Here is a 69976-nt window from a genome sequence, read left to right on the forward strand (position 1 = left end):
GCCAGGGCAGTATAACTACCCCACAAGTGACCCCATTTTGGAAAGAAGACACCCCAAGGTATTCGCTGATGGGCATAGTGAGTTCATGGAAGTTTTTATTTTTTGTCACAAGTTAGTGGAATATGAGACTTTGTAAGAAAAAAATAAAAAATCATCATTTTCCACTAACTTGTGACAAAAAATAAAAAGTTCTATGAACTCACTATGCCCATCAGCGAATACCTTAGGGTGTCTACTTTCCGAAATGGGGTCATTTGTGGGGTGTTTGTACTGTCTGGGCATTGTAGAACCTCAGGAAACATGACAGGTGCTCAGAAAGTCAGAGCTGCTTCAAAAAGCGGAAATTCACATTTTTGTACCATAGTTTGTAAACGCTATAACTTTTACCCAAACCATTTTTTTTTACCCAAACATTTTTTTTTTATCAAAGACATGTAGAACAATAAATTTAGAGCAAAATTTATATATGGATCTCGTTTTTTTTTGCAAAATTTTACAACTGAAAGTGAAAAATGTCATTTTTTTGCAAAGAAATTGTTAAATTTCGATTAATAACAAAAAAAGTAAAAATGTCAGCAGCAATGAAATACCACCAAATGAAAGCTCTATTAGTGAGAAGAAAAGGAGGTAAAGATCATTTGGGTGGTAAGTTGCATGACCGAGCAATAAACGGTGAAAGTAGTGTAGGTCAGAAGTGTAAAAAGTGGCCTGGTCTTTCAGGGTGTTTAAGCTAGGGGGGGGGGGGGGGGGGGGGGGGGTTAAGATGGCCGAACCATTGTCCTAAACAAGCACTTTTACCCCTATAGATTGTAAGCTCTGTGGGCAGGGTCCTCACTCTTCTTATAGTTGATGACCTGTTTGCACATGAAGCCTCAGAGTGTAGAGCGCTGCAGAATATGTTGGCGCTGTAGACACAGAGACTATTATTGTCAGGCTGACATCTGGCACTGGAAACTGGCCGGATTCCCATTGGATCCCATTATAGTCGATGCCGGATATGGTGAACGCCAGGAGGCTGTTCCTCGGTAAAGTGAGATGTGACACTGGGCTTATACCAGGAACCTAAGCTCAGGCACGGAGCGAGAGGGCCGTCCAGCATTTCGGGCTCGTTCACACGCTGCCGATTATGTTGCAGAAATTTCTGTGACTGAAAATGAGTTCCATTGGAACTGAGGAAATTTCAGCAACAAAATCTGCAGCGTGAAGGCGTCCCTATCCCACAATTAGAAGCAAGGAGGGGAGTGGTGGTGACTGCAACGATGGGAGGAGGAGTAGTTCAATGAGTAATGGGGTCATTTATTTACACTGTTTACGTCTGTTTTTAGAGTTAAAATAGTCATAAGACCTTTTACCGTCTTTTTAAAGGCCCATGCAATGACATCCTTGCATTTGGGAGTGGCGGGGGGTATATTGGGCACCATCCCCCAGGCTGAGCGATTTTTTTCTGCCATAGGGTCTTTAACATCTAACTTGTCTCAATATACTTAGGTCGGACTTTACAACCCTAGGGCCTCATGCACACGACCGTATGTATTTTGCAGACCGCAAAAAAACAACGGATGACATCCGTTTGCATTCCGTATTTTGTGGAACGGAACAGCTGACCCTTCATAGAACAGCACTATCCTTGTCCGTAATGTGGACAATAATAGGACATGTTCTACAAACCGGATTCCAAAAAAGTTGGGACACTAAACAAATTGTGAATAAAAACTGAATGCAATGATGTGGAGATGGCAAATGTCATTATTTTATTTGTAACAGAACGTAGATGACAGATCAAACGTTTAATCCGAGTAAATGTATCATTTTAAAGGAAAAATACGTTGATTCAAATTTTCACGGTGTCAACAAATCCCAGAAAAGTTGGGACAAGTAGCAATAAGAGGCTGGAAAAAGTAAATTTGAGCATAACGAAGAGCTGGAAGACCAATTAACACTAATTAGGTCAATTGGCAACATGATTGGGTATAAAAAGAGCTTCTCAGAGGGGCAGTGTCTCTCAGAAGCCAAGATGGGTAGAGGATCACCAATTCCCACAATGTTGCGCAGAAAGATAGTGGAGCAATATCAGAAAGGTGTTACCCAGCGAAACATTGCAAAGACTTTGCATCTATCATCATCAACTGTGCATAACATCATCCGAAGATTCCGAGAATCTGGAACAATCTCTGTGCGTAAGGGTCAAGGCGGTAAAACCATACTGGACGCCCGTGATCTCCGGGCCCTTAAACGACACTGCACCACAAACAGGAATGCTACTGTAAAGGAGATCACAGAATGGGCTCAGGAATACTTCCAGAAACCATTGTCAGTGAACACAATCCACCGGGCCATCCGCCGCTGCCAGCTGAAACTCTACAGTGCAAAGAAGAAGCCATTTCTAAGCAAGATCCACAAGCTCAGGCGTTTTCACTGGGCCAGGGATCATTTAAAATGGAGTGTGGCAAAATGGAAGACTGTTCTGTGGTCAGACGAGTCACGATTCGAAGTTCTTTTTGGAAATCTGGGACGCCATGTCATCCAGACCAAAGAGGACAAGGACAACCCAAGTTGTTATCAACGCTCAGTTCAGAAGCCTGCATCTCTGATGGTATGGGGTTGCATGAGTGCGTGTGGCATGGGCAGCTTGCATGTCTGGAAAGGCACCATCAATGCAGAAAAATATATTCAGGTTCTAGAACAACATCTGCTCCCATCCAGACGTCATCTCTTTCAGGGAAGACCCTGCATTTCTCAACAAGATAATGCCAGACCACATTCTGCATCAATCACAACATCATGGCTGCGTAGGAGAAGGATCCGGGGACTGAAATGGCCAGTCTGCAGTCCAGATCTTTCACCTATAGAGAACATTTGGCGCATCATAAAGAGGAAGGTGCAACAAAGAAGGCCCAAGACGATTGAACAGTTAGAGGCCTGTATTAGACAAGAATAGGAGAGCATTCCTATTTCTAAACTGGAGAAACTGGTCTCCTCGGTCCCCAGACGTCTGCTGAGTGTTGTAAGAAGAAGGGGAGATGCCACACAGTGGGGAAAATGGCCTTGTCCCAACTTTTTGGGGATTTGTTGACACCATGAAATTCTGATTCAACATATTTTTCCCTTAAAATGGTAAATTTTCTCAGTTTAAACTTTTGTTCCGTGATTTATGTTCTATTCTGAATAAAATATTAGAAGTTGGCACCTCCACATCATTGCATTCAGTTTTTATTCACGATTTGTATAGTGTCCCAACTTTTTTGGAATCCGGTTTGTATTTTTTTTGCGGAACAGAAATACGGAAATGGAATGCACACGGAGTAACTTCCGTTTTTTTTTTTGCGAACCCATTGAAATGAATGGTTCTGCATACGGGCCGCCAAAAAAACGGAACAGACACGGAAATAAAATATGTTTGTGTACAAGGGGCCTAGGTCAGAGGCACAACATCCCGCGACTACGGATACCAGCTCCTCTAGACCTGTATGAACCACAGCCGGGCATTACAGCAACATCTCAGATATTGAGACAAAAAGACGAACAAGTGCAGTTTACATTGCAGGATTGTCGCAGTGTCGGTCACTGTCACCGGCTGCCGTACGTACTTGCCTTAGTAGCTCTCTGGTGTACCGGCTGCGGTGGATTCCGTGTAGGATGGTCGCTATGACCTGTGTGTGAACTGCTCCTTGAGCTTGCATGCTCCCCTCGCTGTTGCTTTGGTTCTGGTGGAGTTAATGGTCTGGGTGTGTGTGCTCCTCACCCTGCGCTATTATACCTGTGAGCTGCTGTATACACCTGGCCTGGGATATTCCATCTGCCGTCTGTGTGGTCACCTAGTGAGACATCAAGGACACCTTGTACGGTTCTAGGTCTTGTGTGCAGTTCTGTCTGTTGGCAATGGACTAACTCCACATGGAGAACAGACATCTGCTAGTCCGGTTCTAGGTCTTGAGTGCAGCTCTGTCTGTTGGTCATGGACTAACTCCACATGGAGAACAGACATCTGCTGGTCCGGTTCTAGGTCTTGTGTACAGCTCTGTCTGATCTCCCATGGACTAACTCTACATGGAGAGCAGACATCTGCTGGTCCGGTTCTAGGTCTTGTATGCAGCTCTGTCTGATCTCCCATGGACTAACTCTACATGGAGAGCAGACATCTGCTGGTCAGAGTCTATGCCTTTGGTGAGAGGGCTTCTGGGTTCTCCGGAGGGAGGACATCTAGTCTGTATACAGCTCTGCCTGTGACCTCCATGGGGTCCAGGCATCTGCTTGTGTTCCGGTTCCTGTTGTCTTGTCTGAACTGTGTCCTGTGCAGTTGTTTGGGTTGCAGTTTGTGTGCCTGGGTTCTGGTCCTCGTTTTTCACCATCAGTCTCTGTGGGTAAGTGGCCAAGGGCACCGGGACCATCCTGGAGGTGCGACCAGCGAGCCCTCGGTTAAGTTCATCCCAGCCACCAGGGGCTCCGTGAAGAACACTGCCCTCTGGGCTTGGCCCCAAGTCACTCCGATGCACTTGGCCCAGTGGTATTACCGGCCACTGGTCACTCACCTGCTGCTCCAGTTTCCCGCCATGTCTGATCTCTGTAATAACGTATTCGCGTTGGTCCTTGCCTGGTAGTTATTGCTTGCCTTGCGTTCTAGGAGTCGGTAGGACTAGAACATGACAAGGGGATTCTTTTTGTATCTCAACTATTTTTATTTTGACTACAAATATTATCTGCAGACGACCGTGACGGCACCAGGTCTGCCCCCAGTTACGGACTGGTGTGGGCCTGGTGCTCCGGAGTCGATATTCTGACAATATTTTGGGATGATTACAGTTGGAGTTAATACCGTTTATTAAGGATATCAATTGTAACCTGTTAAACCTCAAATTCACACCGAATAGAAGATTGAAATGAGAGGAGAGTCATTGATTTGTAGGACATTTCAAAAAGCAGTGGCCAAAAACAGCTTCATGTTAAACAGAAGTTCCCATCTACCAAGCTGGCAGCTCGATGTGCCCATCGCCGTACATGGACTGTACAAGCGCAGTCTGAACAGGGGCTCAACCGCTGGAGGCTCTGAGGTAAACAATGTCCAAACCACTTCTTGGAGAAGTCAGTGGGACGTCTACATGAGTCCGACCATACTGCCCTTCCAGGACGGCCACCTACTGCCTGCACCCGAGCTCCTGGGCTCACAGGTGGCACCGACTGAACGACGAGGGTCAAAGCTTTACCAACAGTAAAGGGATTCTATAGACGTGGAGTTTGCCGAAACTGCAGAAGACGACTGCAGCCCCATCCAGCCGTCCGTCGGTCAGATATTTACTAGAGCGCCCATGGTCTAAACCGCACATCGGCCGTACGGGAAGGTCATGAAAAGTGAGAAGTAACGTAAAAAGGTACGAGAAACAAACACCTTTCCTAATACATCATGTGACGGCTGAGATATACCGCCATTCTGTCCGGGGGGAGGGGGGGGGGATGTCAAGAAGTGAATCCTAAAAGATCTTTGAAGCTGGATCCTTATTGGGGCTGAATCCAGAGCTGGAAATTCTTGGTTTTCTGTAATGGGGTGCAGAGAGGGGACACACAGGCGGTCCGCTCGTCGCCCCCCCCCCCCCCCCCCCCCAGTTGGACGATGTAATGTGGTCATAGTCATGCACTGCACGCTGAAGGTATGTCCGATGTCAGCGCTATTGTGGTCCGGAATTTCACACAGACAGGCTCCGGCAGTATATAAGCAGCGACTGGTCCCTTATAAATGTATTATTCCAACCAGTGAGGGAAGCATACTGAGGAGCGGCGAGAATCAGTGCGTGTGGTAACTTACTGCTCCGCCTGCACCAGAGTGAGCGCCACTCGTCACCCACTAATACTCCTACATTAATGCGCAAGCGCTGGATATCGTACGGTCAATCTTAGCGGTACAGGAACCGCATCAATCTGAACAGGCACTAACATGATGTACAGGACATTTATCGGACCGCCTTCAGCATATGTAAAATCACCTTTAATGTGTGAGCTCGGCCTCTAGGCAAACAGTAAGGGGCCCTGACCGCAGTCGCCGTTCTTACGGTTTAGTTTTATGTCATACTTGTATGTTGATCTAGGTCAGTGGTGGCGAACCTATGGCAGTGTACTAGAGGGGGCACTGAGCCCTGTCTGGGGGCACGCCGCTCTGTGTGGGCCGTGGAGCTGAACCAGGTATCGAACTTTTGACACCCAATTGATACTTTTGTACCCGGATCGGTCTGATACTGGGATTTGCTATTTTCCGATACAAGGCTGCACTACTGCTAGTATCTATCAGAGAACATGGCGCGCACCGTCCTCGGCACACATCATCTCCTCATCAGCCGGCAAAGTGGAGAAGGAGAGCCCCCCCCCCCCCAATGTGATGGATTTAATTTAGTTAATTATATTCATTGGTGGAGCAATGACCACCCCCCCCCCCCCTCAGTATTATAGTCATTGGTGGCAATGACCACAGCCCCCCCCTCCTCAGTATTATAGTCATTGGTGGCAGTGACCACAGGCCCCCTCCTCAGTATTATAGTCATTGGTGGCAGTGACCACAGCCCCCCCCCCCTCCTCAGTATTATAGTCATTGGTGGCAGTGACCACAGCCCCCCCCCCCCCCCTCAGTATTATAGTCATTGGTGGCAGAGACCACAGGCCCCCCCTCTTCGGTATTATAGTCATTGGTGGCAGTGGCCACAGGCCCCTCCTCAGTATTATAGTGATTGGTGGCGCAATGACCACAGCCCCCCCCCCTCAGTATTATAGTCATTGGTGGCAGAGACCACAGGCCCCCCTTCTCAGTATTATAGTCATTGGTGGCAGTGACCACAGCCCCCCTTCTCAGTATTATAGTCATTGGTGGCAGTGACCACAGCCCCCCCTGCTCAGTATTATAATCATTGGTGGCAGTGACCACAGCCCCCCTCCTCAGTATTATAGTCATTGGTGGCAGTGACCAGAGCCCCCCCCTGAGTATTATAGTCATTGGTGGCAGTGACCACAGCACCCCCTCCTCAGTATTATATTCATTGGTGGCAGAGACCACAGGCCCCCCTGCTTAGTATTATAGTCATTCGTGGCAGTGACCAGAGCCCCCTCCTCAGTATTATAGTCATTGGTGGCAGTGACCACAGGCCCCCTCCTCAGTATTATAGTCATTGGTGGCAGTGACCACAGCCCCCCTCCTCAGTATGATAGTCATTGGTGGCAGTGACCACAGCCCCCCCCCCCTCAGTATTATAGTCATTGATGGCAGTGACCACAGGCCCCCTCCTCAGTATGATAGTCATTGGTGGCAGTGACCACAGGCCCCCTCCTCAGTATTATAGTCATTGGTGGCAGTGACCACAGCCCCCACCCCCCCTCAGTATTATAATCATTGATGGCAGAGACCACAGGCCCCCCTCCTCGGTATTATAGTCATTGGTGGCAGTGACCACAGCCCCCCCCCCCCCTCAGTATTATAGTCATTGGTGGCAGTGACCACAGGCCCCCTCCTCAGTATGATAGTCATTGGTGGCAGTGACCACAGGCCCCCTCCTCAGTATTATAGTCATTGGTGGCAGTGACCACAGCCCCCCCCCCCCTCAGTATTATAGTCATTGGTGACAGTGACCACAGACCCCCTCCTCAGTATTATAGTCATTGGTGGCAGAGACCACAGGCCCCCCCTCCTCAGTATTATAGTCATTGGTGGCAGTGGCCACAGCCCCCCTCCTCAGTATTATAGTCCTTGGTGGCAGTGACCACAGCCCCCCCCCCCCCTCAGTATTATAGTCATTGGTGGCAGTGACCACAGGCCCCCTCCTCAGTATTATAGTCATTGGTGGCAGTGACCACAGCCCCCCCCCCCTCAGTATTATAGTCATTGGTGACAGTGACCACAGACCCCCTCCTCAGTATTATAGTCATTGGTGGCAGAGACCACAGGCCCCCCCTCCTCAGTATTATAGTCATTGGTGGCAGTGGCCACAGCCCCCCCCCCTCAGTATTATAGTCATTGGTGGCAGTGGCCACAGCCCCCCCCCCTCCTCAGTATTATAGTGATTGGTGGCAGTGGCCACAGCCCCCCCCCCTCAGTATTATAGTCATTGGTGGCAGTGGCCACAGCCCCCCCCCCTCAGTATTATAGTCATTGGTGGCAGTGGCCACAGCCCCCTCCTCAGTATTATAGTCATTGGTGGCAGTGACCACAGCCCCCCCCTCCTCAGTATTATAGTGATTGGTGGCAGTGGCCACAGCCCCCCCCTCAGTATTATAGTCATTGGTGGCAGTGGCCACAGCCCCCCCCCTCAGTATTATAGTCATTGGTGGCAGTGGCCACAGCCCCCTCCTCAGTATTATAGTCATTGGTGGCAGTGACCACAGCCCCCCCCTCCTCAGTATTATAGTGATTGGTGGCAGTGGCCACAGCCCCCCCCCTCAGTATTATAGTCATTGGTGGCAGTGGCCACAGCCCCCCCCTCCTCAGTATTATAGTGATTGGTGGCAGTGGCCACAGCCCCCCCCCCTCAGTATTATAGTCATTGGTGGCAGTGGCCACAGCCCCCCCCCCCTCCTCAGTATTATAGTGATTGGTGGCAGTGGCCACAGCCCCCCCCTCAGTATTATAGTCATTGGTGGCAGTGGCCACAGCCCCCCCCTCCTCAGTATTATAGTGATTGGTGGCAGTGGCCACAGCCCCCCCCCCTCAGTATTATAGTCATTGGTGGCAGTGGCCACAGCCCCCCCCTCCTCAGTATTATAGTGATTGGTGGCAGTGGCCACAGCCCCCCCCCTCAGTATTATAGTCATTGGTGGCAGTGGCCACAGCCCCCCCTCCTCAGTATTATAGTGATTGGTGGCAGTGGCCACAGCCCCCCCCCCTCAGTATTATAGTCATTGGTGGCAGTGGCCACAGCCCCCCCCCCTCAGTATTATAGTCATTGGTGGCAGTGGCCACAGCCCCCTCCTCAGTATTATAGTCATTGGTGGCAGTGACCACAGCCCCCCCCTCCTCAGTATTATAGTGATTGGTGGCAGTGGCCACAGCCCCCCCCCCCTCAGTATTATAGTCATTGGTGGCAGTGGCCACAGCCCCCCCCCTCCTCAGTATTATAGTGATTGGTGGCAGTGGCAGCTTCCGATCAGAGCTGCTGCTTGTGTTAAAAAAACATAGAAGTAACCCTCCCCTCCTCCATTTGCCTGCACTGCGGTGAACACTTGCCGTCCTGCTGCTTCTAGTCAATGCTGTCATCACGCTGGCAGGGGCCACTAATGGGGGCCTTATTAATACTGGGGGGCCAACGGGGCACGCCTCGCATTAATAGCTTAACTTGGTCGGTATTTTTCAGTATTCAGGTTAAATTGCCGCATTCGGTCTCTAAAATGTTCGCCCCCACTGGTGTATGTGACATCATCAAACTGGTTATGTGAACCGGACTGGGCGCCAGCTGCCCGGTGTGTGGTAGTACCCGGCCGTGCTCCGGCGCCTCCGCGTAAAAGTAGCTGAGAAACGACACCACTGAGGGAGCGGACAGCAGGAGGATCCATCATTGCCGGATACCGCTGCCGTCCCACCGGATCCCATTGACTTCGAGGATCCGGCAGAGATCCGCCGGCCACCCGCTAAATGCGCAGCGGCTATTATCTACTTCAGGACCTGTCAGTCAGAAATCCCTGATGGAGATGTGAGAGGTCTTACGGTGGCCTCAGACGTGGCCGGTCTGCCAGAAAATCCGCACCATGTCAGCCTCCGGGATGAAGTGTCACCGCCGCGGAGCTGAAGGCAGACAAGGTTTCCTGTAGCTGGAGGTCTCCATTCACTTTCACGGAGACGTCACCCGCACAGAAACCCCCATCATACTCCGGAAACATCTGCAACAAACGCTGCAGCTTCGTCAGATCCGCAGCCGCGGATTTCATTCGGAAAATTCAGGGTCCCCTCAATGTTTTGGCCGGGGTATTCTGGGTTCAGAGGTGACACCATGGCCGAACATCATGTAACGCCGTTTCCGGGCAGTTTTCGCCTCAATGACTTCTCTTCAGGAAAACGTGTGACCAAGAAACGCCAAGAAGCGGTTGAGTTGCGGCCGCCTCATAGCGAGAGCGCCACCACATGGATCCCGGAGCCAGAAGCCACTGATCCAAAGGCTGGGGCCCCATTACTAGACTCCGAAGGGGGGGCTCTGCTGTGTTACACACAGGGGCTCCCTGCTGTGAGACGCTGACCAGCGTGGGGCATGCCGGGAGATGTGTTTACGGCTCATTGTGACAACCTCCTGGGACTTGTTGTCCGCCTGCAGCTGCCAGTCTGGACGGTGTTGACATCTGTGCGTTCCACCATGCGCTCCACACAACGTCCTGTCCCTTTACCATAGAGCTCCGTGCGCAGGTACACACAGCGCCCCTCTGGCACCGGAGTACGGTCACTCTATGATGGCGCTCACTCGGCTCCCTGTGCTGCACAGCGCCACCTGTCGGCGGAGGAGCGCAGCGGCCGCGGTGTGGTGGTGCAGGGCGCCGCTGCGGGTGTACATAGCGCCCCCTGGCCGCCGGAGGAGCGTTGGACCGTGCTGTGTGCTCAGTGTCAGGCCGGAGGGGGCTCCCTGTACCCGGGGAGAGCGATGCGCTGAGTCCCCGAGGCCTCGATGGGCTCCCCGGCACCGTGATGCCCGCAGAGCCCGGAGCGGCAGGCGCCATGGAGGCCGGTAAGTACCGGGCACAGGCGGGAGGGGGCGGCTGCTGCGGGGCCCCGCCGCCCGGTGTCATTAACCTCCGCTGTCTCCCGCAGAGCTGTACTTCCTGATCGCCCGCTTTCTGCAGTCGGGACCGTGCCGGAGATCGGCTCAGGTGAGACCGGATAACGCCGCCCGAATCGGGTCACCTCACCCGGTATCACCCCCCCCCCCCCCCCCGGAAAAAATAATTAAATAAAATAAAAAAAAATAACACTTCACCCGAACCGGCCGCACATCACCGGGCCACCCGCTTCTTATCACCTGGACCGGGTCACCTCGCACCTCACCCGGGTCACCCCGGCTGATCCACACGACACCCGGTCCGGGTCACCACCTCTCCCTGTTCTCGTATCCAGGACACCTCACCCTATCATTCCATGTCACCCATCATCTCCTGTGTCACCCGATCCGGGTCACCTCTTCCTACGCCCGGATTTTTCCGGTGAACCGATCCGGGTCACCTCATCGCCCGCCCGATTATTGCAGACATCCCCCTCCCGGGACTCCTCGCCCTATTCCATCAGCCCCGCGACGGGCCCTCCACCCGCTCCCACACGACACCCGGTTCCGGGTCACTTCACACCCGTCCATGACACCCGCTTCCCGGTAAGTCGCCCCAGTAACGGCCGTGTGTTTGTGTTGCAGGCGCTGGCGGAGGAGTTGGAGGAGCATCAGGTAACGGACCGTCTCCGCGGGTGTTTGGGGGGGGGGGGGGAGCCGGTTTTGGGGTCCCCGCCGGTCTCACCGTTTCCCTTCTCTTCGCAGCTGATACCGGAGCGCCTGGACTGGCAGGGGAGCCGGCACCGCAGGACGTACCCGGACCTGGTGAGCGGCGGCGGGGGGAGGGGGGTCACCGGGTGTCGGGGTCACTTAGCGAGATTGTCCATTGTGAAAACCGGGGTTCATGCGAGGGCAGCGCCAAGGGGTGACGTCACCGCCACCCGGACCAATAGCGGAGCCGCTTACATCAGGCCGGCATGAGACAGAGCCTCTTATTGGTCGGCTCCTCATAATGCCCCCGGACCGTGCTGAGACTGCGGAAAACCGGCACAACCGGGAGGGGGCAACGGAACCGGCGGCCCCGGTCATATCCGGGCGGCCCTGGCACATTGTGTTAATAATAATACTGAGATAAGAAGGGTTCAGAGCAAGTCCTGCAGTAATGGGGGAGGATGGGACGACATCCCTCAGGGGGACCCTCCGCGTGCCGGGTGGGCGACGTCCCTCAGGGGGACCCTCCGCTTGCCGGGTGGGCGACGTCCCTCAGGGGGACCCTCCGCGTGCCGGGTGGGCGACGTCCCTCAGGGGGACCCTCCGCGTGCCGGGTGGGCGAAGTCCCTCAGGGGGACCCTCCGCGTGCCGGGTGGGCGACGTCCCTCAGGGGGACCCTCCGCGTGCCGGGTGGGCGACGTCCCTCAGGGGGACCCTCCGCGTGCCGGGTGGGCGACGTCCCTCAGGGGGACCCTCCGCGTGCCGGGTGGGCGACGTCCCTCAGGGGGACCCTCCGCGTGCCGGGTGGGCGACGTCCCTCAGGGGGACCCTCCGCGTGCCGGGTGGGCGACGTCCCTCAGGGGGACCCTCCGCGTAGCGGGTGGGCGACGTCCCTCAGGGGGATCCCTCATGTTATCAGTTAGATTTCTTTACGGTGGTCACCCCCCGGTAAAATAAGGCCAGCCAGCAATGGCGGGTGACGCGGCCCGTCTCCTGGATTGTCACCACCCGGGCTGCAGACAGACGCCCTGTGAATCTCTGGCTGATAACATGAAGAAACAGCGGGTGCGTCCGGTCGGTCAGCCATCGGGGTGTGAAGACTTTTGGAATGGCATCAGTTTGCTGCTGTGATTGTGGGGCGCTGTCCTGGAGATGGAGGGACATTGAGGGGCGCCGCTGTGTCTGTGAGGTCACTATTACTGTGGCGTGCAGCGGGGCTTTGTATCGGGGACGGTGCGGCGGGCAATATGGAAGCGCTATAGAGATATTGTCCTGTCACTGACAACTTGCTACGTTCCTGCAGTGGCCGTCGTTCCAGAGTTGTCACCGTCTCAATTTCTTAAGATACAGCCCGGCATATGGATGCTGTATCTAACCTGTGATGGGGGGGGTCTCCCTGTGCCGGCCTGTATCTAACCCGTGATGGGGGGGGTCTCCCTGTGCCGGCCTGTATCTAACCCGTGATGGGGGGGGGGGGTCTCCCTGTGCCGGCCTGTATCTAACCTGTGATGGGGGGGGTCTCCCTGTGCCGGCCTGTATCTAACCTGTGATGGGGGGGGTCTCCCTGTGCCGGCCTGTATCTAACCTGTGATGGGGGGGGTCTCCCTGTGCCGGCCTGTATCTAACCTGTGATGGGGGGGTCTCCCTGTGCCGGCCTGTATCTAACCCGTGATGGGGGGGTCTCCCTGTGCCGGCCTGTATCTAACCTGTGATGGGGGGTCTCCCTGTGCTGGCCTGTATCTAACCTGTGATGGGGGGGGGGGTCTCCCTGTGCTGGCCTGTATCTAACCTGTGATGGGGGGTCTCCCTGTGCCGGCCTGTATCTAACCTGTGATGGGGGGGGGTGTCTCCCTGTGCCGGGCTGTATCTAACCTGTGATGGGGGGGGGGTCTCCCTGTGCCGGGCTGTATCTAACCTGTGATGGGGGGGGTCTCCCTGTGCCGGGCTGTATCTAACCTGTGATGGGGGGGGTCTCCCTGTGCCGGGCTGTATCTAACCTGTGATGGGGGGGGTCTCCCTGTGCCGGGCTGTATCTAACCTGTGATGGGGGGTCTCCCTGTGCCGGCCTGTATCTAACCTGTGATGGGGGGTCTCCCTGTGCCGGGCTGTATCTTGGGGTACTTTCACACTAGCGGCAGGACGGATCCGACAGACTGTTCACCCTGTCGGATCCGTCCTGCCGCTATTTCGCCGGACCGCTGCTCCGTCTCCATTGACTATAATGGGGGCGGAGCTCCGGCACATCACGGCGAAAGGCCGCTGGACTAAAACTACGACCTGCCCGACGGCCTCTCGCCGGAGCTCCGCCCCCGTCCCAATTCTAGTCAATGGGGACGGAGCGGCGGCACGGCGAAATAACGGCAGGACGGATCCGAGAGGGTGAACAGCCTGTCGGATTTGTCCTGCCACTAGTGTGAAAGTAGCCTAACCTGTGATGTATCTAACCATTTTCAGAATCTCTGATAGCTGCCAGTGAATGGAAACATTTATTATCTGCATTCCAGTCCTGACCTCATACAACTGATGGACTCAATACACGTATTATAAAGTCTCAGCATTCACTGACAGCAAGCAGAAGTTTTCCAAAGTAAAGCACACAGACGGCATCTCTGGGGATGAGTTACGGTCGTCGTCCCCTTAACCCCCCCATCCCCCAATATACGGGATGACACTATTACCGCTGGTGAACAAGCCCCTCCCCCTTTGTGGTGCAGCAGTCACATGACTTGCTTTTGTAAGGATAAATATGTGCCCCACCCCCAGTAGCCTCGCTTTCTGTCAGTGCTGTAATGTTCTGGCGCTCTCCTCACCTCCAGGTGGCTGACAACTCTCATATTCCTTCTGACTACCTGCTGAAGATCTGTGAGCGCATTGGACCGATCCTAGAGCAGGAGATCCCGCAGAGCGTCCCCGGGGTGCACAGCCTGCTGGGGGTGGGGAAGCAGTCCCTCCTACGAAGAGCAAAAGGTAACGTGGGGGGCTGAGGGGCAATAATAGGGGGGTGGGAATTAAGGGCGGAGGGGGAGGGGTAGTTCGGGGTGGAGGGACAGATTAGGGTAGTTCAGGACGGTGGGAGGAGAGTGGTAGTGGAGGGAGTAGTTCAGGGTGGAGGGGGTAGCTCGGGATGGAGAGTGGAGGCGGAGGCGGTAGCTCGGGACGGAGGATGGGGGCGGAGGGGGTAGCTTGGGACGGAGAGTGGAGGCGGAGGGGGTAGCTCGGGACGGACGGAGGGTGGGGGCGGAGGGGGTAGCTCGGGACGGAGAGTGGAGGCGGAGGGGGTAGCTCGGGACGGACGGAGGGTGGGGGCGGAGGGGGTAGCTCGGGACGGAGAGTGGAGGCGGAGGGGGTAGCTCGGGACGGACGGAGGGTGGGGGCGGAGGGGGTAGCTCGGGACGGAGAGTGGAGGCGGAGGGGGTAGCTCGGGACGGACGGAGGGTGGGGGCGGAGGGGGTAGCTCGGGACGGACGGAGGGTGGGGGCGGAGGGGGTAGCTCGGGACGGAGAGTGGAGGCGGAGGGGGTAGCTCGGGACGGAGAGTGGAGGCGGAGGGGGTAGCTCGGGACGGAGGGTGGGGACGGAGGGGGTAGCTCGGGACGGAGGGTGGGGACGGAGGGGGTAGCTCGGGACGGAGGGGGTAGCTCGGGACGGAGGGTGGGGACGGAGGGGGTAGCTCGGGACGGAGGGTGGGGACGGAGGGGGTAGCTCGGGACGGAGGGTGGGGGCGGAGAGGGTAGCTCGGGACGGAGGGTGGGGGCGGAGGGGGTAGCTCGGGACGGAGGGTGGGGGCGGAGGGGTTAGCTCGGGACGGAGGGTGGGGGCGGAGGGGTTAGCTCGGGACGGAGGGTGGGGGCGGAGGGGTTAGCTCGGGACGGAGGGTGGGGGCGGAGGGGTTAGCTCGGGACGGAGGGTGGGGGCGGAGAGGGTAGCTTGGGACGGAGGGTGGGGGCGGAGAGGGTAGCTTGGGACGGAGGGTGGGGGCGGAGAGGGTAGCTTGGGACGGAGGGGTCAGATCTGATTATTTCTGACATTGCTGTGTTGGGTTCCTGCAGAATTTAAGAATTCGTCATGGAAACCATCAGGATACGCAGCTCTACACCGGGGCCGGCCCCCAGAACTGCCCGCCAACTACGGGAGGCCGCTCAGTATTGGTAAGTTACCTCGCCGTCGGTGTAGGTGATCCAGGGATGGGCGGAGTGTCAGAGGGAGATAAATGGGGTGTGCGCCCCCCGGAGGACGGGCGGCTCAGTGCAGTCACCAATCTCCTGCTTGGTCCACATCCGATCCATTCGCTGCAGCGTGCTGTCTGCATCCGTGTATCCGTTCCTCGGCCCCGCACAAACGATGGAACGTGTCCGATTCTTGTCCATTTTGCCGACTAGCACATTTCTACAGAAGTTAAATAAATGGCGGCATACACTCGGCCGCAATCCATGATTTGCGGACCCCAATACACTCGCTGCCGTGTGCACCGGCCCTTAGGGGAGACTTATGCACATTCCTTGTGCTCGGTAAATATTTTCTGTCAGTGAATTGAGGCACCTATTTAGACACCATAGTGTACCAGACCCTCAGCTGTGAAGAGTAAGTGCAGCGACCTTATCAGTTTCTGGGGTTTCGTTTCCAGTAAGAGTGGCCGCCTCCCGGGCGCTGACCGGCTGCACCCGCTTCCAGTACTTCTTCCCCTGCTCTTCTTATCAGCACATCAAAATGCACAAGAGGATTCTGGGTCACCTGTCGTCGGTCTACTGCGTGGCGTTTGACCGCAGTGGGAGGCGGATCTTCACGGTGAGTTTTGCGCAGACCTTGGAGACGCCCTGTAACCGTCTGCTCCGCGGCCTCTGCATTGTCCTCTCTCTTTCAGGGCTCTGATGACTGTTTAGTGAAGATCTGGGCCACGGACGATGGGCGACTCCTCTCCACACTGCGTGGTCACTCCGCCGAGATCTCCGACATGGCCGTCAACTATGAGAACACCCTGATAGCGGCTGGCAGCTGCGACAAGGTGGTGCGGGTCTGGTGTCTACGGACATGCGCCCCGGTGGCCGTGCTGCAGGGTCACACGGCATCCATTACTTCCATACAGGTAACACGTCAAATCTCAGTGATTACATCTTATAACGAGACATAATATCATGTGACTGATATCAGCCGCTCCTCTTATAATGCTCCAGTGCTGATATAACCTCCAAAGACATTACATCATATGTGACTGATATCAGCCGCTCCTCTTATAACGCTCCAGCGCTGATATAACCTCCAGAGACATGACATCACATGTGACTGATATCAGCCACTCCTCTTATAACGCTCCAGCGCTGATATGACCTCCAGAGACATTACATCATATGTGACTGATATCAGCTCCTCTTATAACGCTCCAGCGCTGATATAACCTCCAGAGACATTACATCATATGTGACTGATATCAGCCGCTCCTCTTATAACGCTCCAGCGCTGATATAACCTCCAGAGACATTACATCATATGTGACTGATATCAGCCGCTCCTCTTATAACGCTCCAGCGCTGATATAACCTCCAGAGACATTACATCATATGGGACTGTTAATGGGCTCACCGATGCTATTGTGAAAGTCTCCACGCCCGGGCTGAACACTTGCGGATTAGTGGCCGCAGTCGCTTCCTGTTGGGACTCCCTGGGATTAGGGAGCGATTGTGCCCCAGATCTCCCTGCATCTCAGGGGCTTCCAGGCAGAATGAGCAGAGTGCCTCTTTATACACCGTATAGATTAGTGGCCCGCCCCTGCGCACAGCGGCGCCTCCGCCCGCTTTTCTTGCTTTACTTCGCCTTCCGCTGCGGAGACGATCTCCTGATCGCAGGATTTCTAATTCTTAGGCTTTCTTTTCAGTTTTGTCCGTCAACTAAAGGTAAAACCCGACACCTCACATCCACGGGTGCTGACGGGACCATCTGCTTCTGGCAGTGGAACGTGGACACCATGACGTTCAGGTAAGATGGCGGCTCCTTCATACCATCCACTAGTGGGCCTGGGGAAGGTGTACATACTGGTGCGACGCTCTGCAGCTTGGTGCGATGTCAAGTGTCATTATACCAGAGATTACGAAACCAATTGATACCCCTTCCCAATTCTTCACCTTTTATAACATCTGTGCTTGCTGTCAGTGAGTGGGATCTTGCAGCCAGAGACTCAAACTGCTCCCCCACCCAGTCCTGCTCGCACTGAGGGCTTGCTACAATGTGTCGGTGCAGCGCAGCACGGATCTCTGACCTGTTTGTTACTGTGCATGACTGGATACAAAGGAAACAAACCCTCAGCTTTGAGAAGTATTTAGTCAGCGGGGATATAAACCTTGAAGCATTTACTGACAGCAAGCAGAGATCATGAAAATGAAAACCCAAAGGAAATTCGAAATGTCAGCACTTTTCATTACACAGCAGCCCAGCTTTATACAACCAGTGATGACCCCCTATCACAGGGGGCTGGGACGCCCACCTGAGTGGGGCTACGGCCATGCCTGCACATTGCTGCTCCGTGGTGCTGACGGATAGTAGAATGCAGCGCAGTCCTATAGTTTGTATGAGGTGGCGACACACATGGTTAACTGCTGCCTCCATTCAAACAGGTCATGGGACCCTGTTCTGGTGATAGTGGGGGTCCCAGCAAGCAGAACTTTATCACCTATTATGTTATCAGTTGCCATCCTGGGAAAACCTTTTAACCTTGTTGGAGCTAGTGCAGCAGAAACCTCCCTGGAGCCCCAGCCGGGACATTGTCCGCTGCCGGGCACTGCTCCTGTGTGCCACCTCTGCAGCAGCAGAAATCTCCCTGGAGCCCCAGCCGGGACATTGTCCGCTGCCGGGCACTGCTCCTGTGTGCCACCTCTGCAGCAGCAGAAATCTCCCTGGAGCCCCAGCCGGGACATTGTCCGCTGCCGGGCACTGCTCCTGTGTGCCACCTCTGCAGCAGCAGAAATCTCCCTGGAGCCCCAGCCGGGACATTGTCCGCTGCCGGGCACTGCTCCTGTGTGCCACCTCTGCAGCAGCAGAAATCTCCCTGGAGCCCCAGCCGGGACATTGTCCGCTGCCGGGCACTGCTCCTGTGTGCCACCTCCCTCAACCCCAGCCGGGACATTGTCCGCTGCCGGGCACTGCTCCTGTGTGCCACCTCTGCAGCAGCAGAAATCTCCCTGGAGCCCCAGCCGGGACATTGTCCGCTGCCGGGCACTGCTCCTGTGTGCCACCTCTGCAGCAGCAGAAATCTCCATGGAGCCCCAGCCGGGACATTGTCCGCTGCCGGGCACTGCTCCTGTGTGCCACCTCCCTCGACCCCAGCCGGGACATTGTCCGCTGCCGGGCACTGCTCCTGTGTGCCACCTCCCTCGACCCCAGCCGGGACATTGTCCGCTGCCGGGCAATGCTCCTGTGTGCCACCTCTGCAGCAGCAGAAATCTCCCTGGAGCCCCGGCCGGGACATTGTCCGCTGCCGGGCACTGCTCCTGTGTGCCACCTCTGGAGCAGCAGAAACCTCCATGGAGCCCCAGCCGGGACATTGTCCGCTGCCGGGCACTGCTCCTGTGTGCCACCTCTGCAGCAGCAGAAACCTCCCTGGAGCCCCAGCCGGGACATTGTCCGCTGCCGGGCACTGCTCCTGTGTGCCACCTCTGCAGCAGCAAAAATCTTCCTGGAGCCCCAGCCGGGACATTGTCCGCTGCCGGGCACTGCTCCTGTGTGCCACCTCCCTGGACCCCAGCCGGGACATTGTCCGCTGCCGGGCACTGCTCCTGTGTGCCACCTCCCTGGACCCCAGCCGGGACATTGTCCGCTGCCGGGCACTGCTCCTGTGTGCCACCTCTGACTCTCATCACATGATAGAAGGGTAATGGATCATTCTGTCTCTGCAGCGATCAGCCCCTGAAGTTCATGGAGCGATCCAGGCCGGGCGTCCAGATCTCCTGCTCTTCCTTCAGCTCAGGTACTTCCCATCATGCATCTCTCCAGTCACTTCAAATAAGTGGTTGTCTGCGCCCGCTCATGACCCCCTGTGTGCGTCTCCTCTTCTCCCTCCAGGTGGGATGTTCATAGCTACGGGCAGCACGGATCACGTTATAAGAGTGTATTACCTGGGCTCCGGAGAACCGGAGAAGATCGCAGAGCTGGAGGCGCATGTGGTAAGATCAGTGTTCACCTAAATCTTCTCTGCTTGACACCCCTCCCGTCAGTGTATGTGCCACATCTACTTCATTATATCCCCTTTCTCACTGGAGTGTTTAGCCTTCTCTACTTCCAGTAATCGCCATTCTATACTGAAGTGTAAAGCATGGTGGAGGGACAGCAGCTTTGCTAACTTTTAAGTATTTATCTGCCATCTGATGCTAGGCAGCAACTGCTGAGACGGCAGAGGGCGCCCTCAGCTATATGTCCACATCCTGACTGCTCCTCTGCTTTGTTTCAGGATAAGGTGGTTGCCGTTCAGTTCTGCAATAATGGAGACCGGTGAGTGTGTGCGACGTATCCGTGAGCTCCGTGGTGTAACTCCTCAGTATAGAAAGTGCGACGTATCCGTGAGCTCCATGGTGTAACTCCTCAGTATAGAAAGTGTCTGCGACGTATCCGTGAGCTCCGTGGTGTAACTCCTCAGTATAGAAAGTGTGTGCAACGTATCCGTGAGCTCCATGGTGTAACTCCTCAGTATAGAAAGTGTCTGCGACGTATCCGTGAGCTCCATGGTGTAACTCAGCAGTATAGAAAGTGTGTGCGACGTATCCGTGAGCTCCATGGTGTTACTCCTCAGTATAGAAAGTGTGTGCGACGTATCCGTGAGCTCCGTGGTGTAACTCCTCAGTATAGAAAGTGTGTGCAACGTATCCGTGAGCTCCATGGTATAACTCCGCAGTATAGAAAGTGTGTGCAGCGTATCCGTGAGCTCCATGGTGTAACTCCGCAGTATAGGAAGTGCGACGTATCCGTGAGCTCCATGGTGTAACTCCGCAGTATAGGAAGTGCGACGTATCCGTGAGCTCCATGGTGTAACTCCGCAGTATAGGAAGTGTGTGCGACGTATCCGTGAGCTCCATGGTGTAACTCCGCAGTATAGGAAGTGCGACGTATCCGTGAGCTCCGTGGTGTAACTCCTCAGTATAGAAAGTGCGGCGTATCCGTGAGCTCCATGGTGTAACTCCTCAGTATAGAAAGTGCGACGTATCCGTGAGCTCCATGGTGTAACTCCTCAGTATAGAAAGTGCGACGTATCCGTGAGCTCCATGGTGTAACTCCTCAGTATAGAAAGTGTGACGTATCCGTGAGCTCCGTGGTGTAACTCCTCAGTATAGAAAGTGCGACGTATCCGTGAGCTCCGTGGTGTAACTCCTCAGTATAGAAAGAGTCTGCGACGTATCCGTGAGCTCCATGGTGTAACTCCGCAGTATAGAAAGTGCGGCGTATCCGTGAGCTCCATGGTGTAACTCCGCAGTATAGAAAGTGCGACGTATCCGTGAGCTCCATGGTGTAACTCCGCAGTATAGAAAGTGCGACGTATCCGTGAGCTCCGTGGTGTAACTCCTCAGTATAGAAAGTGTGACGTATCCGTGAGCTCCATGGTGTAACTCCTCAGTATAGAAAGTGTGACGTATCCGTGAGCTCCGTGGTGTAACTCCTCAGTATAGAAAGTGCGACGTATCCGTGAGCTCCATGGTGTAACTCCTCAGTATAGAAAGTGCGACGTATCCGTGAGCTCCATGGTGTAACTCCTCAGTATAGAAAGTGTGACGTATCCGTGAGCTCCGTGGTGTAACTCCTCAGTATAGAAAGTGCGACGTATCCGTGAGCTCCGTGGTGTAACTCCTCAGTATAGAAAGAGTCTGCGACGTATCCGTGAGCTCCATGGTGTAACTCCGCAGTATAGAAAGTGCGGCGTATCCGTGAGCTCCATGGTGTAACTCCGCAGTATAGAAAGTGCGACGTATCCGTGAGCTCCATGGTGTAACTCCGCAGTATAGAAAGTGCGACGTATCCGTGAGCTCCATGGTGTTACTCCGCAGTATAGAGCAGGAATTGGTAACCTACAGCTCTCCAGCTTTCCTGAAACTACAACTCCTAGAATACTCCATTCATTTATTATGCGCATGTTGCATGCTGGGAGTTGTAGTTTCACAGCAGCTGCAGTGCCAAAGGTTGCTGATCTCTGGTATAGACTGCATCTGACATCACAGCGGTCTGAGGTAAATCCTCAGTGTAGACGGCATCTGTGACATCACAGCAGTCTGAGGTAAATCCTCAGTGTAGACGGCATCTGTGACATCACAGCGGTCTGAGGTAAATCCTCAGTGTAGACGGTGTCTGTGACATCACAGCGGTCTGAGGTAAATCCTCAGTGTACGCAGCGTCTGTGACATCACAGCGGTCTGAGGTAAATCCTCTGTAGACTGTGTCTGTGACATCACAGCGATCTGAGGTAAATCCTCAGTGTAGACGGTGTCTGTGACATCACAGCGGTCTGAGGTAAATCCTCAGTGTACGCAGCGTCTGTGACATCACAGCGGTCTGAGGTAAATCCTTAGTGTAGACGGCATCTGTGACATCACAGCGGTCTGAGGTAAATCCTCAGTGTACGCAGCGTCTGTGACATCACAGCGGTCTGAGGTAAATCCTTAGTGTAGACGGCGTCTGTGACATCACAGCGGTCTGAGGTAAATCCTCAGTGTACGCAGCGTCTGTGACATCACAGCGGTCTGAGGTAAATCCTCAGTGTAGATGACGTCTGTGACATCACAGCGGTCTGAGGTAAATCCTCAGTGTACGCAGCGTCTGTGACATCACAGCGGTCTGAGGTAAATCCTCAGTGTAGACGGTGTCTGTGACATCACAGCGATCTGAGGTAAATCCTCAGTGTACGCAGCGTCTGTGACATCACAGCGGTCTGAGGTAAATCCCAGTGTAGACGACGTCTGTGACATCACAGCGGTCTGAGGTAAATCCTCAGTGTAGATGACGTCTGTGACATCACAGCGGTCTGAGGTAAATCCTCAGTGTACGCAGCGTCTGTGACATCACAGCGGTCTGAGGTAAATCCTCAGTGTAGACGGCGTCTGTGACATCACAGCGGTCTGAGGTAAATCCTCAGTGTACGCAGCGTCTGTGACATCACAGCGGTCTGAGGTAAATCCTCAGTGTAGACGGCGTCTGTGACATCACAGCGGTCTGAGGTAAATCCCAGTGTAGACGGTGTCTGTGACATCACAGCGGTCTGATGTAAATCCTCAGTGTAGACTGCATCTGTGACATCACAGCGGTCTGAGGTAAATCCCAGTGTAGACGGCGTCTGTGACATCACAGCGGTCTGAGGTAAATCCTCAGTGTAGACGACGTCTGTGACATCACAGCGGTCTGAGGTAAATCCTCAGTGTAGACGGTGTCTGTGACATCACAGCGGTCTGAGGTAAATCCCAGTGTAGACGGTGTCTGTGACATCACAGCGGTCTGAGGTAAATCCCAGTGTAGACGACGTCTGTGACATCACAGCGGTCTGAGGTAAATCCTCAGTGTAGACGACGTCTGTGACATCACAGCGGTCTGAGGTAAATCCTCAGTGTAGACGACGTCTGTGACATCACAGCGGTCTGAGGTAAATCCTCAGTGTAGACGACGTCTGTGACATCACAGCGGTCTGAGGTAAATCCTCAGTGTAGACGGTGTCTGTGACATCACAGCGGTCTGAGGTAAATCCTCAGTGTAGACGACGTCTGTGACATCACAGCGGTCTGAGGTAAATCCTCAGTGTAGACGACGTCTGTGACATCACAGCGGTCTGAGGTAAATCCTCAGTGTAGACGGTGTCTGTGACATCACAGCGGTCTGAGGTAAATCCTCAGTGTAGACGACGTCTGTGACATCACAGCGGTCTGAGGTAAATCCTCAGTGTAGACGACGTCTGTGACATCACAGCGGTCTGAGGTAAATCCTCAGTGTAGATGACGTCAGACCGCTGTGATGTCACAGACATGTGGCAGGAGGCCGTGTAGGATGCGTGTGGGGGGGGGGGGGGGGTGTATGTTCTTCGCCGCTCAGTGTGTATGACCTGGTCTCCCTTCTCCCGCAGTCTGAGCTTCGTCAGCGGCAGCAGGGATGGCACGGCGCGGCTCTGGCAGTATCAGCAGCAGGAATGGAGGATGGTTGTGCTGGACATGAGCACCAGGATGAGTGGGTAAGTGGCGCCGCTGCTCGAGAGCCTGCAGATTATGTGGAGACCTCAGGTCATCAGTCTGTACTTTCACAGGAGCAACGTGTCCAGCCCCGAGGACAAAGGGACCAAGCTGAAGGTGACCATGGTGGCCTGGGACCGCTCCGACACCACCGTCATCACTGCCGTCAACAACTTCCTGCTGAAAGTGTGGAATTCCCACAGCGGTCAGCTCCTCCACATCTTATCGGTGAGCGCGGCAACGAGCCGGGGCCCCAGAGGGGAGAACTATTACATCGGTGGGGGTCCAACACTGCACGCTGTCTCCACAACTCCTATAGAACTCAATGGAGCCGCTGGGCGCATACTGACTGGCCACTCCATGGTACAGGGCCCCCGTTCTCGTGAACGGTAGGACCCTCGCTGATCTAATAGTTGTCCTGTATCCTGTGGGTTGGGATAAACTAATATCACCGGAATATCCTTTTTAAAGATCTTTGCTTGCTGTCAGTGAATAGAAGCTTAACGGTCTTCTTTCAGTGGCCTAGTCCTGCTCACACACTGTAAGCTACACGGGGAGCACAGATCTGTCCTGAGGCTGATGGATGTGATCTGTACTGAAACACTGTCACGAGCCCTCAGCTGTGTGAGAGCGGTTAGGAATTAGCAGAGGTCGTAGCCGCTAATGACATCGCTGCTCTCTGCAGGGTCACGATGACGAGGTCTTCGTTCTGGAGGCGCACCCCTTCGACTCCCGGATCCTGCTCTCCGCCGGACACGATGGGAATATTTTTGTCTGGGATCTGGAAAAAGGAACTAAGATCCGGAATTACTTTAACATGGTGAGGATCCGCGGGAGCGGCAGTGACTGACTTGCGTTTGCTCACACTCTGCTTACTGTCAGTGAATAGGGCAGTGTACTGTCCTCATCCCTGCAGTTTCTGCTGTTTCAGATTGAAGGTCAGGGACATGGCGCCGTGTTTGACTGCAAGTTCTCTCCTGACGGGCAGCACTTCGCCTGCACGGACTCCCACGGGCACCTCCTGCTGTTCGGTTTTGGGTGCAGTAAAGCTTATGAGAAGGTGAGTGAGGGGTGACCCGGCAGGAGGTCGGGGGGCCGCGCCCTTCTCGTGCCCCCGGCTGATTGTGGTGTCTGTGTCTGGAGCAGATCCCTGAACAGATGTTCTTCCACACGGACTTCCGGCCGCTGATTCGAGACTCCAATAACTACGTCCTGGATGAGCAGACGCAGCAGGCCCCGCACATCATGCCTCCGCCCTTTCTGGTGGATGTTGATGGAAATCCACACCCGACGCGCTTCCAGCGCCTTGTCCCAGGGAGGGAGAACTGCAAAGATGAGCAGCTGATCCCGCAGCTCGGATACATATCCAATGGTAACCATCCTCATGGTCTGTGCTCGCCTGGGCCTTTCACACGGTGCTGCGCTCTTCTGGGGCTCACACAGAGGTTCGCTTAGTGCTGTGGCAGATCCCCATTGCGACTCCTGAGTATGGAGGTCTGTGTGCGAGCTGCTCCTGTATGATGTGATGATACCTGTGTGACCACTGCATGTGATTCCTGGGCCTTTCACACGGTGCTGCGCTCTTCTGGGGTTCGCTTAGTACTGTGGCAGATCCCCATTGCGACTCCTGAGTATGGAGGTCTGTGTGCGAGCTGCTCCTGTATGATGTGATGATACCTGTGTGACCACTGCATGTGATTCCTGGGCCTTTCACACGGTGCTGCGCTCTTCTGGGGTTCGCTTAGTACTGTGGCAGATCCTCATTGCGACTCCTGAGTATGGAGGTCTGTGTGCGAGCTGCTCCTGTATGATGTGATGATACCTGTGTGACCGCTGCATGTGATTCCTGAGCCCCCCTCTCAGGGTGCAGGCGGATGTACATACTGATCGGTCTCCCTGCACAGGTAATGGCGACGTGGTGGAGCAGGTCATCGGGCAGCAGACGGCCGACCACGAGGAAAGCGTCCTGGACGGTCTGATCCGAGAGCTGCAGAGGGAGCAGGACCATAGGGTGACCGAGGACGACCCGCCCAGGGACCTCCCGCTGTCTGTCAGCAGTGGATGTGAGTGTCCTGCTGCCCCCTCTGATCACATATGGAGCCTCTGTCCCGCACCTCAGCATCTCCCATAAGCAGCAACATAGAGACCCCCCCCCCAATAAGCTCCATAGAGACAGGTGACGTGGACCTGGCACATGACTCCTCTGGCGTATGTTGGATGTGGATTCCCCTTCCATCGTACTGCGTGGCTAATGTGTTTTTATTATATTTTTATTTATTTGGGGGGGGGGGTTTGGGGTTGGCAGTGCTGTTATGCAGTAGTAATACACTGTTGGCAGCGTGGAGACCTTTTAGTCCCCTGCTCCTATGTCTCGGCACCCGGCCCCGCTGGTCTGTGTGCATGGAGGGGGAGGGGGGATAGCTCTTCATTAAGCGGTCTGTGGATTTGATGGAATATGTGCAGGAGCCTTCCCAGCGCCTGCGCCAAATGTGGCCGAGTCCAACTTCTGTGTCCTGTCCGCCTTGCCGGATTTACCCCCAGTTCTTACAGGTAGAAGCACAGTCGCATCACTACGACCAGTCCCTGATCTGTGCACCTGTCACGATGGTGACGATGAATGTGACATCATCATGTAGTATGGTGACATGAAGTGGGTGCTGGACTAGCACTCCCATCATCCCATTAGTGGCCTCCTTACTGACACTTGGTTCTCACCCTATTTCCGCTGGTTGCATTCACAGTGTCGCAACCTCCCAAATTCACCATCTTGTTTTTTTTTTTCCAGTTGTCAGGAGTCAGAGTCAAGATCTGTCATCTCCACCTAATGTTGGCCTGCGACGGAGCGGTCAGATCGAAGGAGTCCGCCAAATGCACGACAATGCCCCGAGAAGCCAGATGGCAACTGAGCGAGATCTTATCGCGTGGAGGAGGAGAGTGGTGGTGAATGAGCTGCATCCCGGTGTCTGCAGGTGATTAGTGTGTGCAATACTACCAGCAGAATAGTGAGTGCAGCTCTGGAGCATACTACAGGATGTAACTCAGGATCAGTACAGGATCAGTAATGTATGTACACAGTGACTGCACCAGCAGAATAGGGAGTGCAGCTCTGGAGCATACTACAGGATGTAACTCAGGATCAGTACAGGATAAGTAATGTATGTACACAGTGACTGCACCAGCAGAATAGTGAGTGCAGCTCTGGAGTATAATACAGGATGTAACTCAGGATCAGTACAGGATAAGTAATGTATGTACACAGTGACTGCACCAGCAGAATAGTGAGTGCAGCTCTGGAGTATAATACAGGATGTAACTCAGGATCAGTACAGGATAAGTAATGTATGTACACAGTGACTGCACCAGCAGAATAGTGAGTGCAGCTCTGGAGTATAATACAGGATGTAACTCAGGATCAGTACAGGATAAGTAATGTATGTACACAGTGACTGCACCAGCAGAATAGTGAGTGCAGCTCTGGAGTATAATACAGGATGTAACAGGATAGGTAATGTATGTACACAGTGACTGCACCAGCAGAATAGTGAGTGCAGCTCTGGAGTATAATACAGGATGTAACAGGATAGGTAATGTATGTACACAGTGACTGCACCAGCAGAATAGTGAGTGCAGCTCTGGAGTATAATACAGGATGTAACTCAGGATCAGTACAGGATAAGTAATGTATGTACACAGTGACTGCACCAGCAGAATAGTGAGTGCAGCTCTGGAGTATAATACAGGATGTAACTCAGGATCAGTACAGGATAAGTAATGTATGTACACAGTGACTGCACCAGCAGAATAGTGAGTGCAGCTCTGGAGTATAATACAGGATGTAACTCAGGATCAGTACAGGATAAGTAATGTATGTACACAGTGACTCCACCTGCAGAATAGTGAGTGCAGCTCTGGAGTATAATACAGGATGTAACTCAGGATCAGTACAGGATAAGTAATGTATGTACACAGTGACTGCACCAGCAGAATAGTGAGTGCAGCTCTGGAGTATAATACAGGATGTAACTCAGGATCAGTACAGGATAAGTAATGTATGTACACAGTGACTGCACCAGCAGAATAGTGAGTGCAGCTCTGGAGTATAATACAGGATGTAACTCAGGATCAGTACAGGATAAGTAATGTATGTACACAGTGACTGCACCAGCAGAATAGTGAGTGCAGCTCTGGAGTATAATACAGGATGTAACTCAGGATCAGTACTGGATAAGTAATGTATGTACACAGTGACTGCACCAGCAGAATAGTGAGTGCAGCTCTGGAGTATAATACAGGATGTAACTCAGGATCAGTACAGGATAAGTAATGTATGTACACAGTGACTGCACCAGCAGAATAGTGAGTGCAGCTCTGGAGTATAATACAGGATGTAACTCAGGATCAGTACAGGATAAGTAATGTATTTACACAGTGACTGCACCAGCAGAATAGTGAGTGTAGCTCTGGAGTATAATACATGATGTAACTCAGGATCAGTACAGGATAAGTAATGTATGTACACAGTGACTGCACCAGCAGAATAGTGAGTGCAGCTCTGGAGTATAATACAGGATGTAACTCAGGATCAGTACAGGATAAGTAATGTATGTACACAGTGACTGCACCAGCAGAATAGTGAGTGCAGCTCTGGAGTATAATACAGGATGTAACTCAGGATCAGTACAGGATAAGTAATGTATTTACACAGTGACTGCACCAGCAGAATAGTGAGTGTAGCTCTGGAGTATAATACAGGATGTAACTCAGGATCAGTACAGGATAAGTAATGTATGTACACAGTGACTGCACCAGCAGAATAGTGAGTGCAGCTCTGGAGTATAATACAGGATTAGTGATGTATGTGGTGCACAGGGGTTAGTTTGCGGTTTCCTTTATTGCAGGGTGCTGGAGGAATGCCGATCTGCTAAGGGTGACATGGAGGTACATCTGTACAGCACAGAGAAGAGGAGGAAGCCATTGCACCCAGCGCAGAGGGTAGGTACTGGTGATAGGGGGGTTAGGATCTGCTGGTATCGGGGGCGTCTGGCTCACCAGGTCTCCTGTGCTCTTCCATTCAGAGTGAACATCAGGTGTGTAGTGGGCGTCCACTGCGGAGAGTCCAGAAGAAGCGCCCGCACACTTACCAGACCCGATCCAACATGGAGCACGATTCTCAGACCAGCGCTGCTACAACCAATGGGGAAGATTCTCATAGCTCTCCGGAGGTATCTACTCTACTGGACATGGAGGGAATGCTGCGCGGTTAAAGGGCCAGCGTCCACTGCCATGTATATTTGTGTCATCACTGTACAATGAGTCGCTCAGCTTTCTTTTGCTGTACAGTTCATTCACTGACAACTTCAGAAGTTAAAAAGGTTTTTCCAACATTTTACTGTTGATGACCTATCCTAGATCATCAGTATCTGATCGGTGGGGGTCCGACACTCGGGACCCCTGCTGATCAGCTGTTTGAGAAGGTATCGGTACTCCTGTGAGTTTCGCAGCCTTTTCCGTGCTCGCCAAGCACAGCGCTGTACATTGTATAGTGGCCGTGCTTTGTATCGCACTCGGCAACGTTCACTTTAATGGGGTTGAGCTGCTACTGGGCTACGTGGCCTATAAACGTGTCGTCGCTGGGCTCGGAAAAGCAATGAGAAGGCTGCGGCGCTGCTGCGGACCCCCACCGATCAGATACTGATGACCATCAGTAGAAAAATTTTGGAAAACCCCTTTAAAATTCCACGCTACTTTCACAGTGCATCAACTGTCAAATGTTTCCATTCTCTGGCAGCAAGCAGAGATCTTGTAAGCTGTAATGAATTGAGAGGCAGTGCATTAGATCCTCACGGTTCTGCTGTTTTGTCTGTACTTGCAGGATGAGGAGTCGCGTCCGTCCAGCGCTGCGTCCGATGGTGAAGCGGCTGCCCCATGGCAAACCGAGAGCTCCTCCAGGTACTCCCATCAGTGACGCCCCGTGTGTGAGATGATGGGGGGATTCCCTCCTCTACTGATTGTCCTGAGCATTGGATTTTTGTCATGGGAATATTCTGGGTTTTGTCTGATGGTGTATAAACTTTAGCAATATTTTGGTGACGGGTGTTGTACTGGAGGTAACGCCCAGAGTGTTGACACCTAAAATAACCCCCATTAAGTGCCCGTCCTGACATCGCCACCTAAGTACATGTTGCAGCTGTCACCCAGCTTTCCCAGTCTCCTGCAGATCACGTCTGCCCAGTGCTGTGGCCTCTGGAGGACGGGAGGGGGGTGTCACTCTGGGCGTTAGCACCCAGCTTTCCCAGTCTCCTGCAGATCACGTCTGCCCAGTGCTGTGGCTTCTGGAGGACGGGGGGTGTCACTCTGGGCGTTAGCACCCAGCTTTCCCAGTCTCCTGCAGATCACGTCTGCCCAGTGCTGTGGCCTCTGGAGGACGGGGGGTGTCACTCTGGGCGTTAGCACCCAGCTTTCCCAGTCTCCTGCAGGTCACGTCTGCCCAGTGCTGTGGCCTCTGGAGGACGGGGGGTGTCACTCTGGGCGTTAGCACCCAGCTTTCCCAGTCTCCTGCAGGTCACGTCTGCCCAGTGCTGTGGCCTATGGAGGACGGTGTGCATCACTCTGGGCGTTAGCACCCAGCTTTCCCAGTCTCCTGCAGGTCACGTCTGCCCAGTGCTGTGGCCTCTGGAGGACGGGGGGGGGGGGGGGGGGGTGTCACTCTGGGCGTTAGCACCCAGCTTTCCCAGTCTCCTGCAGATCACGTCTGCCCAGTGCTGTGGCCTCTGGAGGACGGGGTGTGTCACTCTGGGCGTTAGCACCCAGCTTTCCCAGTCTCCTGCAGGTCACATCTGCCCAGTGCTGTGGCCTCTGGAGGACGGGGTGTGTCACTCTGGGCGTTAGCACCCAGCTTTCCCAGTCTCCTGCAGGTCACATCTGCCCAGTGCTCTGGCCTCTGGAGGACGGGGTGTGTCACTCTGGGCGTTAGCACCCAGCTTTCCGAGACTTGTGGCTGAGTAGTTTTCAGGGTCAGCCTGGGGTGGATAGCGGGAGAGGGCAGGACGTCACCCACTGGGAGTTGTCTTCATCGTCCTCCTCTCTTGTAGCGACACCTCCAGCGATTATTCAGACTGGACAGCGGATGCTGGAATTAACCTCCAACCCCCGAAAAGACAAACGCGGCAGACGACACGGAAGATGTACAGCAGCTCTGAGGACGAGAATCCCGCCAAGGAGGAGGAGCGGCAGCGGAAACGCAAGCAGACGCGGAGACGGGCTCTCACAGTTGGGTACTCGCCGGCCTGGGTCCCGAAGGAGGTTCAGCAGTCGTCTGCTGCTGGGAAAGCTGGGTGACACTGGAGCTGACACAGTGCTGGTCACCCAGCTTTCCCGGGCTCCCGAGGGCAGATGTGCATAGTGAGGGTTGTAGTCCCGATTGGCTCTCCCCAAAGACTGTCGATCATTTCCTTCATTGCCTTTTTTTTTTTTTTTTGACTCTCCATAGAAGCAGAACGAGTTGGAGGGCGATCCCAGTGAGGAGTGGATTCCGCCCCAGTGGATCCTGGACACCATCCCACGCCGCTCCCCTTTCGTCCCGCAGATGGGAGACGAGGTATTTGGGGGCTTATATTACAGACCTAGCAGTGCCTGTGATCCTGGTCCAGTCCGCTCCATGCGGCTGCCATTGATAAGGGATCTGGTGCGGTGCATGCAGTGACGGTCCCACAGTCCTCATATACGGGATCTGTCCACAGTAGATGTTACTGGACGTCCTTAAAGGGGTTGTCTGATGTCAGCAAATGGCATTTATCATGTAGAGAAAGTTACTACAAGGCCCTTCCTAATGTATTGGGATCCTCCATGTTGCTTCCTTTGCTGGCTGGATCCATTTTTCCATCATGTTATACATGGTTACAACCACTGCTGCAGCGCAGATCCGAGGTGGACGAGACGGGTGCTGCTGCCACCAGAGGCCGGAGCTCTTTCCTATAGTATGTAAGCACGACCACCACTGATGGATTGCAGGGTGGTTGTAACCATGGAAACGAGCAGTGTATAATTTGATGGAAAAATGAATCCAGCCAGCAAAGGAGGCGACATGGAGAATGTCAATACATTAGTAAGGGCCTTGTAGTAACTTTCTCTACATGATAAATGCCACTTACTGAAGTGAGAGGACCCCTTTAAGTGTCTGGCTCAGGATTCTGCTTTGGTGGACTAAAAGTCCCAGAATGCCCTTACAGCCTGCTGGGAGTTGTAGTTTCATAGTGGCTCCCACAGGAGGTTTGAGCTGAATTGTATGGATGCAGGTGTCGGTTCCGCTCATGTAACCTGCCCGGTCTGCAGTTCAGGACTCCAGGAAAGCTGGGTGACTTCTTTTGTGCATCTGGTTATGACGGCCATGTTGTCACCCAGCTTTTCCATGTACAGGTGCGAACCAATGACTGGGGCGCCTCCTGTGATGATGCCGTCTCTCAGCGGCTGCTGCTCTCTTCCCCGCAGGTCATCTATTTCAAGCAGGGACACGAAGCGTACGTGCGCGCCGTGAAGAAGGCGAAGATCTACAGCGTCAACATGCAGAAACAGCCGTGGAACAAGACTGAGCTGAGGGTAAGGTCTGGGTGACCCTGGACCTCTGTGTGCTGCGCTCTGATTGGTTGGTGTAGGGGAGACTGTTCTCCATGCTGAGCCTTGTAGTGCAGCCAGCTCGCCCCTCTTCAAGCAGTAGAAGTTTGATATTCATATGGCGGCCATTGAGATGATCGTCAGTCAGTGTAATAAATGGACACAGTGGGTTCTGGGGGCCCTGAGCGTGGACCCCTCCACTGTGATGTCTGTTAAACCGTCGTGGATGTGGCGATCTTCATGAGGCGACCCCCCCCCCCCCCAGTGACCGGGCTCTACAACTTTCTCTTTATCTTTAATTCCTCATCTTTTTTTCGCACTTCTGCTTGCGGTCAGTGAATAGTAATGCTCGTTAGAGTGTAGATCATTCTTTGTCAGCTGCATAGATCCTGTTCTGATGGTTTGTTACAGTGTGCCAGTGCAGGTAACATGTCTGCAGTTGGGCAGTTCAGAGTGTTGCCCAGACCGGATGCATTAGATCAGTGTCTGGGATGAATGTTTATGTTCACTGACGGCAAGCAGAGATCCTGCTCAGTTGTCATTAATAAGATCTGGAATTCCCCTTCAATCCCGCGGCTCCTCCGCCCCCCCCCCCCCCCCCCCCCGGTGTTTTATGACCAGCAGGTGGCGCTCTTGTTTCAGATTTGGTTAAAGGTTTCCTGACGGGATCCAGGCACCGCCATCGCTGCGCTGTCTAAGTAGTCACTGCCCCTCCCCCACCACCGGCCGCACCTGTCCCCCATAAACACGTCTCCCCTTTTCTTCTCAGGAACAGGAGTTGTTGAAAGTTGTGGGGATTAAATACGAGGTGGGGCCCCCCACCCTCTGCTGCCTGAAGCTCGCCTTCCTCGACGCCACGTCCGGCCAGCTGAGCGGAGAGTCGTTCTCAGTCAAGTAAGTGACATGATTCCCCCATTCACTGGGTCCTGAGATTGGATTGTCAGCTCCTGGGGTCAGTGATATCAGTCTACATAGGTGCCAAGGTAGGCGCAGTGCAGGGGCGCAGCGGGGAGGAGACCCTGATATAGCAGAGGGGATCGGGCAGCCGAGCCAGGAAAGCTGACCCTAGATATTAGGTGCTTATGGTGGACAGGACGGGATCAGACTGGTACATTCTGCTTATTTATGCTTTACACTGCAGCTCTGCTTCATTAGGATGCAGCAGTGCTGAATGGCTCCAGCCAGGGGCATAGCCAAAGGCTCATGGGCCCTGGTGCAAGAGTTCAGCTTGGGAGCCCCCCTCCCTCAGTGCCTTTTGGCCAGGGGCAGGGAAGCACATAGCCTTTGGGGTATGTTATACAGTGGTTATATAATGGTCGGGGGTGTAACGGACCGTTTCCGCAGACAAGGGGTTAAAATCCGTTTAGGCGATAAGCCCCTTTCTGAGAGACAGGCACAGCTACTGCAGAACACCAATGTCCCGAACTGGATACAAAGTAGCACTCCAAACTGGAACCTCACGAATAGCTGCTAGCAGACGAACAGGAAAAGCATACAATCCTGGCAGTCAGTCCCTAACAGCATATAGCGAATCCCCCCAATAACGAGACAAGGCTCCGTGTTGAGGGTCAAACAGTGGTCTGACTGTACTTCACGTACAGCCTCTTTTATTCATAAACCACAAACATAGTACTGCCCACAGGGGTTTGAAATGCAACCAATCAGTATATACAAGACATACAATGTAACTACAGCAACCAATCGTTCACGCCCCCAGAGGACCAGAAGGGAGACTGGGACATAGGACAACATATCCCCACAATGCATCATGGTCTCCTCCTCTGTCACGGAGACGACCTGAGGAGCAATCCAATTATCTCTGAGGACAAAGGGAGATCGCCAATACACATGTGAGGACAACAGAACAGACATCACCATTTAAACACACAATGGGACAATGGCACAATAGAAACACAGTGTCCTGCTGCTGGGGAAAGGAGACTGGGCTCTCTATTCCCTGCTGGACACTCTGCTGCTGGGGGACAGGACCGACTGTCTCTGCCCCCTGTAACTCCGCCTGCCGCTGGGGACTGGAGACTGGGCTCCCAATTCCCAATAATTCATACGGCCGCTGGGAAATGGAGACTGGGCTCTCTATTCCCTGCTGGACACTCTGCCGCTGGGGAATGGAGACTGGGCTCCCAATTCCCAAAAAATCATGCTGCTGCTGGGGGATGGGGACTGGATCTGGGTCCGTCACCTTAATGTTCTGCTGAGCCTTCTCACTGGCGTGGAACAGCTGCTGGTAGCCCTGTTCCAGCTCCATCTCCCGGGTCACCAGGTGGACCAGGTCCTGCTCAATCTCATGAGTGTCGTCCCAGTCATACCTGCTCTCCCTCCATTCCAAGAGATCATGGAACCGGGCTTGTGTAGGGCTCCCAAACTCCAGCTCTGAAAAAGTCTCCCATAACAAGCCAGGACCATCCCGCCATGCTAGGAGTTCCAATTCCTTTACCCATTCCTCCCGGGGCTGCTCTCCCAGGAAGGGCATCCGCAGGGCTACTCGCTTCTGCAACCGCTGGTCTTCCGTGGGGAGTCTCTCGTCCCGCATATACTCCACAATACCCAGTACCTGGTACCAGATGCCTTTGCGGACTGCATCTCGGTCATCCATGACACCCTCATCGTACTCCACTGCTGTTTCCATTCTGGTGCTGTCAGGGTCGCTGTACTGGGACATGCGTTGCCCTCAAATTGTAATTGCAGGGAATGATGTTTCTTTGTAGCTGTCCTTCTGGGCTGTGGGAACGATCCCGCCGCTGCCACCAATGTAACGGACCGTTTCCGCAGACAAGGGGTTAAAATCCGTTTAGGCGATAAGCCCCTTTCTGAGAGACAGGCACAGCTACTGCAGAACACCAAACTCCCGAACTGGATACAAAGTAGCACTCCAAACTGGAACCTCACGAATAGCTGCTAGCAGACGAACAGGAATCAGCTTACAATCCTGGCAGTCAGTCCCTAACAGCATACAGTGAATCCCCCCAATAACGAGACAAGGCTCCGTGTTGAGGGTCAAACAGTGGTCTGACTGTACTTCACGTACAGCCTCTTTTATTCATAAACCACAAACATAGTACTGCCCACAGGGGTTTGAAATGCAACCAATCAGTAATTAACAACACATACAATGTAACTACAGCAACCAATCGTTCACGCCCCCAGAGGACCAGAATGAAGACGGTGACATAGGACAACATATCCCCACAATGCATCATGGTTTCCTCCTCTCTGTCCAGACAACCTGAAGAGCAATCCAATTATCTCTGAGGACAAAGGGAGGTCGCCAATACACATGTGGCGACAACAGAACAGACATCACCATTTTAAACACACAATGGGACAATAGAAACACACCCAGCATATTCCCTCCCCTTATCCTGAGAGGAGACTCAATTATACATACAGTTAAACATACTTTCTAGCCAACTTTCATAACTCTAAAACCATACATCACATTCACATAAAAATTACATATTCACAATCAATCCATTCAGGGGAACAACATATTAAAAAATGGCATGAATCAGACCAGGGGTTCAAAAGTTAGTATATGGCCCATAATCCAGGGGCAAGAGGCCAGCAGCCAGTCCTCTCCAAAGCCCAGTGGCGAGGTTGGTTTCGCCACAGGGGGCTGGTATACAGTGGCTATATAATGGGGGGGGGGGGGGGGGGGGGTGGTATATAATTGTCAGGGGGTGGTATACAGTGGTTATGTAATGGTCAGGGGGTGGTATACAGTGGCTGGGGGGTGGTATACAGTGGCTATATAATGGTTGGGGGCTGGTATACAGTGGCTATATAATGGTCAGGGGGTGGTATACAGTGGCTATATAATGGTCAGGGGGTGGTATACAGTGGCTGGGGGGTGGTATACAGTGGCTATATAATGGTCGGGGGATGGTACATAATGGTCGGGGGGTGGTATACAGGAGCTATATAATGGTCGGGGGGTGGTATACAGTGGCTATATAATGGTCGGGGGTGGTATACAGTGGCTATATAATGGTCGGGGGATGGTATATAATGGTCGGGGGGTGGTATACAGTGGCGATGTGATTATTATATGATGTTGCTGTCTCCTCCAGGTATCACGATATGCCGGATGTGATTGACTTTCTCGTCCTCCATCAGTTCTTTAAGGAAGCGAAGGAGCGGAACTGGCAGATCGGTGGGTGATGCGGCTTCTTCGTGGCTATGCTTTCCCTTCACTGTCTGTGGGTTCATGTGCTGATGTTCTTCGCTCTGCAGGAGATCGCTTCCGCAGCATCATCGACGACGCCTGGTGGTTTGGGACTGTGGAGAGTCAGCAGCCCTTACGGATGGAGTACCCTGACAGTCTGTTCCAGTGCTACAGCGTCCAGTAAGTGCAGCCGCAGGCTCTGATGAATGCTGACCTCCAGCTGTGCAGGGATTATAGTGTCGCCATCTTCTGTTTCCAGCTGGGACAACAATGAACGGGAAAACATGAGCCCATGGGACATGGAGCCGATCCCAGAAGAAAGTATGTGGAGTATACAATAATCAAGGGATGGGGGGTGAGCAGAGGGGTCTACATGATTGTAGGGTGAGCAGAGGGGTCTACATGATTGTAGGGTGAGCAGAGGGGTCTACATGATTGTAGGGATGGGGAGTGAGCAGAGGGGTCTACATGATTGTAGGGTGAGCAGAGGGGTCTACATGATTGTAGGGATGGGGGGTGAGCAGAGGGGTGTACATGATTGTAGGGTGAGCAGAGGGGTCTACATGATTGTAGGGATGGGGGTGAGCAGAGGGGTCTACATGATTGTAGGGATGGGGGTGAGCAGAGGGGTCTACATGATTGTAGGGTGAGCAGAGGGATCTGCATGATTGTAGGGATGGGGGTGAGCAGAGGGGTCTACATGATTGTAGGGTGAGCAGAGGGGTGTACATGATTGTAGGGATGGGGGGTGAGCAGAGGGGTCTACATGATTGTAGGGATGGGGGGTGAGCAGAGGGGTGTACATGATTGTAGGGATGGGGGTGAGCAGAGGGGTCTACATGATTGTAGGGATGGAGGGTGAGCAGAGGGGTGTACATGATTGTAGGGATGGGGGGGGGTGAGCAGAGGGGTCTGCATGATTGTAGGGTGAGCAGAGGGATCTGCATGATTGTAGGGTGAGCAGAGGGGTCTACATGATTGTAGGGATGGGGGGGGGGTGAGCAGAGGGGTCTACATGATTGTAGGGTGAGCAGAGGGGTCTACACGATTGTAGGGTGAGCAGAGGGGTCTACATGATTGTAGGGTGAGCAGAGGGGTCTACATGATTGTAGGGATGGGGGTGAGCAGAGGGGTCTACATGATTGTAGGGATGGAGGGTGAGCAGAGGGGTCTACATGATTGTAGGGATGGAGGGTGAGCAGAGGGGTCTACATGATTGGAGGGTGAGCAGAGGGGTCTACATGATTGTAGGGATGGGGGGCGAGCAGAGGGGTCTACATGATTGTAGGGATGGGGGCGAGCAGAGGGGTCTACATGATTGTAGGGATGGGGGTGAGCAGAGGGGTCTACATGATTGTAGGGATGGGGGTGAGCAGAGGGGTCTACATGATTGTAGGGTGAGCAGAGGGATCTGCATGATTGTAGGGATGGGGGTGAGCAGAGGGGTCTACATGATTGTAGGGTGAGCAGAGGGGTGTACATGATTGTAGGGTGAGCAGAGGGGTCTACATGATTGTAGGGATGGGGGGTGAGCAGAGGGGTGTACATGATTGTAGGGATGGGGGGTGAGCAGAGGGGTGTACATGATTGTAGGGATGGGGGTGAGCAGAGGGGTCTACATGATTGTAGGGATGGAGGGTGAGCAGAGGGGTGTACATGATTGTAGGGATGGGGGGGGGGTGAGCAGAGGGGTCTGCATGATTGTAGGGTGAGCAGAGGGATCTGCATGATTGTAGGGTGAGCAGAGGGATCTGCATGATTGTAGGGTGAGCAGAGGGGTCTACATGATTGTAGGGATGGGGGTGAGCAGAGGGGTCTACATGATTGTAGGGTGAGCAGAGGGGTCTACACGATTGTAGGGTGAGCAGAGGGGTCTACATGATTGTAGGGTGAGCAGAGGGGTCTACATGATTGTAGGGATGGGGGTGAGCAGAGGGGTCTACATGATTGTAGGGATGGAGGGTGAGCAGAGGGGTCTACATGATTGTAGGGTGAGCAGAGGGGTCTACATGATTGTAGGGATGGAGGGTGAGCAGAGGGGTCTACATGATTGTAGGGATGGGGGGGGTGAGCAGAGGGGTCTGCATGATTGTAGGGTGAGCAGAGGGGTCTACATGATTGTAGGAATGGAGGGTGAGCAGAGGGGTCTACATGATTGGAGGGTGAGCAGAGGGGTCTACATGATTGTAGGGATGGGGGGCGAGCAGAGGGGTCTACATGATTGTAGGGATGGAGGGTGAGCAGAGGGGTGTACATGATTGTAGGGATGGGGGGGGGGTGAGCAGAGGGGTCTGCATGATTGTAGGGTGAGCAGAGGGGTCTACATGATTGTAGGGTGAGCAGAGGGGTCTACATGATTGTAGGGATGGGGGGTGAGCAGAGGGGTCTACACGATTGTAGGGTGAGCAGAGGGGTCTACATGATTGTAGGGTGAGCAGAGGGGTCTACATGATTGTAGGGATGGGGTTGAGCAGAGGGGTCTACATGATTGTAGGGATGGAGGGTGAGCAGAGGGGTCTACATGATTGTAGGGTGAGCAGAGGGGTCTACATGATTGTAGGAATGGAGGGTGAGCAGAGGGGTCTACATGATTGGAGGGTGAGCAGAGGGGTCTACATGATTGTAGGCATGGGGGGCGAGCAGAGGGGTCTACATGATTGTAGGGTGAGCAGAGGGGTCTACATGATTGTAGGGTGAGCAGAGGGGTCTACATGATTGTAGGGATGGGGGGTGAGCAGAGGGGTCTACATGATTGTAGGGTGAGCAGAGGGGTCTACATGATTGTAGGGATGGAGGGTGAGCAGAGGGGTGTACATGATTGTAGGGATGGAGGGTGAGCAGAGGGGTCTACATGATTGTAGGGATGGGGGGGGGGGTGAGCAGAGGGGTCTGCATGATTGTAGGGTGAGCAGAGGGATCTGCATGATTGTAGGGTGAGCAGAGGGGTCTACATGATTGTAGGGATGGGGGGGGGTGAGCAGAGGGGTCTACATGATTGTAGGGTGAGCAGAGGGGTCTACACGATTGTAGGGTGAGCAGAGGGGTCTACATGATTGTAGGGTGAGCAGAGGGGTCTACATGATTGTAGGGATGGGGGTGAGCAGAGGGGTCTACATGATTGTAGGGATGGAGGGTGAGCAGAGGGGTCTACATGATTGTAGGGTGAGCAGAGGGGTCTACATGATTGTAGGGTGAGCAGAGGGGTCTACATGATTGTAGGGATGGAGGGTGAGCAGAGGGGTCTACATGATTGGAGGGTGAGCAGAGGGGTCTACATGATTGTAGGGTGAGCAGAGGGGTCTACATGATTGTAGGGATGGAGGGTGAGCAGAGGGGTCTACATGATTGTAGGAATGGAGGGTGAGCAGAGGGGTCTACATGATTGGAGGGTGAGCAGAGGGGTCTACATGATTGTAGGGTGAGCAGAGGGGTCTACATGATTGTAGGGATGGAGGGTGAGCAGAGGGGTGTACATGATTGTAGGGATGGAGGGTGAGCAGAGGGGTCTACATGATTGTAGGGATGGGGGTGAGCAGAGGGGTCTACATGATTGTAGGGTGAGCAGAGGGGTCTACATGATTGTAGGGATGGGGGTGAGCAGAGGGGTCTACATGATTGTAGGGATGGGGTTGAGCAGAGGGGTGTACATGATTGTAGGGATGGGGTTGAGCAGAGGGGTGTACATGATTGTAGGGATGGGGTTGAGCAGAGGGGTGTACATGATTGTAGGGATGGAGGGTGAGCAGAGGGGTCTACATGATTGTAGGGATGGGGAGTGAGCAGAGGGGTCTACATGATTGTAGGGATGGAGGGTGAGCAGAGGGGTGTACATGATTGTAGGGATGGAGGGTGAGCAGAGGGGTCTACATGATTGGAGGGTGAGCAGAGGGGTCTACATGATTGTAGGGATGGGGAGTGAGCAGAGGGGTCTACATGATTGTAGGGATGGGGGGTGAGCAGAGGGGTCTACATGATTGTAGGGTGAGCAGAGGGGTCTACATGATTGTAGGGATGGAGGGTGAGCAGAGGGGTGTACATGATTGTAGGGATGGAGGGTGAGCAGAGGGGTGTACATGATTGTAGGGATGGGGGGGGGGGTGAGCAGAGGGGTCTGCATGATTGTAGGGTGAGCAGAGGGGTGTACATGATTGTAGGGTGAGCAGAGGGGTCTACATGATTGTAGGGATGGGGGTGAGCAGAGGGGTCTACATGATTGTAGGGATGGAGGGTGAGCAGAGGGGTCTACATGATTGTAGGGATGGGGGTGAGCAGAGGGGTCTACATGATTGTAGGGATGGGGTTGAGCAGAGGGGTGTACATGATTGTAGGGATGGGGTTGAGCAGAGGGGTGTACATGATTGTAGGGATGGGGTTGAGCAGAGGGGTGTACATGATTGTAGGGATGGAGGGTGAGCAGAGGGGTGTACATGATTGTAGGGATGGAGGGTGAGCAGAGGGGTCTACATGATTGTAGGGATGGGGGTGAGCAGAGGGGTCTACATGATTGTAGGGATGGGGTTGAGCAGAGGGGTGTACATGATTGTAGGGATGGGGTTGAGCAGAGGGGTGTACATGATTGTAGGGATGGAGGGTGAGCAGAGGGGTCTACATGATTGTAGGGATGGAGGGTGAGCAGAGGGGTCTACATGATTGTAGGGTGAGCAGAGGGGTCTACATGATTGTAGGGATGGAGGGTGAGCAGAGGGGTCTACATGATTGTAGGAATGGAGGGTGAGCAGAGGGGTCTACATGATTGGAGGGTGAGCAGAGGGGTCTACATGATTGTAGGGATGGAGGGTGAGCAGAGGGGTGTACATGATTGTAGGGATGGAGGGTGAGCAGAGGGGTCTACATGATTGTAGGAATGGAGGGTGAGCAGAGGGGTCTACATGATTGTAGGGTGAGCAGAGGGGTCTACATGATTGTAGGGATGGAGGGTGAGCAGAGGGGTCTACATGATTGTAGGGATGGAGGGTGAGCAGAGGGGTCTACATGATTGTAGGGTGAGCAGAGGGGTCTACATGATTGTAGGGATGGGGGTGAGCAGAGGGGTCTACATGATTGTAGGGATGGGGGTGAGCAGAGGGGTCTACATGATTGTAGGGATGGGGGTGAGCAGAGGGGTGTACATGATTGTAGGGATGGGGTTGAGCAGAGGGGTGTACATGATTGTAGGGATGGGGTTGAGCAGAGGGGTGTACATGATTGTAGGGATGGGGTTGAGCAGAGGGGTGTACATGATTGTAGGGATGGGGTTGAGCAGAGGGGTGTACATGATTGTAGGGATGGAGGGTGAGCAGAGGGGTGTACATGATTGTAGGGATGGAGGGTGAGCAGAGGGGTCTACATGATTGTAGGGATGGGGGTGAGCAGAGGGGTCTACATGATTGTAGGGATGGGGTTGAGCAGAGGGGTGTACATGATTGTAGGGATGGGGTTGAGCAGAGGGGTGTACATGATTGTAGGGATGGGGTTGAGCAGAGGGGTGTACATGATTGTAGGGATGGAGGGTGAGCAGAGGGGTGTACATGATTGTAGGGATGGAGGGTGAGCAGAGGGGTCTACATGATTGTAGGGATGGGGGTGAGCAGAGGGGTCTACATGATTGTAGGGATGGGGTTGAGCAGAGGGGTGTACATGATTGTAGGGATGGGGTTGAGCAGAGGGGTGTACATGATTGTAGGGATGGAGGGTGAGCAGAGGGGTCTACATGATTGTAGGGTGAGCAGAGGGGTCTACATGATTGTAGGGATGGAGGGTGAGCAGAGGGGTCTACATGATTGTAGGAATGGAGGGTGAGCAGAGGGGTCTACATGATTGTAGGGTGAGCAGAGGGGTCTACATGATTGTAGGGATGGAGGGTGAGCAGAGGGGTCTACATGATTGTAGGGATGGAGGGTGAGCAGAGGGGTCTACATGATTGTAGGGTGAGCAGAGGGGTCTACATGATTGTAGGGATGGGGGTGAGCAGAGGGGTCTACATGATTGTAGGGATGGGGGTGAGCAGAGGGGTCTACATGATTGTAGGGATGGGGTTGAGCAGAGGGGTGTACATGATTGTAGGGATGGGGTTGAGCAGAGGGGTGTACATGATTGTAGGGATGGGGTTGAGCAGAGGGGTGTACATGATTGTAGGGATGGGGTTGAGCAGAGGGGTGTACATGATTGTAGGGATGGAGGGTGAGCAGAGGGGTGTACATGATTGTAGGGATGGAGGGTGAGCAGAGGGGTCTACATGATTGTAGGGATGGGGGTGAGCAGAGGGGTCTACATGATTGTAGGGATGGGGTTGAGCAGAGGGGTGTACATGATTGTAGGGATGGGGTTGAGCAGAGGGGTGTACATGATTGTAGGGATGGAGGGTGAGCAGAGGGGTCTACATGATTGGAGGGTGAGCAGAGGGGTCTACATGATTGGAGGGTGAGCAGAGGGGTCTACATGATTGGAGGGATGGAGGGTGAGCAGAGGGGTCTACATGATTGGAGGGTGAGCAGAGGGGTGTACATGATTGTAGGGATGGTGGCGAGCAGAGGGGTGTACATGATTGTAGGGATGGGGGCGAGCAGAGGGGTCTACATGATTGTAGGGATGGGGGGGGTGAGCAGAGGGGTCTACATGATTGTAGGGATGGGGGGTGAGCAGAGGGGTCTACATGATTGTAGGGATGGGGGGGGGGTGAGCAGAGGGGTCTACATGATTGTAGGGATGGGGGGGGTGAGCAGAGGGGTCTACATGATTGTAGGGATGGGGGGGTGAGCAGAGGGGTCTACATGATTGTAGGGTGAGCAGAGGGGTGTACATGATTGTAGGGATGGGGGTGAGCAGAGGGGTCTACATGATTGTAGGGATGGGGGTGAGCAGAGGGGTCTACATGATTGTAGGGATGGGGGTGAGCAGAGGGGTGTAAATGATTGTAGGGCGAGCAGAGGGGTGTACATGATTGTAGGGATGGGGGGTGAGCAGAGGGGCGTACATGATTGTACAATTGATGGTTGTTGTAGTCCATAGTTGTCGTGCTTGATGGTTGTTGTAGTCCATAGTTGTCGTGCTCCAGTGCTTGATGGTTGTTGTAGTCTATAGTTGTTGTGCTTGATGGTTGTTGTAGTCTATAGTTGTCGTGCTCCAGTGCTTGATGGTTGTTGTAGTCCATAGTTGTCGTGCTTGATGGTTGTTGTAGTCTATAGTTGTCGTGCTCCAGTGCTTGATGGTTGTTGTAGTCCATAGTTGTCGTGCTTGATGGTTGTTGTAGTCTGTATGATATGTAGGGGGGCTGGTTCCTGAGTGTTCCTGTACGGTGCTGGTTGGAGGTCTCTCTGACATCACATCTGCTTATCTCAGCAGTCTCCCTCCCGGACGAGGTCGGCGCTGGTGTTCCCGTCACTGCCGAGGAGCTGACCGCTCTGCAGTATAAACCCCAGGAAGGAGAGTGGGGAGTAAAGAGCAGAGATGACGTGTGTGAGCGGGTGATCCCGGGGGTGGACCAGCTGCTCGCGCTCGGTGCGTGTCCTCGTGTAATGTTCTGTGTGTAGGACAGCCGGCCACGTGACGCCAGCAGTGGCGCTAATGATGATTTGTGTTGTCAGAGTTGGCCAGCCCGTTCAGCGCTCCGGTGGATCTCGGCGCCTATCCTCTGTACTGCACCGTGGTGGCCTATCCAACCGACCTGAGCTCGGTGAGGAAGAGGCTGGAGAGCCGCTTCTACAGGTGAGGGCAGCACCGCTGAATTTATACACTCTCTGGTATTTCCTCACCATATTCAAGATCTCTGCTTGCTGTCAGTGAACAACAGTATGATGGACATGTTTTTTCCAGCCTGTGTAACTTATGTACATTCAGAAATGTTAAACGGTGGTGGTGGGGGGGGGGTCCTCTCGCTGCTGAGGATTTGTTGTAGTGTAGACAGTGCTCTGGGAATCGGCAGCACCAATCTCATCTTGTCTGTATCTCCAGGTTGATCACTCTTCCCTGATACATTGTAACAAACCTGGTGTTCTGGCAAGTTTGGGGTCAGAGTAGTATTGTTATAATGCAGATGAGTTTGTTCCCATTCACTGACAGCAAACAGTGATCCTGGAAATGGGGATGACTAGGAATGAACCTAAGAGCAGCTCATTCTGCAGTTTGGGACAGTTGGGTGGCAGCTCCCGGCCACGTTGGTCATCGCCCAGCTTTCCCAAATAAAGGAATCCTCTGAGAGTCTCCGGGGCGCAGCGCAGCGTCGCAGGGTTTCTCACGTTGCCTTTTTCTGCGTCCGTCTCACAGGAGAATCTCTGCCCTGATGTGGGAAGTGCGTTACATTGAACACAATGCCAGAACCTTCAACGAGCCAAATTCTCCCATCGTGAAGGCCGCCAAGATTGTGACGGACGTTCTGCTGCGATACATCAGGTGCGTGCGCTGCGCATTCACCTCGCCGCTGCGTCTGCCCCGTGATTGGCCGCTCCCTCAACCTTTCTCTTCTGTGTCTAGAGATGACAACTGCACAGACATCTTGGAGATTTACAACCAGGTGAAGTGTGAGGAGGTCAGCGATGCGGAGGAGGAGGCCGAGGTGAGACATAAACTGTTAGCATTGACGTTTCTCAGCTTTGGACACGTGAGCTGACACTCTACATCTTGTCCAGGAGAGTGCAGTGGCTGATATGGAATCGGACGGTCCAGGGACCTCCGCCGGGCGAGCAGTGAGTAAACCTCTGGTCAGTACATGTCTCCTCATACAATAGCCGCCATCGTCAGACCTGCCACTGTATTGATTATGACGTCTCCCGCTAGATCACTCGCCGCACTAAGAGGGATCTGCTGAGATCGAATCCAGATTCCTGGAAGGACCACTGCAAGGAACTGCTGGACCTGATCTACGAGCGAGAGGACTCCGAGCCCTTCCGACAGCCGGTTAACAATGTCTCCTATCCTGTAAGTGTCGGGGTATCGGCGCCGGGCGCCCCCTGGGCCGGGGTTGTGTCTGCCTGGGGCTCCTTCGCTCCGGGTTCACTAACTTATTTTCTCCTCGTGGTTTCAGGATTATCAGGACGTCATTGAAAATCCCATGGATTTCAGCACAGTCAAAGGCAAACTGGAGGCGGGAGACTACAGCGACCCCCTGGAATACGGGCAGGACGTCCGGCTCATATTTAGTAATTCCAAAGCTTACACCCCGAACAAGAAATCCAGGGTGAGATCCAGAATCTGCACAGCGTCACGTGTAACGCAACGTATGCCGACATGTAATATAACCGCACACGGAACGACATGTAATGATCATATATACACTATGTATAATATGGCCGTACACACGGGGGGACATGTAATGGTCATGTACACGATGTATAATATGGCTGTACACACGGGGGGACATGTAATGGTCATATATACACAATGTATAATATGGCCGTACACACGGGGTGACATGTAATGGTCATGTACACGATGTATAATATGGCCGTACACACGGGGTGACATGTAATGGTCATGTACACGATGTATAATATGGCCGTACACATGGGGGGACATGTAATGGTCATGTACACGATGTATAATATGGCCGTACACACGGGGTGACATGTAATGGTCATGTACACGATGTATAATATGTCCGTACACACGGGGGGACATCTAATGGTCATGTACACGATGTATAATATGGCCGTACACACGGGGTGACATGTAATGGTCATGTACACGATGTATAATATGTCCGTACACACGGGGGGACATGTAATGGTCATGTACACGATGTATAATATGGCCGTACACACGGGGGGACATCTAATGGTCATGTACACGATGTATAATATGGCCGTACACACGGGGTGACATGTAATGGTCATGTACACTATGTATAATATGGCCGTACACATGGGGGGACATGTAATGGTCATGTACACGATGTATAATATGTCCGTACACACGGGGGGACATGTAATGGTCATGTACACGATGTATAATATGGCCGTACACACGGGGTGACATGTAATGGTCATGTACACAATGTATAATATGTCCGTACACACGGGGGGACATGTAATGGTCATGTACACGATGTATAATATGGCCGTACACACGGGGGGACATCTAATGGTCATGTACACGATGTATAATATGGCCGTACACGGGGGGACATGTAATGGTCATGTACACGATGTATAATATGGCCGTACACACGGGGGGACATCTAATGGTCATGTACACGATGTATAATATGGCCGTACACACGGGGTGACATGTAATGGTCATGTACACGATGTATAATATGGCCGTACACGGGGTGACATGTAATGGTCATGTACACGATGTATAATATGGCCGTACACACGGGGTGACATGTAATGGTCATGTACACGATGTATAATATGGCCGTACACACGGGGGGACATGTAATGGTCATGTACACGATGTATAATATGGCCGTACACGGGGGGACATGTAATGGTCATGTACACGATGTATAATATGGCCGTACACACGGGGGGACATCTAATGGTCATGTACACGATGTATAATATGGCCGTACACACGGGGTGACATGTAATGGTCATGTACACGATGTATAATATGGCCGTACACACGGGGTGACATGTAATGGTCATGTACACGATGTATAATATGGCCGTACACACGGGGTGACATGTAATGGTCATGTACACGATGTATAATATGGCCGTACACACGGGGGGACATGTAATGGTCATGTACACGATGTATAATATGGCCGTACACACGGGGGGACATGTAATGGTCATGTACACGATGTATAATATGGCCGTACACACGGGGTGACATGTAATGGTCATGTACACGATGTATAATATGGCCGTACACACGGGGGGACATGTAATGGTCATGTACACGATGTATAATATGGCCGTACACACGGGGGGACATCTAATGGTCATGTACACGATGTATAATATGGCCGTACACACAGGGTGACGTGTAATGGTCATGTACACAATGGAACCTATGGATTGATGTGGGGGGGCTGTTGGTATCTGCTGCCCTTTGACCCCTCACAAGGCGTCCACGTGGCTGTCCACAGCGGCCATCTTTCCTAACGCCCGGTGGTTCCCCATCTGCAGATATACAGCATGACTCTTCGATTATCTGCTCTGTGTGAAACCTACATCAAGGACATCATCTCTGACTACAAGCTCGCCATGCAGCTGCAGCAGCGGAGGAGGCAGCGCTACAGGAAGAGGATCCGCAGCAGCAGCAGCAGCTCTTCTGCCTCTAGCAGAGCCGCCAGGTACGAGCGCCTCCATCACTGTCTGATGGCCCCTCGCTGCGTCCTTTCTGTCAGGAGATTTATTTGTTTTCTAGTCTGAAAGGGAAACCGCGGAAGATTCCACAGAGGGTCCTGCAGAGCGCCGCCCTCCCACGTCTACGGAGCAGCTCCTCCTCCTCGTCCTCATCCTCCTCCTCTTCCTCCTCAACCTTTGAAAGTAAGACCCCGTTAATGATCCGTATGCGTGTACAAGTAACAGCGTCAGCGTGTTGTACATGGGTGCACGTCGCCGAGCACTGGCTGCAGCCATGACTATAGCGTACATGTAACACGCAGTGAATACCGCCACATACTTAGTAATTCACCTGCTATACCCGAGCTGCACACTCGTGTCCTACACACAGGTAAGGCTGAGTTCACATCCTTCCATTCCACCTCCTCTCCGGAGGCTTCACTACTGGTTCTGGCTCCCAGTCACTGATGGCGATAAGTGAAGTGTGACCTCGGCCTGATACACGCACACGCTTATACCTTCTGTATACTACATGTAATACAGATATGGGACACTATTACATGCTGTATAATACAGGTAAGGCTACTTTCACACCTGCGTTCGGTACGGATCCGTCTTGTATCTGCACAGACGGATCCGCACCGATACTGCAAACGCTGGTATCAGAACGGATCCGTTTGCATTATTTATTTATTTTTTTAAGTCGAAGTCAAAATGGATCCGTTCTGACTTACATTGAAAGTCAATGGGGGACGGATCCGTTTTCAATTGCACCATATTGTGTCGGTGAAAAACGGATCCGTCCCCATTGACTTGCATTGTAATTCAGGACGGATCCGTTTGGCTCCGCATCGCCAGGCGGACACCAAAACGCTTCAGGCGGCCTCCAGAGCGGAATGGAGGCGCAACGGAGCCAAACTGACGCATTCTGAGCGGATCCTTTTCCATTCCGAATGCATTGGGGATGAACTGATCCGTTTTTGGCCGCTGAGCCCTGAACGGATCTCTCAAACGGATCCAGAAACGCCAGTGTGAAAGCCGCCTAATACATAGACTTGTATCGGCATGCTGGCCATACACTCGTGCCATATTACACGCTAGTCTGTGCGCTCTCCCCCGTGTCCATGATCTGTTTACACATCCCAGGTGATCAGCGTCAGGCAGCCCCTTCTCCTTGGGTATGACCAATGCTGAGCACTGTGGGTGCCAGGCCTCGGCCAGTATGTTCACATCACTGCTGTGTGTCCTAGTGTCTGATTCCGCTCTGGAGCCCGGCCGTGTCTCAGCGGAGGAGGAGGAGGAGATGGAGGAGGAGCAGCCAACGTCTTCCAGACCGAACCCCCAGAACAAGAGCGACCCTGAGGAGGAGGAAGCAGCGAGCGTCTCCAAGGCCCCATCCTCCCCGGTGAAAGGTAAGTAGCAGGGGCCGTGCCCCGTGGGTGGCCGATTCCCCCCCAGAGGTTTCATCCAGGGATTTTCTTGTATCTGACACCTTGGACCCCTTCTTCTCTTCCCCGGGGGGTCCCAGGGGTCAGATCCCCTCTGATGTCACTGACGCACTCACGGATGTTTCTGTTTCTTTAAAGCTGAACTGACTAATGGACCCCTGACAAACGGCGAGGGCGATGACACCCCAAAACCCAGGAGAAAGCTGCTGAGCTCCTCCGAAGATGAAGGCCAGGGAGAAGACGAGGAGAAAGTGGAGGAGGAGAAAACCAGTAAACGGCCCCCATCCCCGTCCACAAGTGGCCGCTCCCAGTCAAGCCTCAGTTCAAAGAGCGGGTCAGAGTCAGAGGGCAGCTCCGACCCAGACTCCTCCACCAAATCTGACCAGGACTATGTGGATGGGGACCACGATTACACCAAAGTATCACGGACAAAGCTGAAGAGGAAGCGAGGTAGCCCTGCCACTGACCACAAATCAAAAGGAAAGGGGAGGGGCCGTGGGCGTGGAAGGGGGCGGGGCCGACCAAAGGGTTACCACTTAAGAGGTGCTGATACCAAGAAAGGCAAAGGTCGGGGCAGGGGGAGGGGAGTCTCCAAAAAGGACCCTTCCCACAGTCCGGCTCTAAAGCACGCTGACTTGTCGGACGAGGACGTGAGCGAGGACCCCAGTGAGGACGACGCAGGAGACGACAGCGACTTCATCGAGCAAGAGCGGAAAAAGCCGCGGATCAACACCCGCAACCAGGGCCGGAGGACAGTGCTGTACAACGACGACGACTCCGACAACGAGCCCGAAGGCCTCCTGCTGATCGACGACCCCTTAAACCTCGGCACCTCCAGGTCAGGACGTGTGAGGAAGATGACGGAGAAGGCCCGGGTCAGCCACCTGATGGGCTGGAACGGCTGACGGCGGATTCCGTGTAGGGTTCTTGGCTGTTTTACTTGGTGCTTCTTTTATTTTTATGCTGTTGTCAAAGTATTCACGCCCTGTATCCTTTGGAGGGCCAGCCTTATTCATGAGGTCTTCAGAAATCCAACACTACAGATTTGGGGAGCAGCGTCCTGCACCCCGCGGACTCCATGCGGCAGCGTTTGTGTATTATAGCGTTCAGCACCTTTTATAGAGATTTTATAGGTTTTGTGACTTTAAGCTTAAAGTACAGAAACTCCTATGTTTTGCACAAGACTCCACCCGGATGGCAGCTCCTCGATGTTTACAGGTTTTATGTTGTTTTTTTTGGAGGGGGCGGGGCATCAATGTATAGAATTTCCAATGCCAAATGTATTAGCGCCGGGGCTTGGTTTTCGCCGCTCTTGTTCCTGTGCCTTTGTACGTACGTTTTCGCCCTCTCAGCCTGGTGGATACTGGAAGATCCGTAGCCATTTTGCTTTTCGGCTTCAAACTACCTCTGACGCGTTGTTTGTGGCTGTAAAGACCGGGACACGGGTCCAGGGGGCAGCATTTTAGGTTAGGGGGGGGGGGGGGATAAAGCCACTGTAGATGTGTAAGGGAGGGTATAATAGGGGCGGCACATGGAGGGGTGGGGGGGTCTCTGTGTTTTGCACTCTGGGGCTGCTCATCACGTGAGGTTTGTCAAAGTTGCGTTGGGTGGTATTTATTGTAACTTTTTGGTGCTCCTCCATTTTACACTGGTGACGCCCTCGTCCCAGGATCACCGGGGTCTTCTCTTCCCATTGATCCCAGCCAGAGGCGTAATCATGAGGTTTGGAGCCACACAGGACCAATTATAATGAAGGTGATGGTGGCGGGTGTTTACGTCTGCCAGGCGGGAGTCCGTGCCATTATCATGTCTGGGGGGAGATACGGAAATAACCATAGCAACAGATAAGCCCCTACCCGCGGATTTGTTGGGGGACCCCCCCATAGGTTTACACTCCTGATTTATTTATTATGACCCTTGGTGCTTTATCTGACACTTCCTGTGAATCTGCGTCAGTCCAGATATTTGTAGTTGGGCCCTCAAATATGAAGCAAAAAGTCGCCCGCTGATCGTCCCCCGCCCGCTGATCGTCCCCCGCCCGCTGATTGTCCCCCGCCCGCTGATTGTCCCCCGCCCGCTGATTGTCCCCCGCCCGCTGATTGTCCCCCGCCCGCTGATTGTCCCCCGCCCGCTGATTGTCCCCCGCCCGCTGATTGTCCCCCGCCCGCTGATTGTCCCCCGCCCGCTGATTGTCCCCCGCCCGCTGATTGTCCCCCGCCCGCTGATTGTCCCCCGCCCGCTGATTGTCCCCCGCCCGCTGATTGTCCCCCGCCCGCTGATTGTCCCCCGCCCGCTGATTGTCCCCCGCCCGCTGATTGTCCCCCGCCCGCTGATTGTCCCCCGCCCGCTGATTGTCCCCCGCCCGCTGATTGTCCCCCGCCCGCTGATTGTCCCCCGCCCGCTGATTGTCCCCCGCCCGCTGATTGTCCCCCGCCCGCTGATTGTCCCCCGCCCGCTGATTGTCCCCCGCCCGCTGATTGTCCCCCGCCCGCTGATTGTCCCCCGCCCGCTGATTGTCCCCCGCCCGCTGATTGTCCCCCGCCCGCTGATTGTCCCCCGCCCGCTGATTGTCCCCCGCCCGCTGATTGTCCCCCGCCCGCTGATTGTCCCCCGCCCGCTGATTGTCCCCCGCCCGCTGATTGTCCCCCGCCCGCTGATTGTCCCCCGCCCGCTGATTGTCCCCCGCCCGCTGATTGTCCCCCGCCCGCTGATTGTCCCCCGCCCGCTGATTGTCCCCCGCCCGCTGATTGTCCCCCGCCCGCTGATTGTCCCCCGCCCGCTGATTGTCCCCCGCCCGCTGATTGTCCCCCGCCCGCTGATCGTCCCCCGCCCGCTGATCCTGTTTTCAGCCCCCCATCCCCTTTTTATTTTTATACTTTTCAGAATCATTTACATGAAATCCTTTGCTTTACTTCATCTTCAGCGGGTCTTGTTCTCTAGTCACTACTAGAGCTGCATTAACGGACTGCAGTGCATTAGTTACTCCTAGGCTGTATAACCGCTTTCGGTGTGACTGGAGTATACGATTTCCTCCTTAGTCGTGTTTCATCACTTTGTGTTTTCCTGTGGATGATCCCATCAGATATGAATAGATCTGGCGGCGAGCTACAAGAGCTGGGATTGTAGACCGCCATATGATGTCAGAGGTCCCATCATGGGAAGGGGTTAATGAAACTGAATAATTGTCATGAGGCAGAGGTTTCCATTCACTGACTGCAATCTGTTAACATTTATTGATCCTGGACGGGCCCCTTGATAAGGATATGGGAGGTCCGCACACGGGTGGATTGGGGCGACTGGTCCGTCCGGGCCGCAGGTGTTATCCGTGGGTTTCATGCCAAATCCAAAGTCCGGTACCTCTTACATGCCTGGTGCTATTGGGGGGTTCTGGGGTCTCGTGGTGCATTGTGGGTAATTAGGTGGGGGCGGCGCTGGTTATCACGTCTGCTTCATTCACTAGTTCAAGAAAAAGCAATAACTGTCCGGAGCCGCCATGTTCTCTGTGGGCGGAGCCACAATGTGCGGCGGATTTATGCGTTTTTTTTTTTCTTTTGCTAATCGATCAAATAATAAAGATCAGGACATGTGGGCGTCAGAATCAACTGCTGTACAGTAGACTGCATCTCTGTGCTGCACGGGTGCGTCCAATGCTGTACAGTAGACTGCCTGTGCTGCATAGGTGTGTCCTCTGCTGTACAGTAGGCTGCCTCTCTGTGCTGCACGGGTGCGTCCAATGCTGTACAGTAGACTGCCTGTGCTGCATGGGTGTGTCCTCTGCTGTATAGTAGACTGCCTCTCTGTGCTGCACAGGTGCGTCCTCTGCTGTACAGTAGACTGCCTGTGCTGCACGGGTGCGTCCTCTGCTGTACAGTAGACTACCTGTGCTGCACGGGTGTGTCCTCTGCTGTACAGTAGGCTGCCTCTCTGTGCTGCACAGGTGCGTCCTCTGCTGTACAGTAGGCTGCCTCTCTGTGCTGCACAGGTGCGTCCTCTGCTGAACAGTAGGCTGCCTCTCTGTGCTGCACGGGTGCGTCCTCTGCTGTACAGTAGGCTGCCTCTCTGCTGCACGGGTGTGTCCTCTGCTGTACAGTATACTGCCTGTGCTGCACGGGTGTGTCCTCTGCTGTACAGTAGGCTGCCTCTCTCTGCTGCACGGGTGTGTCCTCTGCCGTACAGTAGACTGCCTCTCTGTGCTGCACGGGTGTGTCCTCTGCCGTACAGTAGGCTGCCTCTCTGTGCTGCGCGGGTGCGTCCTCTGCTGTACAGTAGGCTGCCTCTCTGTGCTGCACGGGTGCGTCCTCTGCTGTACAGTAGGCTGCCTCTCTGTGCTGCACGGGTGCGTCCTCTGCTGTACAGTAGGCTGCCTCTCTGTGCTGCGCGGGTGCGTCCTCTGCCGTACAGTAGGCTGCCTCTCTGTGCTGCGCGGGTGCGTCCTCTGCCGTACAGTAGGCTGCCTCTGTGCTGCGCGGGTGCGTCCTCTGCTGTACAGTAGACTGCCTCTCTGTGCTGCACGGGTGCGTCCTCTGCCGTACAGTAGGCTGCCTCTCTGTGCTGCGCGGGTGCGTCCTCTGCCGTACAGAAGGCTGCCTCTCTGTGCTGCACGGGTGTGTCCTCTGCCGTACAGTAGGCTGCCTCTCTGTGCTGCGCGGGTGCGTCCTCTGCTGTACAGTAGGCTGCATCTCTGTGCTGCACGGGTGCGTCCTCTGCCGTACAGTAGGCTGCCTCTCTGTGCTGCGCGGGTGCGTCCTCTGCTGTACAGTAGGCTGCCTCTCTGTGCTGCACGGGTGCGTCCTCTGCCGTACAGTAGGCTGCCTCTCTGTGCTGCACGGGTGCGTCCTCTGCCGTACAGTAGGCTGCCTCTCTGTGCTGCGCGGGTGCGTCCTCTGCCGTACAGTAGGCTGCCTCTCTGTGCTGCACGGGTGTGTCCTCTGCCGTACAGTAGGCTGCCTCTCTGTGCTGCGCGGGTGCGTCCTCTGCTGTACAGTAGGCTGCCTCTCTGTGCTGCGCGGGTGCGTCCTCTGCTGCCTCACCATGAAGTGTATTTCCTCGTGTTTATTTGTTCGATCTCGTCGCTGATTTTGTCGCTGCAGTCCTAAATTTGCAGTGAGGTTGAGGGGCGGATACGAGGCATCTCCTCGTCTGTCAGTGGCGTCTGTTATTTGGGTTTCATGTATTGGGTCATTATAATGGGGTGTAGATTTGGGGGCTGCTTGGTCCCCGTGTTGACCACAGTATTTGTGCCCCGCTTCTGGACGTCTCATTGGGAGCAGTCTCGGGGGTCTCTGCTGTACGTCTCGCTGTCTCAGGTTCTTAGTAATTCAGGGATTTTTTTATGGCCTCGTCGGCCGCACCAAATGTCTATTTATATGCAACGATCTGTAGTCCTTTGTACATTTGTAAAGTCGCGTTTTATAGATCTTTCTGGTTTTTGTATTTTTAATGTTCCCCTAAAATAACGAGGAGTTTTTCTAGAGGAGAAATCCATGAGAGGCCGATGTTGGCCGGACCGCGCAGGAATTTACCAGGAGGGGTCGTGTTTGTACCGCGGGCCCCTCCTTGGTCGTACAACCTGTAGACCCGGTGCTCGAGGGGAAGAATCCTGAAAATCCTGCAAAACCAAGAATTAGAAAGGATTTATTAAAACTTAAACTTACCAAGTCATTGTCTCCTCCCCTCCCCCGTCAGGGAGTCTCATATAACGGACACTCCTCGTGATATAATGCTCCGGAGCCGCGCTCTGAATGAAGCTGACGGTTTTCGGATGAACTTTTATTCCCCAGACGCTTTTTACGCTTCTGTTCAGGATTTATTTATTTGTTTTGTTTTTTCTTTTTTAATTAAAGATTTCATTAACAAAAAACTAGTGACGTGTAGTAAATATGGGGGGGAGGGGGGCGCTATAGTCCATAACTGCTCAAAAATGGGCAAAAAATAACGAGCTGCATGTAAGTGACCCGGGCTGGTTTGGGGGGAGCGCAGTCTTCCGATCCTTCACATTGGGAATCCACCTCGGTCCGGCTCCGCCTGGTGTGATGTCAACGTGTGCGGAGTGCTCTGAGCCAATTGGCGCTCTCTCCTCTGCTGCTCCTCCCCCACATCATACAAACTGATGGAGGGGTCCTGTAGCATGCATTCTGAGACACAGAAGTTGCAGTTGTAGACCCCCCCCCCCCCCCATCCCCATATATAATTTTTTTTTTTTCATTTTTTTTTTTTTTTTTGTGATCCGTTTGAGAGTTCACAGAAGCTTCATCCCCCTCCTTCCCCCCTCTCCCTCCTCTCCTCAGATTTTAGTGACTGAGATTTTTACACCGATCCTTAGAGATGTAGAATCAGTGTGCGCCAAGAGTTTTAAATATTTTTGGAATCCATCCTTGATCGCTGTGAAAGGACTGGGTGTGAAATCTTTCTGATTAGCAATTCTTTGTGACCAGGGGTCATGGAGGCAGTAACGGTATGTGGATTGCTGGGCTGCACCTGTCCTACCACGGCAAATGCGGGTGCAGCCCGGTAATGAGCAGAAACACCCCCCGGGGGAGCCCCAAACGGAAGACCACTCACATGTTGTATCAGGATTTATTCTATAATTTTTTTTGATGATTTTAGGTCATATTGCCTTTTAATAAAAGGAAAAATGTCCCCATGAAAAGCACTTCAATCTGCAGATTCCAGAACAGGAAGAACTGAGCGCACTGAATATGGTGAATCATATCACATAAATTAACCTGCTCAGCTCCTCCTGCTCTATAACACGCTGCCTGCAGATTACACGGTGACAGGTTCTCTGTATATATAATCTGCTCAGCTCCTCCTGCTCTATAACACACTGCCTGCAGATTACACGGTGACAGGTTCTCTTTATATATAATCTGCTCAGCTCCTCCTGCTCTATAACACACTGCCTGCAGATTACATGGTGACAGGTTCTCTTTATATATAATCTGCTCAGCTCCTCCTGCTCTATAACACGCTGCCTGCAGATTACATGGTGACAGATTCTCTTTATATATAATCTGCTCAGCTCCTCCTGCTCTATAACACGCTGCCTGCAGATTACATGGTGACAGGTTCTCTCTATATATAATCTGCTCAGCTCCTCCTGCTCTATAACACACTGCCTGCAGATTACATGGTGACAGGTTCTCTTTATATATAATCTGCTCAGCTCCTCCTGCTCTATAACACACTGCCTGCAGATTACACGGTGACAGGTTCTCTTTATATATAATCTGCTCAGCTCCTCCTGCTCCATAACACGCTGCCTGCAGATTACACGGTGAAGGGTTCTCTTTATATATAATCTGCTCAGCTCCTCCTGCTCTATAACACACTGCCTGCAGATTACATGGTGACAGGTTCTCTTTATATATAATCTGCTCAGCTCCTCCTGCTCTATAACACACTGCCTGCAGATTACATGGTGACAGCTGTTATTAGAGCTGACTGCAAATTACACAAAGTCCCAAATCTGCAGCTGCCAAACTACATGGACCACTCCACAGATGCAGATTGCCAGTAATGAATGATGAGGGTTATTGTAATCCTGCCTTCAGAGAGACCAGTGAGTGCTCCACTATTGTGATGAGTGACCACCACAGAGAGAGACTAGTGAGTGCTACACTGATGTTATGAGCAACAACCAGAGAGCGCTCGACCTGTGTGATGAGTAGACACGGCCGAGAGGATCCAAGGAGTGCGGCTAGCACACAGACAACACCGATCACTCCACCCATGTAATGAGCGTCTGCCAAAGAGACCAGTGAGAGCTCCACCTGTGTGATGAGCGTCAACCACAGAGACAGACCAGCAAGTGCTCCACTTGTGTGATGAGAAACCACCAGAGAGACCAGTGAGTGCTCCACCTGTGTGATGAGCGACCACCACGGAGAGAGACCAGTGAGAGCTCCACCTGTGTGATGAGCGACCACCACGGAGAGAGACCAGTGAGAGCTCCACCTGTGTGATGAGCGACCACCACGGAGAGAGACCAGTGAGAGCGCCACCTGTGTGATGAGTGACCACCAGTGAGAGCTCCACCTGTGTGATGAGCGACCACCACGGAGAGAGACCAGTGAGGGCTCCACCTGTGTGATGAGCGACCACCACGGAGAGAGACCAGTGAGTGCTCCACCTGTGTGATGAGCGACCACCACGGAGAGAGACCAGTGAGAGCTCCACCTGTGTGATGAGCGACCACCACGGAGAGAGACCAGTGAGTGCTCCACCTGTGTGATGAGCGACCACCACGGAGAGAGACCAGTGAGAGCTCCACCTGTGTGATGAGCGACCACCACGGAGAGAGACCAGTGAGAGCTCCACCTGTGTGATGAGCGACCACCACGGAGAGAGACCAGTGAGAGCTCCACCTGTGTGATGAGCGACCACCACGGAGAGAGACCAGTGAGAGCTCCACCTGTGTGATGAGCGACCACCACGGAGAGAGACCAGTGAGTGCTCCACCTGTGTGATGAGCGACCACCACGGAGAGAGACCAGTGAGGGCTCCACCTGTGTGATGAGCGACCACCACGGAGAGAGACCAGTGAGAGCTCCACCTGTGTGATGAGCAGCTGTCACTGAGGGTTTCTGGTCTGATCTGCGGTGATGAATACAGGTGGTCACTGGAGGCTGCACCTGTTACCTCCAGGTGTATACTCCATATAGGAGGTCACATGACTGCAGGTTCTGCCTATTATGGGTGTCTGTGGTCTTTTACCCTGGAGACACACAGTTCTGCATGGTGCTGCATCTCCAGTTATGACAGTATGGTATTACATTGTGCTGAGTATTCCTGGCGCTCTGCTGCTGCAGATTTCAGAAGGCATTTCTTCCTCTTTCTCTCCAGTTTTGATGCTTATAAATTTTAACAACAGTAAATTCCCTGCAGAGGATGATGAGGAAGTAGTTTTTTTCTCCCATCGTTTCCTGACTCTAATGTCTCTGTCCGTGTTTGCTCAGCAGTGACGCACGGCTTCTAATGACTCACACTCAGCCATGCCAGGGACCTCGGAGACAATCCGCTCCTTACAGGTGCATACATTACAATCCTGCAGATGTCAGAGGCAATGACTGCAGATTACATGGTGTTTATATGTAATCTGCTCAGCTCCTCCTGCTCTATAACACGCTGCCTGCAGATTACATGGTGACAGGTTCTCAATATATATAATCTGCTCAGCTCCTCCTGCTCTATAACACTCTGCAGATTACATGGTGACAGGTTATATTTATATATAATCTGCTCAGCTCCTCCTGCTCTATAACACGCTGCCTGCAGATTACATGGTGACAGGTTCTCTTTATATATAATCTGCTCAGCTCCTCCTGCTCTATAACACACTGCCTGCAGATTACATGGTGACAGGTTATATTTATATATAATCTGCTCAGCTCCTCCTGCTCTATAACAGGCTGCCTGCAGATTACATGGTGACAGGTTCTCTTTATATATAATCTGCTCAGCTCCTCCTGCTCTATAACACGCTGCAGATTACATGGTGACAGGTTATATTTATATATAATCTGCTCAGCTCCTCCTGCTCTATAACACACTGCCTGCAGATTACACGGTGACAGGTTCTCTTTATATATAATCTGCTCAGCTCCTCCTGCTCTATAACACTCTGCAGATTACATGGTGACAGGTTCTCTTTATATATAATCTGCTCAGCTCCTCCTGCTCTATAACACACTGCCTGCAGATTACATGGTGACGGGTTCTCTTTATATATAATCTGCTCAGCTCCTCCTGCTCTATAACACGCTGCCTGCAGATTACATGGTGACAGGTTCTCTTTATATATAATCTGCTCAGCTCCTCCTGCTCTATAACACTCTGCAGATTACATGGTGACAGGTTATATTTATATATAATCTGCTCAGCTCCTCCTGCTCTATAACAGGCTGCCTGCAGATTACATGGTGACAGGTTCTCTTTATATATAATCTGCTCAGCTCCTCCTGCTCTATAACACTCTGCAGATTACATGGTGACAGGTTATATTTATATATAATCTGCTCAGCTCCTCCTGCTCTATAACAGGCTGCCTGCAGATTACATGGTGACAGGTTCTCTTTATATATAATCTGCTCAGCTTCTCCTGCTCTATAACACACTGCCTGCAGATTACATGGTGACAGGTTCTCTTTATATATAATCTGCTCAGCTCCTCCTGCTCTATAACACACTGCCTGCAGATTACACAGTGACAGGTTCTCTTTATATATAATCTGCTCAGCTCCTCCTGCTCTATAACAGGCTGCCTGCAGATTACATGGTGACAGGTTCTCTTTATATATAATCTGCTCAGCTCCTCCTGCTCTATAACACACTGCCTGCAGATTACACAGTGACAGGTTCTCTTTATATATAATCTGCTCAGCTCCTCCTGCTCTATAACAGGCTGCCTGCAGATTACATGGTGACAGGTTCTCTTTATATATAATCTGCTCAGCTTCTCCTGCTCTATAACACACTGCCTGCAGATTACATGGTGACAGGTTCTCTTTATATATAATCTGCTCAGCTCCTCCTGCTCTATAACACACTGCCTGCAGATTACACAGTGACAGGTTCTCTTTATATATAATCTGCTCAGCTCCTCCTGCTCTATAACACGCTGCCTGCAGATTACATGGTGACAGGTTCTCTTTATATATAATCTGCTCAGCTCCTCCTGCTCTATAACACTCTGCAGATTACATGGTGACAGGTTATATTTATATATAATCTGCTCAGCTCCTCCTGCTCTATAACAGGCTGCCTGCAGATTACATGGTGACAGGTTCTCTTTATATATAATCTGCTCAGCTCCTCCTGCTCTATAACACACTGCCTGCAGATTACATGGTGACAGGTTCTCTTTATATATAATCTGCTCAGCTCCTCCTGCTCTATAACACACTGCCTGCAGATTACATGGTGACAGGTTCTCTTTATATATAATCTGCTCAGCTCCTCCTGCTCTATAACACACTGCCTGCAGATTACACAGTGACAGGTTCTCTTTATATATAATCTGCTCAGCTCCTCCTGCTCTATAACAGGCTGCCTGCAGATTACATGGTGACAGGTTCTCTTTATATATAATCTGCTCAGCTCCTCCTGCTCTATAACACACTGCCTGCAGATTACATGGTGACAGGTTCTCTTTATATATAATCTGCTCAGCTCCTCCTGCTCTATAACACACTGCCTGCAGATTACATGGTGACAGGTTCTCTTTATATATAATCTGCTCAGCTCCTCCTGCTCTATAACACACTGCCTGCAGATTACATGGTGACAGGTTCTCTTTATATATAATCTGCTCAGCTTCTCCTGCTCTATAACACACTGCCTGCAGATTACATGGTGACAGGTTCTCTTTATATATAATCTGCTCAGCTCCTCCTGCTCTATAACACACTGCCTGCAGATTACACAGTGACAGGTTCTCTTTATATATAATCTGCTCAGCTCCTCCTGCTCTATAACAGGCTGCCTGCAGATTACACGGTGACAGGTTCTCTATATATATATATATATATATATATATAATCTGCTCAGCTCCTCCTGCTCTATAACACGCTGCCTGCAGATTACATGGTGACAGGTTCTCTTTATATATAATCTGCTCAGCTCCTCCTGCTCTATAACACTCTGCAGATTACATGGTGACAGGTTATATTTATATATAATCTGCTCAGCTCCTCCTGCTCTATAACAGGCTGCCTGCAGATTACATGGTGACAGGTTCTCTTTATATATAATCTGCTCAGCTTCTCCTGCTCTATAACACACTGCCTGCAGATTACACGGTGACAGGTTCTCTTTATATATAATCTGCTCAGCTCCTCCTGCTCTATACCACGCTGCCTGCAGATTACATGGTGACAGGTCCTCTTTATATATAATCTGCTCAGCTCCTCCTGCTCTATAACATGCTGCCTGCAGATTACATGGTGACAGGTCCTCTTTATATATAATCTGCTCAGCTCCTCCTGCTCTATAACACACTGCCTGCAGATTACATGGTGACAGGTTCTCTTTATATATAATCTGCTCAGCTCCTTCTGCTCTATTATAAACCGAGTCTATTCTGGGGGTCTCGGCCCCGGGTGCACTTGATGCACCTGTAACATCTGGTGATCGTTCCACACTATCTGCATCCTCCGTCTGCGGTATGCAGCTCTTACTGCTGGTGTGGATCCTGTAAATCGCTAGATCAGAGGTGTCTCCTGGAGGAATAGAGAGACCATTGGCACTAGAGGGCCCCCGGGAGCCACAGTCACCATTTGCAGAGCTTCAGGCTCACTCCACATCTATTTTTTTTTACCAATGACTTCTTTGAAGAAAGAGTGAGAATGTGATCTTCACACAGAGACCTGGCGGAACCAGAGGCTAATCTGGAAACTCAGCAGTGCAGCCTGGTCACTTCTGGTCTAGAACTAGGAACCGTCCCGGGGCCCATGTGCTGCTGGACCAGTTACCCAGGCATATGTCCTTCCCTTTACTCAACCAACCGCTTGTGGGTAGCAGAGGGCCCCCTGATCTTTGGGGCCCCAAGCATTTATTTTGCATGGTAGTAAGGTCTGCCACTGCACATCCATACTTCCTAAAAGGCCACCTGGACAGTTAAACGTAGATACTCGGGGTGTGAGGGCCACGGGTGTCACCATGGTGCGGCTGTCTCATCCCTAGAGCTCTGCCTCAGGCTGCGGGTGACATTTGATCCTGCAGAGGACGATCGGAAGGCAGGTCATCATAATGTGTGGGATTAAGACGCCTCCGTTCCACGTTAACAGGTGAGTTCCATAATCTCCTCACACAACATCTTGCCCGGAGCGAGTTCCACCCACTTTTGGCATCCACTGCCACCCAGCCTGAAACGCAAGACGTGACCGGCAGAGAAAACCCTCCCAGAGCCAAGAAGGCTCAGTCAATATTTGTCAGGTCTGGGAGGAAAACTTCTCCACACACTGACGACAGAGAAGCTCAGAGCAGAATGAGCTCATGGAAAAGCTGAGAGTGTGGCCCCTGCTGAGACACATGTCCTCACCATGAGGGACCGGCTGGAGGAGCTCAGGAACAGAACCAGCCACGAGGACTTGCTGGACTATGAGCACCACTTGGCCTTCGATAATCCTGTCTTCCATGATGCTGAGGCGAATGACATGGACACCTTCTTCCAGGAGGTTTCCAACCTGTCCCAGGCACTGAAGAAGCTGAAGGCTGTGGCTGAGGGCATCGAGAGCAAGCAAGAAGAAGTCCTCTGCAGCACGACCGAGGCCAAGATCTGTGAAGGGAAGACAGAGTTAAGGGTCATGAAGAACCTGCTGACCTCTGACGCCAAGACCCTGCAGGCCAAGCTCAGCCACATGAAGAGCAGCCTGGCCCAAGAAGACAAAAACTGGATGGCGGAGCATCGGATCCGGCAAAGTCAATTTACAGTCTTAGCCAACAGATTCCGGGACGTGATGACCCAACATTACATCAACGAGACCCGCTACGTGGGGAAATTGAAGGAGCAGATAGTGCGTCAGGCGGAGCTGGCCGGCCTGGACCTTCACGAGGAGGCGATCAACCAGCTGATCAGCAGCCCCATGGCTCCGCAGATTGTCGGCCATGACCTAGAGATTCTCAGGGCGAAGCAGCACCTGGCCATGGCCCAGGAGAGGCACAGGCAGCTGCTGGACCTGGAGGCACAGATCATGGACCTGCACTCCCTCTTCATCCAGCTGGAGCTGCTGGTGTCGGAGCAGGAGGGTGTGATCAACAGCATCGAGTACAATGTCCTGAACACCATGGACTACATCTCACAGTCCAACCAGCAGGTGAAGAAAGCCCTGAAGTACCAGAGACAGTCCCGCATGGCTGCCACCATATCTGCAGTGCTGGGCCTCTGTGCATGCTGTACCTGCCTGTCCTGCATTTCCGGAGCCGTGCGGTGACATCGCTGGGAGGACTAAACCTCACATCCCAGGTTATATCAGAGCTGGAGCGTTATACGAGGAGCGGCTGATCTCTGGAGATATGTGGGGGGAGGGGAGGGAGCTGCACCTGCTACTCATCACATTGATGGACACTGCAGCCTCTCCCCGGCCTGAAATGGCTGATAACAGAGACCAACAGACTATGTATTCGCCTGCACAGACTGCAGGAGTAGCACCGCTCCCATCAGGTGTGGATGATGGTGAAGTAGTCCATGTTCTTGCTGCTAGGATGATGTTCTGGATTTATTCTGTTCAGTAAATATCTTGTGATAATCTGTGGTATGGTTTCTCCATCATGGCGGCGCGGGCTGTGTTCTGTGCGGGGCACCGGAGTACACAGGTCCTGTGCGGGGTAATAGGAGACCCTCATATGTGGAGAAGGGGGTCCCGGGGATGACTCTGCTGGGGGAGGGAGTACAGATAACTGGACCTTTCACTGCTGGGGAGGGGGCAGATAACGGGACCTCTCACTGCTGGGGAGGGGGGCAGATAACGGGACCTCTCACTGCTGGGGAGGGGGCAGATAACGGGACCTCTCACTGCTGGGGAGGGGGCAGATAACGGGACCTCTCACTGCTGGGGGAGGGGGCAGATAACTGGACCTTTCACTGCTGGGGGAGGGGGCAGATAACGGGACCTCTCACTGCTGGGGGAGGGGGCAGATAACTGGACCTTTCACTGCTGGGGGAGGGGGCAGATAACGGGACCTCTCACTGCTGGGGAGGGGGCAGAAAACGGGACCTCTCACTGCTGGGGAGGGGAGGGGGCAGATAACGGGACTCTCACTGCTGGGGGAGGGGTTGATAAATGGACCTCTCGCTGCTGGGGAGGGGGCTGATAACGGGACCTCTCACAGCTGGGGGAGGGGCTGATAACGGGACCTCTCACTGCTGGGGGAGGGGGAAGATAACGGGACCTCTCACTGCTGGGGGAGGGGGCAGATAACGGGACCTCTCACTGCTGGGAAGGGGGCAGATAACGGGACCTCTCACTGCTGGGGAGGGGGCAGATAACGGGACCTCTCACTGCTGGGGAGGGGGCAGATAACGGGACCTCTCACTGCTGGGAGAGGGGGCAGATAACGGGACCTCTCACTGCTGGGGGAGGGGGCAGATAACGGGACCTCTCACTGCTGGGGGAGGGGGCAGATAACGGGACCTCTCACTGCTGGGGAGGGGGCAGATAACGGGACCTCTCACTGCTGGGGAGGGGGCAGATAACGGGACCTCTCACTGCTGGGAAGGGGGCAGATAACGGGACCTCTCACTGCTGGGAAGGGGGCAGATAATGGGACCTCTCACAGCTGGGGGAGGGGCTGATAACGGGACCTCTCACTGAGGGGGGAGGGGGCAGATAATGGGACCTCTCACTGCTGGGGAGGGGCAGATAACTGGACCTCTCACAGCTGGGGGAGGGGCTGATAACGGGACCTCTCGCTGCTGGGGAGGGGGCAGATAATGGGACCTCTCACTGCTGGGGAGGGGCTGATAACGGGACCTCTCACTGCTGGGGGATGGGAGGGGGCAGATAACGGGACCTCTCACTGCTGGGGAGGGGGCAGATAACAGGACCTCTCACTGCTGGGGGAGGGGGCAGATAACGGGACCTCTCACTGCTGGGGAGGGGGCAGATAACGGGACCTCTCACTGCTGGGGGAGGGGGCAGATAACGGGACCTCTCACTGCTGGGGGAGGGGGCAGATAACAGGACCTCTCACTGCTGGGGAGGGGGCAGATAACGGGACCTCTCACTGCTGGGGGAGGGGGCAGATAACGGGACCTCTCACTGCTGGGGGAGGGGGCAGATAACAGGACCTCTCACTGCTGGGGGAGGGGGCAGATAACGGGACCTCTCACTGCTGGGGGGGGGGGCAGATAACAGGACCTCTCACTGCTGGGGGAGGGGGCAGATAACGGGACCTCTCACTGCTGGGGGAGGGGGCAGATAACGGGACCTCTCACTGCTGGGGGAGGGGGCAGATAACAGGACCTCTCACTGCTGGGGAGGGGGCAGATAACGGGACCTCTCACTGCTGGGGGAGGGGGGCAGATAACAGGACCTCTCACTGCTGGGGGAGGGGGCAGATAACGGGACCTCTCACTGCTGGGGGAGGGGGGCAGATAACAGGACCTCTCACTGCTGGGGGAGGGGGCAGATAACGGGACCTCTCACTGCTAAATTGCGCAGGTCAAAGGCATTTTTTGGAGATCCGGTGACGTAGCGAGGCTCTCCAGGGGGCTGCCAGGAACGACACTGATGGGCGGGATTTAGTGCTGCCCTAGCCAGTAAAGCCCACCCCCATCAGAGACGGTGACGTCACCGAACACACTGCCAGGCGGAAGTTTCTTGCGATTTAGCGCAGGGCAAGAGAGCGCATCGGAGCATGAGACGCTAGCCTCAGGGGGGGCTGCCGGGGTGACAATAGGGGGATGTCCGGGATCAGCTCTGAACCCCGACAACCGCTTTAAATGTTTTAGGATGTCCCTAAAATAAGGTCATCAGTAGTTACCAGAAAGCCCTGGAAAACTGCTCTCCATTGAATTTACTGGGGGTAGTAGTAGATGTGATGGTGGAAATAGGACCTGTGGAGATGGTGGTAGTAGTAGTAGCTGTGCTGATGGAGGTAGTAGTTGTGGTGATGGTACTAGTAGCAGCTGTGCTTATGATATTGGCAGGAGTTGTGGTAGCAGTAATAGCTGTGCTGATGGCGGTGGTACTAGTGCTGGTGATAGTAGTAGTTACTGTCTTGATGGTGGTAGTAGTTGTCATGGTACTAGTAGTGGTAGATGTTCTAATGATAGTGGTTGTGGTAATAGTAGTATCTGTGCTGATGATAGTGGTAGTAGTTGTGCTGATGGCTGTGGTAGTACCAGTGGTTGATTTTGTAAATAACTTGTTACATTGTTTCTATTATATCTACACTGTATACAGTGTATGAATGATATTATATAATTGGGGGGGGGGGGCGTCACTGTCGGCAGATATAATCTGATACCATATGAAAGACTAATTCCGTGAATCGGATGGAGTGCGGTGAGAGCGCCCCAGTCACTTTTGTGTGATTTTGAGTGATCATGTGATAACAGTTTTGAGGTCCTAGCAACTGCCGGATTATTCTGAATTATAGGACGGGCGTTGTACAGTCTCTGATAAGACGTCACTGAATCAGCCCCGGCTGGGAACTACCGTCGTATCAACGCAAATAAAATTATCTTATCAAATAATAACCGGGATAAACCGCGGTCTCCAGGCAGCAGCGCTAATATTTTCCTGAGGAGTCGCTAATCAACTATTCACTGCAGGAAATCCCTGGAGGAGGAGCCGCGGGGGTCACACATCAGCAGCAATAGACCCTGCACTCAGGGGGACCATTACTGTGCCGAGGATAATGGGAAATCAGAAATGTGTTTTTCTGGTTGTTTTTGCTGCAAAACAAAGGAGCATGAGCTTTGGTGTTATATGTCACAGGAGCTGACATTACATATAATATACTATAGCAGAATAATATATGTAGTGAGCTCCCTCTAGTGGTGGCTGTATAATCTATATGTAGTGAGCACCCTCTAGTGGTGACTGTATAATCTGTATATAGTGAGCTCCCTCTAGTGGTGGCTATATAATCTGTATGTAGTGAGCTCCTCCTAGTGGTGGCTGTATAATCTGTATATAGTGAGCTCCCTCTAGTGGTGGCTGTATAATCTGTATGTAGTGAGCTCCCTCTAGTGGTGGCTGTATAATCTGTATATAGTGAGCTCCCTCTAGTGGTGGCTGTATAATCTGTATGTAGTGAGCACCCTCTAGTGGTGACTGTATAATCTGTATATAGTGAGCTCCCTCTAGTGGTGGCTGTATAATCTGTATGTAGTGAGCTCCCTCTAGTGGTGGCTGTATAGTCTGTATGTAGTGAGCTCCCTCTAGTGGTGACTGTATAATCTGTATGTAGTGATCTCTCTCTAGTGGTGACTGTATAATCTGTATGTAGTGAGCACCCTCTAGTGGTGACTGTATAATCTGTATGTAGTAAACTCCCTCTAGTGTTGACTGTATAATCTGTATGTAGTGATCTCTCTCTAGTGGTGACTGTATAATCTGTATGTAGTGAGCTCCCTCTAGTGGTGGCTGTATAATCTGTATGTAGTCAGCTCCCTCTAGTGGTAGCTGTATAATCTGTATGTAGTGAGCTCCCTCTAGTGGTGGCTGTATAATCTGTATGTAGTGAGCACCCTCTAGTGGTGGCTGTATAATCTGTATGTAGTGAGCTCCCTCTAGTGGTAGCTGTATAATCTGTATGTAGTGAGCTCCCTCTAGTGGTGACTGTATATTCTGTATGTAGAGAGCTCCCTCTAGTGGTGACTGTATAATCTGTATGTAGTGATCTCCCTCTACTGGTGGCTGTATAATCTGTATATAGTGAGCTCCCTCTAGAGGTGGCTGTATAATCTGTATGTAGTGAGCTCCCTCTAGTGGTAGCTGTATAATCTGTCTGAAGTGAGCTCCCTCTAGTGGTGGCTGTATAATCTGTATGTAGTGAGCTCCCTCTAGAGGTGGCTGTATAATCTGTATGTAGTGAGCTCCCTCTAGTGGTGGCTGTATAATCTGTATGTAGTGAGCTCCCTCTAGAGGTAGCTGTATAATCTGTCTGTAGTGAGCTCCCTCTAGTGGTGGCTGTATAATCTGTATGTAGTGAGCTCCCTCTACTAGTGGCTGTATAATCTGTATGTAGTCAGCTCCCTCTAGTGGTGGCTGTATAATCTGTATATAGTGAGCTTCCTCTAGTAGTGGCTGTATAATCTATATGTAGTGAGCTCCCTCTAGTGGTGACTGTATAATCTGTATATAGTGAGCTCCCTCTAGTGGTGGCTGTATAATCTGTATGTAGTGAGCTCCCTCTAGTGATGGCTTTATAATCTGTATGTAGTGAGCTCCCTCTATTGGTGTCTGTATAATCTGTATGTAGTGAGCTCCCTCTAGTGATGGCTGTATAATCTGTATGTAGTGAGCTCCCTCTAGTGGTGTCTGTATAATCTGTATGTATTGAGTTCCCCCTAGTGGTGGCTGTATAATCTGTATGTAGTGAGCTCCCTCTAGTGGTGGCTGTATAATCTGTATCTAGTGAGCTCCCTCTAGTGGTGGCTGTATAATCTGTATGTAGTGAGCTCCCCCTAGTGGTGACTGTATAATCTGTAAGTAGTGAGCTCCCTCTATTGGTGTCTGTATAATCTGTATGTATTGAGTTCCCCCTAGTGGTGACTGTATAATCTGTATGTAGTGAGCCCCCTTTAGTGGTGGCTGTATAATCTGTATGTACTGAGCTCCCTCTAGTGGTGACTGTATAATCTGTATGTAGTGATCTCCCTCTAGTGGTGACTTATATGATCTGTATATAGTGAGCTCCCTCTAGTGGTGACTGTATAATCTGTATGTAGTGAGCTCTCTCTAGTGGTGACTGTATAATCTTTAAGTAGTGAGCTCCCTCTAGTGGTGGCTGTATAATATGTATGTAGTGAGCTCCCTCTAGTGGTGACTGTATAATCTGTATGTAGTGATCTCTCTCTAGTGGTGGCTGTATAATCTGTATGTAGGGAGCTCCCTTTAGTGGTGGCTGTATAATCTGTATGTAGTGAGCTCTCTCTAGTGGTGGCTGTATAATCTGTATGTAGTGAGCTCCCTCTAGTGGTGGCTGTATAATCTGTATGTAGTGAGCTCCCTCTAGTGGTGACTGTATAATCTGTATGTAGTGAGCTCCCTCTAGTGGTGGCTGTATAATCTGTATGTAGTGAGCTCCCCCTAGTGGTGACTGTATAATCTGTAAGTAGTGAGCTCCCTCTATTGGTGTCTGTATAATCTGTATGTATTGAGTTCCCCCTAGTGGTGACTGTATAATCTGTATGTAGTGAGCCCCCTTTAGTGGTGGCTGTATAATCTGTATGTACTGAGCTCCCTCTAGTGGTGACTGTATAATCTGTATGTAGTGATCTCCCTCTAGTGGTGACTTATATGATCTGTATATAGTGAGCTCCCTCTAGTGGTGACTGTATAATCTGTATGTAGTGAGCTCTCTCTAGTGGTGACTGTATAATCTTTAAGTAGTGAGCTCCCTCTAGTGGTGGCTGTATAATATGTATGTAGTGAGCTCCCTCTAGTGGTGACTGTATAATCTGTATGTAGTGATCTCTCTCTAGTGGTGGCTGTATAATCTGTATGTAGGGAGCTCCCTTTAGTGGTGGCTGTATAATCTGTATGTAGTGAGCTCTCTCTAGTGGTGGCTGTATAATCTGTATGTAGTGAGCTCCCTCTAGTGGTGGCTGTATAATCTGTATGTAGTGAGCTCCCTCTAGTGGTGACTGTATAATCTGTATGTAGTGAGCTCCCTCTAGTGGTGACTGTATAATCTTTAAGTAGTGAGCTTCCCCTAGTGGTGGCTGTATTATCTGTATGTAGTGAGCTCCCTCTAGTGGTGGCTGTATAAACTGTATGTAGTGAGCTCCCTCTAGTGGTGACTGTATAATCTTTAAGTAGTGAGCTTCCCCTAGTGGTGGCTGTATTATCTGTATGTAGTGAGCTCCCCTAGTGGTGACTGTATAATCTGTATGTAGTGAGCTCCCTCTAGTGGTGACTGTATGATCTGTATGTAGTGAGCTCCCTCTAGTGGTGGCTGTATAATCAGGTGATTTTCCTATTTCATGACGTAAAGTCATGATTTTATTAAAGACACGGAGGCGAGTATTGCTATTCTCCTTCTTTACTCTGACCAATAGCAGCAAAGAAAATATTGAAACATGTGATCAGCCCCTCCTCATAGTCCCAGTATAACAGGCAACTCCGCCTGCAAAACCTCCTCTTTCTTTGTAAACCGAGTCCGAAAGTCCAACCGAACCGGAAACCAAGAGTCCCAGAACATCATGGGAAAAAAACGTCTTCCATCCGGAAGCG

At 52.7% G+C, this 69976-nt stretch overlaps 4 protein-coding genes across 9 annotated transcripts in view; 2 read left to right on the forward strand and 2 right to left on the reverse strand.

Moving 5' to 3' along the window:
* The first annotated feature begins 10513 nt into the window (after nt 1–10513).
* Nucleotides 10514–51225, forward strand: BRWD3 (bromodomain and WD repeat domain containing 3). 3 transcript variants are annotated; one of them, XM_040442749.1, is made up of 40 exons: nt 10514–10676; nt 10760–10818; nt 11352–11381; nt 11472–11531; nt 14234–14384; nt 15466–15564; nt 16041–16201; nt 16278–16499; nt 17286–17386; nt 19300–19370; nt 19466–19566; nt 19851–19891; nt 23493–23597; nt 23670–23823; nt 24281–24415; nt 24527–24655; nt 24742–24967; nt 25500–25658; nt 26381–26564; nt 28494–28587; nt 28671–28817; nt 29468–29544; nt 30687–30864; nt 31085–31192; nt 32083–32190; nt 32975–33099; nt 36294–36376; nt 36457–36568; nt 36648–36709; nt 43727–43885; nt 43972–44092; nt 44651–44776; nt 44858–44939; nt 45013–45084; nt 45161–45301; nt 45408–45560; nt 47464–47630; nt 47705–47826; nt 48873–49034; nt 49209–51225. In XM_040442749.1, exons 1-40 carry the CDS (start codon nt 10637–10639, stop codon nt 49973–49975), a joined length of 5394 nt encoding a protein of 1797 aa, XP_040298683.1. In that variant the 5' UTR covers nt 10514–10636; the 3' UTR covers nt 49976–51225. The 3 variants fall into 3 exon arrangements, 2 of the variants coding, with proteins under 2 accessions (XP_040298683.1, XP_040298684.1); XM_040442750.1 differs by having other exon boundaries at nt 43730–43885; XR_005780775.1 differs by lacking the exons at nt 36294–36376; nt 36457–36568; nt 36648–36709; ... (9 more) ...; nt 48873–49034; nt 49209–51225 and having other exon boundaries at nt 30687–30869; nt 32975–33097.
* A 1382-nt stretch (nt 51226–52607) lies between these two features.
* On the reverse strand, nt 52608–54891 carry LOC121009546 (proteoglycan 4-like). 4 transcript variants are annotated; one of them, XM_040442752.1, is made up of 3 exons: nt 53169–54891; nt 52950–53129; nt 52608–52867 (listed from the first exon to the last, which is right to left on the reverse strand). In XM_040442752.1, exons 1-3 carry the CDS (start codon nt 54329–54331, stop codon nt 52669–52671), a joined length of 1542 nt encoding a protein of 513 aa, XP_040298686.1. In that variant the 5' UTR covers nt 54332–54891; the 3' UTR covers nt 52608–52668. The 4 variants fall into 4 exon arrangements, with proteins under 4 accessions (XP_040298686.1, XP_040298688.1, XP_040298687.1 ...); XM_040442754.1 differs by having other exon boundaries at nt 52608–52695; nt 52950–54891; XM_040442753.1 differs by having other exon boundaries at nt 52608–52781; nt 52950–54891.
* Nucleotides 54892–62012: 7121 nt separating this feature from the next.
* LOC121009549 (syntaxin-1B-like) lies at nt 62013–63158 on the forward strand. Its single transcript, XM_040442760.1, has one exon. The coding sequence runs from the start codon at nt 62111–62113 to the stop codon at nt 62999–63001; it is 891 nt and encodes a 296-aa protein (XP_040298694.1). The 5' UTR covers nt 62013–62110; the 3' UTR covers nt 63002–63158.
* Nucleotides 63159–69715: 6557 nt separating this feature from the next.
* LOC121009547 overlaps nt 69716–69976 on the reverse strand; it is a 5653-nt gene continuing 5392 nt past the window's right edge. The window contains exons 2-3 of the mRNA XM_040442756.1: nt 69923–69976; nt 69716–69882 (exon numbers count right to left, since the gene is read on the reverse strand). The exon at nt 69923–69976 is cut by the window's right edge and continues 124 nt beyond it. The gene's annotated coding sequence lies outside the window, so the exon portion shown is untranslated. The remainder of the gene's footprint in view (nt 69883–69922) is intronic.

Source organism: Bufo bufo, chromosome 8, assembly GCF_905171765.1.
Source record: "Bufo bufo chromosome 8, aBufBuf1.1, whole genome shotgun sequence".
In the NCBI taxonomy this organism is placed as follows: Eukaryota; Metazoa; Chordata; class Amphibia; order Anura; family Bufonidae; genus Bufo; species Bufo bufo.

Bases quoted from the DNA above. Each gene is read 5' to 3' on its own strand.
- BRWD3 (XM_040442749.1), top strand. From the start codon at position 10,637: ATGCCCGCAGAGCCCGGAGCGGCAGGCGCCATGGAGGCCG. The intron at 19,567-19,850 runs GTAAGATCAGTG...GCTTTGTTTCAG, and splicing joins CAGAGCTGGAGGCGCATGTG to GATAAGGTGGTTGCCGTTCA. The intron at 45,561-47,463 runs GTGAGATCCAGA...CCCCATCTGCAG, and splicing joins CCCCGAACAAGAAATCCAGG to ATATACAGCATGACTCTTCG.
- LOC121009546 (XM_040442751.1), bottom strand. From the start codon at position 54,331: ATGAGACGTCCAGAAGCGGGGCACAAATACTGTGGTCAACACGGGGAC. The intron at 52,868-52,949 runs GTAGTCTACTGT...TGTGCAGCACAG, and splicing joins GACACACCCGTGCAGCACAG to AGAGGCAGTCTACTATACAG.
- LOC121009549 (XM_040442760.1), top strand. From the start codon at position 62,111: ATGAGGGACCGGCTGGAGGAGCTCAGGAACAGAACCAGCCACGAGGAC.